General features: G+C 40.2%; 1 protein-coding gene and 1 pseudogene across 1 annotated transcript; one reads left to right on the top strand and one right to left on the bottom strand.

Moving 5' to 3' along the window:
• Positions 1–3,492: 3,492 nt before the first annotated feature.
• eny2 (ENY2 transcription and export complex 2 subunit) lies at positions 3,493–4,947 on the bottom strand. The gene is made up of 5 exons (XM_030782613.1): positions 4,845–4,947; positions 4,367–4,444; positions 4,173–4,243; positions 3,981–4,055; positions 3,493–3,774 (listed from the first exon to the last, which is right to left on the bottom strand). The coding sequence occupies exons 2-5, from the start codon at positions 4,432–4,434 to the stop codon at positions 3,701–3,703; spliced, it is 288 nt and encodes a 95-aa protein (XP_030638473.1). The 5' UTR covers positions 4,435–4,444; positions 4,845–4,947; the 3' UTR covers positions 3,493–3,700.
• A 6,605-nt stretch (positions 4,948–11,552) lies between these two features.
• Positions 11,553–33,711, top strand: LOC115819631 (uncharacterized; annotated as a pseudogene).
• Positions 33,712–62,595: the final 28,884 nt, after the last annotated feature.

Genomic DNA, 62,595 nt, shown 5'->3' with positions numbered 1-62,595 from the left:
CTTAAAACAATCTCCAAGACATTTAAGTGTGGTGTGTGTATGTGTGAGAGTGTGTGTTTTACTGTACTTGTGAGGGCCATATGTATGTGTTCAAGGGAGAGGAAAAGATAGAGAGAGATAACCCTCCAATAGCTGTAGCGGAGCTAAGGCGCAGCCATTTTGAGCTAAACGAGAAGAATGTGAAGTCATGCTCAATGAAATTTAATACACATTTGCTGATCATTACCTAAGATTGCTTTGTGTTAACTTTGGCAGACCTTGTCTTGGCTCTCAAATGAAAAGGGGATGATGTATTTCCTCTTATTTTCGTTATTTGCACTGGGCTACTGAGAGGGAAGAAAAAGTGCGGGGAGCCATGCCTGTGACCAGCGGGAGCATGCCAGGAATAACAGAGTGGACCTTGCTCCAGAGTCTCATTAGCCTGGGCAGAAAAGTTCCCAAGAGGCACAACAGGGTGTAAATACATTTAAACATCTCAGACCTGAGCAAGGCATGGTCTATGCCAAAAAAATCCCCTTTTCCTCTCTTAGCAGAGGAAAGAGAGACAGAGAGAGAGAGAGAGAGAGAGAGAGAGAGAGAGAGAGAGAGAGAGATGGCACATAGTAATAGTGTGGGTTCCAAAAGAGTTGTAACCCCATTTTGCATGTCTCATAAATTTAAACACAGGAATTCAAAGTGAATTTCATCAAGCATAGCATACAGATGGAGACAAGAAAAAGTGAGAAAAAAAACATATAATATTTCAGATCTTAGGGGTTTGTAACTGGCTAACTCTCAGGAGTGTGAAATGGCTCTTTCTCAGGTAGAAATATTGTGGTGTATACATACTTTTGGTGATAGCATTTCATGAATTTTGTGTTTGGGTCTACTCAGAGAAATTAATGCAACTTGCCCATTTTCACTTCATTTTCACTGTCATTTTCTTTCCATTTCACAGACACAATGTCCATTAAAAAAGGTTATACCTGTAGGGTAACATATTTTGCCTATTTTCATAATGCTCTATGCATTCAGTTAACTGTCCAACATACTAGAGGCAACTACAGAAATCGTCCACCTGTTTCCACTGCTCTTGTCTGTTTTACACAGGAAAACTCCGCTCGTAATCCACTCATTTCTCTCTCTCTCTCTCTCTCTCTCTCTCTCTCTCTCTCTCTCTCTGATGAAACCCACACATGTTTGACTCATCAAAATTTAAAATAGGTTATTTTTCATCTCTGCTCTGTATGAAGAGTGTTTTGACTTCTCAGTTTCGTTTTAAAGAGACATGTTAATTACACTTCCCCTGCAGCTGACCAAAGGACAGACAGCAGTAACCTGCATCCCTATAAGGCTCATTCACTTTGGCTCGTTCAACTATTGATGCAGCTGCTATTATGCTGAAGTGATATTTTTACTCAGTTTCTGAATATGCTGTATGCTGAAACACACATACAGTGTATGTAACATAAGAACACAGGACACAGAGGGAAGCCACTTGTGTTTTTTTGCCATAACTTATAAAATCAACACAACTCCAGAGACATGGTATAAATTATCTTCTCTGTACTTATTTTTCTATTTTCATTCAGTGTTTTCTTGGCCTCTTACTGAAAGCCCCTTACAGTACATTAAGTATCGGTGCCCTAAGAAAAAAAACTGCCTGGATGACAAGACACAATTTATCATGTTGGCTATTGTCAGCGTGGAATCACTTGGTGATTTTGTGGTATTATAGGATAAACACTAATAAAAAGCTTCACCTGTTCCTCCACTTTTTCTGACTCCTTCTCTGAGCCAAAGTGTTGAAAGAAAACAGCGGGCATAATATGAATGTAAACAAAAAAATGCATGGAATAATAAATTGCTTCATTGGTAATTCTATCCAGCAAAGAGGTCCGGAGTGCTGGAGTCCACAGAGATTGTTAAGCGGATAACTTGGGGATTGATGTTAGCCATTAAAAGGCAAATGAGACCTGGTCTTTGGGGGGGAACCCCCCCACCCCCTCCACCCTGCCAGTGCTGTATATCAGCATGTTGTCACCTGGTCTGACATCACTGCTGGTCTATCAGCTAAGCAAACATGATATCTGACTACAAGAGAATGTAGCACATGCTTACTTTGAGGTAATGCACCACTCACACAGGAGTTCATAATCCTCAAAATGATTTTTGTTTTTATTTGGACATTTGCAGTTAGACTTAAGAATTGTTTGACATATTTATCTGTCAAAAGTCATCCTTAAGCCATACTACACTACATGCAATAAGTGAAGGCTGTACTTTTAAAACCATGGGCGCTTAGTTTGTCCATTATGTATATTTGCTCTGGCATCTGCTCTGCAATCAAAAACTTGAGCCGAAACAAACCCGACTAGGTTTTGGCCCATTTCTTTGTCAGATTATAGTGTATGATGTAGAGTGCTGCTGTCACCACTCGTAGCGTGATGACATAGTGCCAAATATTGCACTGTCACTCACTGTGGTTTCATAGTGGTTCCAATGAGTGAGGCTCCATGTCATCCCTGATTTGCAGATCTGGTCAGTAGGTGGATATCATATGTAAAGGCCATGGCTCCACTTAATACAAGTCTCCTTAAACTGTCATGCTGAGAAGTGGCTTACTTACAGGGGCTTGTTAATGCATCAAATCCCATCTGAACTTAAGCACAACTCACTGAACTCACTTGGCAGGACCTCCAAACAATCTGTGAAGTCTTATTGTGAATGTGATTTTCCCCCCTTCGAAATACGCATTCTGAGTTATATCTTTCCCCAAAGCATAGGGTCACACATACTTATCTTTTCTTGATCTCCCCCTCTCAATCTCTCTCTCTTTCTCTTTCACTGCTCCATTTCAGGAGGCAGGCTGTTATTTTAGGAAGTAAAAAGCAGCAGTGGGCTTGTCGTTAAAGAAGCAGTGGTGTTTGGATTGTAACACAGGGGATGTGTTATTTATGGAAATGACAACCTCATTCTAAGGAACACTGCAGCATGAGAGGGGTCACCAAGGTAAATTGTCCATATAGTTTCACATATATAGTCTTCAGTTTCCCTGACATTTCTCCATAAAGGTTTTTTTTTTTTTTCTCGACAAACCTTTCACCAGAGATTCACTTTTCCTAACTCTGGTTCTTGCCATGATACTACAGGTTAACAAACTGTCAAGGTGGATTTAATTTTGCATAGTCAACTACAAATCACTGGTAAGCATTAAGCTCCCTTTTATATATACATACTGGATACATGATCACTCAAACTGAATATTTTAAATCCAGTCAAAATTAACGCTTTTCATATGTGTTTCACTAGAAAAGGCTGATTGGGGTTGTAGAGAAAGTTTATTGATTCAAAGTATATTATCATCCATGTTGAATTGTGTAGTATGTGGAGCTACTTGGTAAGTCAGTAAGTTCCTTGGCCATTGTTCCAAGCGACAACTGATTCCAACTCATGTGAACTTTGCAATATACAACACAGAAATGTTATGTACAAACTGACTCAATCTTTATTCTTTCACTGACAAAAAACAGCAACAAAAACCATACCTTTTAATATATCAAAAGATCCAACTGTCTCACTTATGCATAATGGTACACAATCAAAAATTACAAAAATCTCATTGTATCAGAATGTTATATCATGTATAGCTGGCAATGTTGCAAAGGAAAAAGAGTAATTGTCTTCAAGTGACTAAAAACATAATGGACTGCATCCAGCATCAAGTGGCATGTTGGGCCAAGAAAGCCCTTATTCTTTGCAGGAGTTCCTTTTTCACACTGTCTGGTACAAGAGCTGTAAAATACAACAACTTTATCATAAGGGCACCACACATACATTTATATACAGTATACACACACACACATATATATATATGTATATATATATGTATATAAAAATAACTATGCAGTATCTGTACATTTCAATACAAATATGTTTCAGGAATTAGAAATAGAAATACAATGCAGTAGTGCTGCACAGGGCAGAGGGCAATGGCTTACCTCTTCCTTTCGGTGTGATTCCTGCAACCAGGTCCTCCACTGTAACATTCTCAATACCCTTCTCACGAATGACATCTGTAAAACCACAGATCAGAGAAGTTGTCTACAAGCAAATAAACTAATGACTCGTATCACCGAACGAATTCCCATTGATAGTTTCAATAAGTTTTATTACAGAGCCAGTTTTCTCACCTTTACAGTGCGCTTTCAGCTGATCCCGCCAACCACACTCAATTAGTTTAGCCCGAAGCAACTCCTTCAGCCTTTTAAATGTAAAAAGTTGTTTACGGCTAAACATCTCACTCTTATGTTCATAACGGTGACAATACAGCCTTTTCACTCACAAAACAAAGTAAATGTGTAAATAACGTTCTTAGTTTTCTTACCGCTCTCTCTCCCCCATCTCAATTAGTTTCTGGTTAATTGCAGCCCTCATCTGTGACTCTTTACTCATATTACTTAAGCTGTAAGACGAAAACATCTTTGGTCAGGGAGCTAGACGTTAATGATGGTAAAGAGATACAACACAAGATAAATGCATCTAGACTGGCTAGACTGCTCGCACCATTCCTCCAACAAACAAAACAAAGCTTGGCTGGCTGTAGTCCTTCGACTCTACTGCGACATTTTCCGACCACGTCTGAGCTAGCTACCCTCATTGTGTTAAGTGGCACACTACTAAATATTCTGGTATACTATTAAATTACTAAATACTTGGCAACTTGGCAAAAGACGACGACCGAGCATAAAACTAACGTTAGCCAACTAGCCACTAGCTAGATATTGTAAAATCGGATTATTTTCAGTGTAGCAGCTAGCTACTTTATGCACACATGCATACACCTAAGACACTGTTACACTCACCACAACAGTTGAATAAATGAGCATAATTTTATGACTTGAAGACAATGATCCCGCAATATATGCGGGTAAATTTCTCATATACCCTGTTACCAGTATCAGCGGCTGTGCACTACGTCTGCTACACTGTTCCTACTTCGTATACTGTCCCACCAAGAAACATCAGACACTAGAAGGTTCCTAGCATATTCTGGAATCACCGTAGTACATGGTGCTTTTACCACTCGACCAAAAAAGGTCTCAAGCTGTCTCCTCACTTCTGTGGGTCACAACACACACCATGTTCAGCAATCTGACGTTAAATAGCGTAAATAACAATCAGCACTTTTATCTATGTACCATGACTTATATGGTTGCTTATTTGCAACACATTACTCAGGAAGGAACAACCTTCCTTGCTAAGCATGAAAAAAAAACCTCTGGCAAATCAAACTCTTCAAAAATTGCTAAAGTACAACGGACTAACAACGTTATAACTAACTAACTAACTAACTAACTAACTAAGTAGCAACAAATGAATGAATGAATGAGTGAATGAACAAGATGAAAATGGAGTTGGCGAAAATACATGTGCATTAAAAAATTGGGCTGATAAAATGTACACAAATAAAAGAAGTGTGTTTAACTGTCATTTCATTCAGTTTATAAATCGTCACCACTTAAGTGGAGAAATTTCTGTCATTCATCATTTTCATTCATATCACAAATCTACCGTAATCACTGAGGCAGTCTCACGTAAGGCCGGAGAAAAAAGTATCCTTTAAAGGATTAAAAAAAGGGCAGTGAAAATGCAAAAGAATTGAAAACTCTGATGCGAATTGAAGTGATGCAATCTGTTCAAATGGAATTTGATAAAGATAATTTATCATGTAATGTGGTAATCTGTGTTACTTCTGCCTCATTTATCGTTTAACTTTAGTCATTTTTGTTACTTCTACGTCATTTACCATCAAACGCGCATCATTTTCGTGGCCACGGAGAATAAGCTATTCATTGGTCAGTAGGCGAAACCTTTTGAAGGTTACTTCATCTTCAGAGGCAGAAGTGACAAAATGATTCGCGTTAAACAGAAAATGACGCAGAAGTAACACAAATTACTGATTTCAAATGATAAATGAGGCAGAAGTAACAAAAATCACTACATTAAATGATAAAATAATGTAGTAAATGATAAATGACAGATTCTGATCGCCATCTTCTCCTTCTCCTCCTTCTTCTTCTTCTTCTTCTTCTTCTTCTTCTTTTAATCAAAGAATATTTATTACCTGCACCCCTACATAAGACCACCTTAAATGATAACGGTAGTTTGCGGTATGAATGATAAATGATGAATAATCGAAAAAGATGATGATTTATACACTGTGGCTCACATTTCGTCGAGTCTACACATTTCTAAGTTACTACTTATCATGCAAACTTTTATGCATTCCATTTTAATCCCCATGTATTTAAACCAACACTACTTTCATACTTTTCATACTACGTTTTTTGTTTGTTTGTTTGTTTATTTCTTTGTTTGGTGTTTTGTTTTTTTGGTTTGTTTTTCTACTTCCACCCCTCATACTGGTGTGCCATTGTCAGCTGCATCTCAAGACTGGGTCCTCATATTTATTCATTCATTCATTTCCAAAGCTGCTTATCCTAAATAGGGTCCCAGCATTCATTGGGCGAAAGGCGGGGGAAACACCTTGGACAGGTCACCAGTCCATCACGGGGGTCTTCATATTGTCACATAGAAATTTTACCACTAGATGGCAGTGTTACTTTACACATAAAATGCTTAGTAAACTGTGAGTTACAAGTAGCGGTTAATCCTTTATAAATGGCTATTTTTTTTTTTAACTTAAAAACCCTCTCTGTGGGCCCACATGACCTTTAGGTACACACAGACAAGAGTACTTTTAACCTCTGCAATCATTACTGTTTCCTTCTATTATTATAATGTCCTACCAATCAAATATTATAACAAAAAGTCTATGCAAAATAATTATGCTCAGACATTTCTTGATATGTTTAAGGTACTTAACATAAGTTGTAATAATCTGTCTTTACAGAAACTGAGCTTTTAACACCAAACTTCCCAAGGGACAGTGCCTGGACAGATCTCCGTTCTGTAACGTTCAAACTGCGACATATGCAAACTTGTTTAACTATTTTGTCCACCTACATAATTAATCTGTGGACTTTAAGGATAACATCACAAAGCACAGCATAAACTGAAAATTAATTACTGTGTCAGAGTAGGACACAGGCAAGACATTGTTAGGTCTGATCTCAGGAACCCATGGCAGTGTTTGGGCTTAAGTACTAAAGTTTATCTAAACAGTCTGCTGGGCTCCTGGCTCTCTGTAGAACCATAATTGCCTCAGTTTTATCGACTTTTGAGGATTCAAAGCCCAGTAGAGAGGATATAATCAACACCCTGTCTTGACTGGAACCATAAGGTTAGAAAAATCTCTGGGGAATCTCTGAGCTATGAGGAGGACGTTTCCAGTGCTAACAATTTTGTATCCAGAGCTTATATAAACGAGAAGAAAAGAAGGAGTAATGTTTGAGCTAGTGTCATTTTTAAGCTTTGTCTGCCTAGCACTTGTGCTGTTAGAGCAAATGGAATGAGGACACAGTGCTTGAGGGAACACATTATGCTGACATGGCCCTGTGATAGAATGACTGATGGATCACATAGCCTGTACTTTCTGAAAAAGTCAGCAGGTAGAGCACCTGATCTTGTGCACCCATCTGGTAGAGGAATAAGGTATCTGCTTGAAAGATGACATTTTGATAGGTGTCCAGTTATCATTCGTGTCAAGCATAATGGAAGAAAGCATTGTGTATCCTGTCAGTAGTGAATTTGTCATTTATTTAAATATGGAAAGAAAAATAGAAGAGAGGTCAAGGTATACATAAGTGGTAAAAGTTACCGGCAGTAGCAAAGAAGAAGAAAAGCATCGATTGATATACTGCATCAAACTGTGAAATCACAATGGTCAATAAACCCTCGTCTTAACATGGAGCTTTGCGCTACGAAAGGGAGATGAACAGTAAGCTTTCAGCAGCCTTTCACTCCTTGTTCCTCTGGGTTCTTATCTCATCCACTATCTACTTTATCTCCTACTCCCATTATCCTGTGCTGTAATGGCATGGGTTTCTGCCCTGGGGACCCAGTGGAAACTCCAGAAGTGAACCTCCACCCACCCCCACCTCAGGAGCCCCCAGGTCGCTTCACCACCACAATTATGTAATAATAATTACCTCATTAAAAACGTGGCAAGCAAGATAAAAAAAATGTATAGCAAGATTTTATCTTCACACCATTTCAACCCCTATTTTGATGCCAGTGTAAACCGCATTACCTAATGGGAATGAGGACAGAGAGGTGCATTAAAACGTAACATATTCAAAAATGGCTTTTTTTTTTTTTTTAGAGGTCAGACAAGTTTGTGTAAAAGCCTTTGGTGGCTCCTCATGTTTCGTAAGCTCTGAAAGTTATTCCTCTGAAGGTTATACTCAGAAGTCTGTTGATAGTGTGGAAAGTCATCTGCTTTTCCCACACAGCTTGATGGCCCAGCTGCCACTTTCAGCTGTTGATGCATTAATGGGAGCTCTGTCATGTAGAATAACTTGAACTGGGGCCATGTGCATTTGTTTTGTAATCAAAGCACTCCATTAGAGCACGCCAAAAGAGAGGGTGAGCCGATAACCACCTCCGTCTGCGCGTCCTTTGCCATTGGACGAGGTGTGCCTTGCTTCTTTATTTGTGGACTAATGTCTGGCTGTGCTAATTAATACATTTCATTACTCAATTCAAACAAATCCACATCACATCACCAAAACAACCAGAGTGCCCGTGATCCATTGAATACTGAAAAGTCTCAAACTCAATATGGTTTTCCCAGTCAGATCTGAAGAGCTGGTCTTTGCTAGTTGAATGAAACTGACATTATTCTACTCCACAAGTACATCTTAAACAAATTCAGCCATTATATTTCCTTTTCTGGTCAAAAATGTAAAGATATAAGACCTTGGGTTTTTCTGTACATTGAATTTACCTGTATTTTTACTGTGGTTAGATCAAAAATTGAATTAAGCTTCCAGAGCTTATGCACATATCAGTTACCTGTCTTGTGTGTTTTCTTTTCTTGAGTTGTCTGGCTTAAAATGAAATCTGTATTTTTCTGTAATTTTTGATAAATCCTTGGAGAAGAAGGTCAGCTTGCTGTTTACATGGAAAAAATTCTTGAAGTGGGTTATGTGTTAACTCTCCTCATGAATTTATTGATGTTCAACTATTTGTCAATATTTCAATCCCTAGTATTTCTTTCAAACTCATGGTCAGGGGACAGTTTCTAAAATCACTTCCTAAAAAGTGTTATTTACCTGAATCCATCAGTAGCAGTTGTGCTGAAGTTTTCCTCTGTTTGGGAAAACCCCTACAGATGGCAGCTACCTGTATTTTCACTTTGATGTGTCCTGCATTGAGAGTAGAAAGGCTGTTTGGACTGCACCATTTGAAATACAGTGCCAAGTACACCTTGTTATAGATACATGCTGAAAAGACAAACGATCCCGCTTCTTTGAATACCAAGCAAGTTATGTAGTTTAAGTCCCTTTATTTTCAGACACCGCACTGGTTTTCTGCTGCAGTTATGGATTGTGCAACAACTTTTGGGTTACAACTCTGTCAACAGTACATAGAGGCTAAGACAATCAAGATTCATTTTCAGATTATTTCACCTGCAAATGAATTTTTGGAGTGTCAAATTAAAGCTTCGTGTTTCTAATTAACTGCAGTTGTTAAGCATTGCTTGAAGGATGCATAACCATCGTGTTGCTCTTTGTTTGCCAAATCTTTTAACAACAAGTTATACAACATACAAGGAATGAACAATGTGGTAAAGTATCCCATCTTGAAAAGAGCAAGGGCCCAAGTGACATTTTTACAAGTGCACTTTCATAATCTAAAATATGGCAGTGTTTTTAAGAGAGTGGTTAGGTCAAAACTACCACTTACCATTCTTCATCCATAAGAGAGTTGTCATTATTATTATTATTATTATTATTATTATTATTATTATTATTATTATTGACAAGAGTCCCTGAATTCATGGTTAGTTGCAGCTATGCAGACAAAGATAAAAACAATTAAGGGAGTGTTAGAAGGTGAACAAGTTATCACAAGGACATATATGTGCTTAAAATAAACAAGATAATCTGCTTTTTTGGTTGAAAAACGTTGTCAACACGCAATTTTGGATTGTAATAATATTTTTCATGGCGTCAGTTTTAAATTTCTTTTGTTCAGCTGCTACCTGTCAGTGGACCGCACTCTTAAAGAAGTCTCCATGAATGTGGCCAGCATCTATCAAGATTTAACATGCCTTAATTTCATAATTCTGAAATCTGTTTATCATTGTTTTTGCATTTATAGAGTGTGGTGCAATAATCGTTGCAAAGGTCAGAAAGAACTGAAAAATGTTCTTATTCTGCATCATTTCAATAAACTGTTCTAGAAGTTCAATGGTTCTCTCAAATAAAAGAGAGTTGTTACGCACACAAGTGAGCACCAGATCCACCGCAGTAGGACACACACACACACACATACACACACACCATGGTTACATTCTTTGCTACTCTGAGTTTCCGTCTTGTTGATTGCTTAGCCCACTGACATCTCTCCCGTAATAACTGACCCAAAGGAAGTACGGCTGACAAATCACCAATCACAGCAGTGCTTAACTCAAAGAATCCCTTGCCCCTCAAAGATAAGTAAGCTCCTCTGACAGAACAGGTGCCAGAGTTTGAACCATGGGCTTTTGAATCCCCTGCTGGCAAAGAGTTCTAGGGATAATGTGAAATGGTTAATGAGGAGAGCTGGCTGCTGAATCCAGAATGAGGAATCAAGGGTTATGGTCGATAGGAGAGGCTGAGACCGAATCTAGTCAGAGTTGGAAAACATCAGTCACAGATGAGGCACCTCTAATAGAAACTGCTTTTCCCTTGAGCTGCGTATAATGAGTTCTGTATTAAAAAATTATCTGTGGCAGAGAGGCAATGCAAACCTTCATGCATATCCACATTATTGTAACAGATTCACTCAGTTGGAAATGCTGATGAAAACACTCTTTATGGTCTGTAACACTCTATTATAGATGCCTATAATAGTATATATTATATAGACTGGTTTATCAGATTTTGTATTGAGGTGGTCTATCATAGTCTGGTCTATCAGATTTAACTGAGTTGTAAGATTATATAAATGCATTCTGTATATGCATATATATATATATATATATATATATATATATATATATATATATATATATATATATATGTGTGTGTGTGTGTGTGTGTGTGTGTGTGTGTGTGTATTATATATATACACACACATACACACACACATGCCCACACACAGTGCTCAAAGCCGCCGCTTCAACAATCGAAGCTTTGAACAAAGTCCATTCAGACTCCTTGTCCCCAACCTCCCTTGGGATCAGGGAGAAGCCCCTCCAGAGCTGTGAGTTGAAGACCTCCTGGACAGGGTCCTCAGCCAGATGTTCCCAGTTCATTCTCACTACCTGCTTAGGTTTACCAGGTCTGTCCGGCAGCCTCCCCCGCCATCTGATCCAACTCACCACCATGTGGTGATCAGTTGACAGCTCTGCTCCTCTCTTGACCCGAGTGTCCAGAATATACGGCCACAGGTCTGGTGAGATGACTACAGAGTCATTCATCGACCGTTGGCCCAAGGAGTTCTGGTACCAGGTACACTTGTGCCTTATGCTCGAACATGGTGTTCATTATGGACAATCCATGACTCTCACAGAAGTCCAACAACAAAGCATCACTCGGGTTCAGATCAGGTTATATGTTCCTCCCAATCATTCCCCTCCAAGTTTCTCCATCATTGCCAACGTGAGCGTCGAAGTCTCCCAGTAGAACTACAGAGTCCCCTGATGGTGTCTTCACTAGGACACTTTCGAGTACCTATAGGAAGGCTGGGTACTCTGAGCTGCTGTTCGGCGTAGAGACCTAAAACTTTCCCCATTCATTTTCAATGGGAAAATAAGCATTTAAAAACGGCAATTAAAAAAAAAAGAAAGCCTAGTCAGTATTGCTCGACCTCCCACACAAGTTCCGACTCCTTCCCCACCAAAGAGGTGACATTCCATGTACCAAAAGTCAGTTTTTGTATTGTAGGTCCAGTCTGCTGGGGCCTTGCACCAACCCACTACCTGTGTGGCATCACACTCGACCTATACTTCTCCCCTCACAGGTGGTGGGCCCACGAGAGGGTGACCCCGTGTGGCTCGTTCGGGCAGAGACCCCAGACCCCGTGGCATATATATGTGGGTGTGTGTGTGTGTGTACTGTATATATACATTTATTTACTTTTTTATTTAAAGAAAATAGCTACTTGAAACAACTGAATGACAGCAAATGTCTGGACTACACTTGAAGGAATTGTGAGTCATCAGCTGTAACTGATCAAACTAAAAGCCCGTTTGCAATGGTGTCTGTTCTCCAGAGTTCTCCAGATTCAGCAAGGACAGTGTGGCTAGTTACTGTTTTATGGCTGACCTTTTCCCAGTTTAGACTACTGCTGTTAAGTAGCGGGATTAATGATAATCTTGGTAAAAGAAAGCGCACGCCACACTTGTATCACCTGTACAACATAGCATAAATATTTAAATTCTTTTTAAATACGTTGTTTGTAACTTCTGATTGTGACTGACAATGTGTACTTTCAAGATATGATTAGAAAAGGACAATTTCTTTTCAAGGTTGTATTATTAGCCTAGACAGGGGACCACCCTCGATCTCTGCTTAAGTCTCTTTCCAAAATGGACATTCATGTAATCCTGAATTTACACTAGCATCAACATTAGTCACACAACCAGTGCCTTCAAAGAATTCTGTCCAGTTGTGTGATGGCTTCATCAAAAAAAAGCAAAGTTATAATGTTAGCGACACCTGGAGGTGGCAGTAATACCAGAAAACCAAAATAAAAATAGGTTGTCAGTTCCCAGAATGTTGTAGAATACTGCTTTGCTTGTTTCTGAATATCTTGTACTCCACACTTGAGTTTTTTGTCAGGCTGCAGTGTTCATAGTCTCTCCTCTGAATGTGCTTCTCAGTTTTTGACTGGTGCTTTGTGACTGGCATGTGTTTTGCTGGCATACGTTTTTTTGGGGACAGGCAGGAGGAAGAGACAGAGACAGAGGAGAGCAATTGCTCATGCCGTGCTGTTTACTCACGGTGGGCTGCAGATCACTGCTGCTAGAGGAATTCATTAGCTCCAGTGGAGCTTCCACAGAGAAATGAAACTTGTGGCAGGCCACATTCATCACTCTTCTCCTTGTATTGGCCACATCAATACTAAACAACATAACACAGCAGATGTGCGTGCGCACACACACACACACACACACACACACATGCACAAACATGCACACACACACACACACACACACACACACACACACACACACACACACACGCATGCACATACTCATTCTCTAGCTATTCATATCAGCTCTTCACACCACACACATACTCACACACACATACTCACACACACACAGAGGAAAGTGCATCACAGTCTGCTTTGGGAAGACTTGTGGATGGTGATTACAGAGAGGAAATCCATAGCTGGCTCCTGTGCTGCCCACTGGAGGGGCTGTCAGCACAAGACATCCATAAGACTGAAGATGAATCTTGACTTTCCATAAATCACTTCTCCAAAGGCTCTAAAACACCTCCCATTTGTCTAACAAGATGGAGTATACCCACTCATTTTATAATAAACAACATTTAAACACTAACTGACTTTTCTGAGCATATAGTTATTTTATCAATGATTTTGTTTTGACATTTTATCTTTTAGAATTGCATCATATTCAATTCAATTTCAAGAGGAGTAATTCTGCACTGAGCGGTTAGCTTCCGTGAGACATCTATAATAGCAAACTGCACTGAACTCAAGTCACATTTTTCTCCTTCTAGTGGAATTCATTGGGTTGAGAGATAGTGCCAGTCTTTGCCTTGAAGCTGACTCTGATATGCTATTGAAATTCAGTATGTAGCTACTCCTCGCACTGCACTCAGACATTGATTAATAACCATTCAACCATTCAACTAGCTGAAGTTGAAGAAACTGACAAGTTTGAATGCTTTATATTTCACATCACATTGGTTCTAATGAGAGTTACTCTTCAATAGTATTTTTTTTTTTTAACTTATATGAACATTACAAGGTTCTTGTGATGTTTAGAGGGAAAATATATAAAAATAAATAGCTTACCATCATGTGACCTGTCTATGGATATTAAGGTTTTGTACATTTGGGTTATATTTCTCATATCATTTTTCACAAGACTTGTAACTGACATCATACACACAGACAAACACAAAAAGAATACACACTTATGGGTACCCTATGATCTGTAAACATTTAATTCATATTAGGTGTGAGGCAAGCTGCGATAAAGAGATGTTTAAGGTACAAAAGAATATTTAATTACATCGCTACTGGCTACTGCCATTGCTGAAAAGTGCTATGTAAGGTTGTACCTGTCACGTCAATGGTAAAAAAAGAAAAAAAAAATACAGACCTTTCATTTGCACTCTGTGCACTGAAATGTAAACATAGCTTTAATATTTGTAATATCCATTCACATTATGGAAAGGTAATTAAATGAACAGCTTCTCCTAGGACTATTTTCATGGTTGTCCTCTCCCCAGTGGGAAACATACAGCGTGTCTTTTCATCAGTGATCCAAGTCCATGTATATGACGTCAAGAGACAATAAGCAAGGGCTGGAAAGAGTACAAAGCAACCTGTGTTTAATATCCTCTTGCATCCTCTCTCATCAGTGCCTTTTCATGATGAAGCTATTTATTCCCTGCCTTTCCCTTTCTATCTCTTTCTCCTCACACACATACATACACACACACACACACACACACACATGCATACAAACATGCACACTCTTCAACACACACACACACACACACACACACACACACACACACACACACACACACACACAAACAAATACAATTAGGCTTCCTGTTTTACTACAGATAAAATGTCTTCTTTTCTTTTTCTTTTGGCGTTCCAAACATTTGCACTGGTAGTTCAGAACTATGAAACTTTTGCTGTTGCTATAGTGACCAGGGGATTGTAAATTTTGCATTGCAAAAATCTTTCATGACACGATAAACTGATCCCCCGCCCTGTATTTCATTCCTCTGATACCATCACGATTTTTAAACCGTTATCCATCATTCATGAGTATAGATGCATTTCAGTGTAGTGGTTTCCTCTTCAGTAATATCAAATTTTATTTGAAAAATGATTGTGCTCTACATCCAAAAGCTCAGTGTGAATAATCTGAAGTTTCATATTTTATTGTCATATTCACATTTCAGGAATCACTATATTGTAAGAGAAAGACGTTTGTATACACTAACTGTCCTCTGTGCACAACTGCACATTCCTCTCCATTTTTGGAAATGTCGTTTTAGTCAGAAAAATTATAGAGCACGTTTGTATGTCTGGAAACCCAGCTGACACCTGTATGAATACAATGACAGCTCTGAGCTGATGCTCATTCATATGATAGATTGGGGTAAGAAAAGTTTGTGTCTAGGCAGTTAGCTGCTGGAAACTAACTGAAAGCCTTCTATGATGTGTAAGGTTTGCTGTAGGTTGGAAGTAAGGACAGCAAGCTGAAATAAGGAGATAAGGGCTAAGGGAAGGAGGTTCAGAGCGCTGAAGCTCACCTTTTCTTTCACTGCTTATTCAACCTGCTGGAAGCAATAGATGGATACCTTTCCCATTGCCTTAAGAGCCAAAGTCGTTCTCAATAGCCACATTTAGAGCTCAGCATGCACTCCAGGGCAGATATGAAGGTTATGGAGGTTAAGCTATGCTTTATGGTGTTGAACACTGCTGTATTTACTTTAGCTGCTATTTTTACAGAGACCACAAAACCTGTCCAATTGTGTATTATGATGGGGATCAGAAGCAAAAACTGTTTCTCACCAGCCTTTGAAGCAAGGATACACCAGTGGACTACCCAGGCATTGACAATGGAAGCAATGTTTAAAAACAAAAATAAAAAAGCCAGAAAGTTGATATCATGAAATATATATATACACACACACACACACACACACACACATATATATACATATATATATATATATATATATATATATACACACACACACACACACACACACACACATATATATATATATATATATATATATATTTATCTACAGCCTGAATGTGTCACAGTCTTTCATCCTTTTTTCCCCCTCCAGACCTTAGCTATGACCTAGTACTAAATTTGCTTTTCTGTGGTTCATCTGTCAGTTTATTTCTGCAGCATCTTAAAATCAATGTGTTTCAGTAAGCTTACTTGCTCCGTACGTAACGAAAATAGAAGCAACATTACAGTCACCCACAACCATAGAAAAAACATATTTACATTTTTTAAAAAAAATTTTTTTCATAAAATAAAATATTTTTATTTTTGTATATATTTATGTCAACATAATACCTAAACTATCTATGTCATTATGAGCTATTTTTGTATTTTCAAAATGCATATTACAGATCATGGTTCTTTCTGTTAAACTCTGTCAGCTCAGGGGGCCAACACTTCATTTTACCTCATGGTGTGTTTTGTTACTGTAGTCATGTGGATGCCTGTTCCACCCATTTATGTTTCTTTATAGATGCGTCTAACCACTGTTACAAACAGAACTTTACTGCAATAAATAGACACACATGAAAAAGTTTAAATTTACATCAATCCATAATTCATGAAATTAACTCTCATCTCTGTTTCACCAAACAATGGATTTATGGGGCTTTGTAGCTCTATAAAGCTATGCAGTTAAGCAGGTAGCTGAAACCATAAGTCCCTGGAATATAGAGAATAAATCATCATAGAAAAGAACTGTAAACCACAGAGCTGCAAGCAGCAAACTGGAATAGCTGAACATAGAAACCATACACTTATAAAACAAATATTATAAGCATCTGTGCTTATAAACGTTGCTATTTTATAGCTAACACTAGCTCAACTGCTGTGGCCATGTAAACATAAAATATAAATAAGTAATCACATCAGCTACAGCTATTAAATTATGGTCCGTAGTAGAAATTATGACAAGTAGCAGAAAGCGAAGGGAGAGGCAATACTACAGGCCATTTAGATAGCCAGGTAGATAAGTGTTTCATTTCAGTTTCATTTAGAGATATTTCACATTGCACATAACAAAACTAATTTAATTATCCATTTTACTGCAATCTCGTCTCATTATGAGATATTCTGTATTGTTCTGAGATAAGAACATCAATGTTTTCTCTCCTGTCCCACATTAAACATGCTTTGTCAGTGTGTTACTGTTTGTGTCACCTATGAAAGCTGATTGAAAAGCCATGATGTTGATGTTACAGTCTGGTTAGTAAGTGAGGATTTGGTATTATTCTCAATGCAGAAACACGGCTTGCCTTTCCTAGGCATAAGTTTGAGGGAAAGAGCAAAGATGTCAATTCAAGCATGGAAAATTTCTTTATTAGATTCTGTGATGAAAATAAGAGAGGAAACTGAAAGCTGCTGTGGAAGGAAACAGAGTAAACAATTTTTTTTTTATTGAGGGTACATGTGATAAAAAATAAATGATTTTAAATCTCCATTTAGCATTGCAGGTGTAATAGCAAATACTCAAATAGAAAGTTATTACTAGAAGAGCAGAAGCAAAAGATACGCACGTCCCAAAAAATATAGAAAAATTATTGAGGGAGAACACCAACTGCAGAAGGAAGAGAATCTTACTAAGGGAAGGAAGCCAAATGACTTACCACAGCATGCATGCTAGTGTCTTGAATTCCACACTTTGCAAAAAATGAACAAGAGGTAAATTTGTGCAAACTAAACCATACAGCATGCTAGTGATGTAGGGAAAGGTCACACCCTATGCTGCCAATCCCCCCTTCCATCAGCACAGTCAGACTCCACCTAAAATATAAGTGGAAGACACCAAATGAATCATCACAAACAGTTTGTTAAAATAAAAGAAAACAAAAAAAATTAAGAATTACACACAATACACTAAAACCCATAAAGATATAAACAGGTTGCCAAAGAGTGGAGGCCACAAAGGGCTAGAGTAGCAATAACTCAATACAACAACCAGACAATTAGTAATGACACAACAAGCAAATTGATCTGCCTGCTATGGCAGTTGAAAGAAATAAGTCATAAATGTAACTGAGGCAATACAGCAGGGGAGATAACCCTACAAAGAAAATACAAATAATTGTTACCATAACCTTGACCGCACACATTAACAGAGTATACCAACTCTAACAGAAACCACAGAAACCACCTCCAGGCACAACAAACACCACCCTATACCAAAAGTCCCACTGTGCAGGGAATCCTAAGGGCTTCCTGATTAGAACAGGGACATTTACAAAGGGCATGTTTTGGGAGTGCATCACAGTGAAATCACCCAAACATGAATAAAATGACATGTTACCTTTGGGAGATTAACACACTGACTCTTCATAAAAACCACTGCTTCACTAGACAACCAATCCAATTCAAGTACATTTAAGTATGTATGTATGTATGTATGCATATGTTTATTTATTTGCATATATTTTTGAAGTGCCATGACAAACTGGGTGCACATTGAGTTACAAGGTTAAAGCAATGAAAAGCAGAACTATTCTAGAGATAAAATGCATTTCTTACATTTCTTCCTGTTTGTTATTACAAACTGACACGAGGCAAAAAGAGGCTGAATGCACAAAAACTAGAACGATATGGATCATTCATTAAAATGGATTTGCAAATTTAATTTCATTATTACTTGCTCTCAGATTCACACTGCCAAAATCCAGCTTACTCTGCATTGTGATCTCAGGGCTTTTATTCACAAAAACCAAGCAGGAACCTGCATATGCCCAAGCCATCATAATATTATATTACACTATGTGCATTTAGTTTAATTGTCTTAAAAGAAAAGCTTTGTTCTATGATTAAAAACACCTCACATGACCTCTCTTCTTTCCTCGTGACCTCTGTGTTCACTGTATACCTGCAGTATGAATAAATAGCCACTGAAAAAAAGTTGTTCTTCTGAGGAAAAGAATTAGCTGACTTCACAGTCCCTGGCAGTAGGAGTCATTAATGAATGAAAAATGAAAATACAGCTGATCTCATAAGAAGGATTGATTAAGCCTGTCTAAAGACACAAACAACTAGAAGGTAACCAAACATTTGCTCAGGTTTTGTTGCCTGATAACCTCTAGCTTATGAAGTGCTTCCCCATACCTCATCAATCTCCAGATCCCTAACTGAGCATGCTGTCAATTTCTCTACTACATAACAGGTTGTATATGTACAAATATAGTACATAAATAAATAAATAAATGGACAGAAAGAAAGAAAGAAAGAAAGAAAGAAAGAAAGAAAGAAATGCACACACACACACACACACACACACACACGCACACACGCATATATATACATACATAAATGAACAATGTTAATGAGATCCACTTTTTGCAAAAGTCAAAACTGTCCAACAGAAATGTTTCTCTGCTGTCCCTCTGTTGGATTGTTCTGACATTTAACAAATAATCTGGTTAATTAAGAAATCCTGTTTCAAGGAACATCCAAAAGCCTAAACAATTCCAGCCATTTTAAGGTGGAAAACCAAGCATAATACTGCATGTCTTTACCAGTCGTCTCTAAGGTGCTATGGTAAATGTCACATGGCTTTCAACTAACAGAATACAAAATATTAAAAAAAGTATGTGATGCATAAACTGAACAGAATAAGTAATGCTTGTTGATTCTTTGATCATATTCCATTCATCAAAGTAGCTACAAAGTGTTGTTTCAAGCAGTCAATGTCTGTTTTTAATCTGATATTATTGTTTGATTTTGACTCTGGTGTACCACAGCTATCTTTCATACAGTTTGACAGCAATATTAGCTATCTAATGACTGTGAGGTACGTAAGATATATAATAATTCATTCAACTAGTGTTAAAAGGTGAACATTTTCTATTTTGATATATTGTTTATCTGACACCCATGACGCATTTTTCATATAGCCCACCCTTCTGAGTTTGGTATTCTCTCCTCAGTTCGTGACTGCGAACCATTAGCCTAATGTGATCATAAAAATGTTGTATATCAGAAGTGAAAATAGTTAAAGATTCCAGAGATAACCCAGATAAATTTTGTATATCTTTGGGTAGACAGCTAGTTAGAAGACTGTGAAACTTTGGTGTGTGTGTGTGCATGCGTGCGTACATTCATGTGTAGGTGCCTGTGCACGTGTGTGTATGTTTGTTTCTTCCTACATTTTAAGGTCTTGTAGAATATTGGAGCAACTCATTACTCTGTGAATGTTTAGGTTCCAGGAAATCCAGGAAATGCTATGTGTTATACCATCTGTCTCTCACAGCCATGCTGAACAAAAACTACCCTACAGGGAGAGTGTTTCATTCCAGAGATATGGCTGACAAGTCAGTTGCAGTGGAAGTGTTAAACAGAAACCATCTGCCAGGTCATGCCAGGACCCATTATTCAGCACCTTGAATTATGCTACCTATTCCATAATAAAGACAGTGGGGAAAAACACACACACATTCATATTGAGGACTTGTACACAGTCATATTGTTTTATAATGGTTTTTGTGTTACACACTTACACTGGTGCAGCACGTGCACACACAGACTCACACTCACACGCACACACACACACACACACACATGCACACGCACACACACAGACTCACACACACACACACACACACACACACACACACACACACGCACACGCACACGCACGCACACGCACACACACACACGCACATGCACACACACACACACCTAAAAAACTGCCAGACAATGTGTTTGAAAGGAAGCCATGTATACTGAAGCATTAGGTGATGAAAGGCACTCTATTTTCCATTAGTAAGAATCTCCACAAACATAGCACAGTAATGGATGAGAGGAGCAGCTTTCCAAATGCAGTCCAAGAGATGTTGCTGGACGGATAGAGGAAAGGCTTACAGCTTCCTGATGGGCCACACACACTTCACCAGATGTGTGTGTGTGTGTGTGTGTGTGTGTGTGTGAGTGTATTAGCAGACATGCTTGATTCAAAAATTGCTAAAGCGTATCCTTCCTTATGAGAAATTATGCATCCACTGCTTAATGCTGTGCACTCCACCATGGAATACACAGAACATGCTTCCTTACACACACCACTTTTGCACTCCTCATCTCAGTCCCATGACTCCATCTCTGGTCCATTCATTAAAAGAGTGTCAAACCAATTGTTACGCTCTCATTTACTATGCAGATTTGACTTGAAGGGTTGGTTACCTGCGTATGATTGAAGACATAATTCCACAGTTTAAATTTTTGGCTACAGTTACTGAAGTGAATGACAGCCTGCTCCCCTTAATCAGATCACACACTCCTCATTCCCAAAAGGTTTATCTGTGAGAGGTTACGGTCAGTCAATACACAATTTCAGACTAACACACTCATGCCATTAATAACTCAGTACAATCTCTGCAGTCGTAAATGAAAACTGTAACTCTATCACTGGCGATATGACTTTTCTTTTTTTTTTAAGCTTCTCAGGGTTTGTTTGTTTGTTTTTAACCAGATACTGAGACCCATGTGACAAAGAAATGGACATTAGAGTCTTTCTCCGTTTACTGGAGCATACATCACTGATTGTTAAAATCTTTAAATATCATATTGCAACTAATTTTTCTTTCACCTCTATGAGACAAATCCCTGTCTAAATGTATATGATAGATTTCATTCACAGTTTCCATTGTTACATTCAACCATGAAGGACCAGGTAAATGGTAACAGTCAATAGACGTGTGAAACAGGTGAGACGGGGAAACTTGATGGGTTGCTTAATTAATCCTTTCACATAAGTGGTCTCGGACCCATGGGGATATTATCACGTTGTTAAACCCAAAATAAGAATATGGCTGGAGTCCATTTTCAGAGAGAGAAGTTTGTTTTCAGATGTGACCTGGCAGATATTTTATTCATTAAGTAAACATTTATGACCTTTTCTTCACACTGGTCTAGAGTCAGCTGTTGTGGCTTGAGCCAGACATGTGAAAGCAGAGGGTGCCACACAACAGTCATAGTGGTAGAGGTTGGCTGTCATGGATTCTTTTCCCTGTGTCATTTCTTATTTGTCAGGCAGTGGCGTATGTGCATCCCATCTGAAGTAGACATTAAGGCAGATCCAATAGGGAATTGAAGAATAATCACTGTGGATGTGGCGGATGGCTTCTTAAAGAAGGATCACATCATTCTTACAGAAGTTAAGGGGTCATGTGGAAGTCCTGTACCACAGTTATGGAGTCATTATTTGAGCTGGATGGTGGTGGGTCAAGATTAGAATCAAGATCCCTTGTGTGCTGAAGTAGGTGCTGAAACACAAGGGCCCATTTCCAGCGGATGAAATGCCCAGGACTCCACTGCATATACTTGATAATGAGTGTTTGAAGTCTGCAGTCTGGTGATGAAGAATAGGAATATGAGGGCACTGGCTACCATTAAACTGGGGAAAAAAGTGGATAAAAGGCAAAAAAGTAATATCTGATGTTGCATACATGGAAAGTCCTCGAACCCCTGAATTAGTACAGTGTTCATGCACAGGGCAGCCGTGGCCTAAAGGTTAGAGAACCAGGCTTGTGACCGGAGGGTTTCTGGTTTCGATTCCCAGAACCAAGGCACTTAACCCCAATGCTCCCTGGGTGAAAGGAATGCTGCCCACTGCTCCTGCATCTGGTGTGTGTTCACTACTGGTGTGTTGGATGAGTTAAATGCAGAGGATAAATTCACTGCTAACTGTTCACAGTGTGTGTATGTGCCATCACAGAGATTTACATTTACATTTTAGTGGGAATTTACAAGAGTGTGGGAAAACTGGGCATACCAAAAAGAGATAAATCAGAGTTACCACCCCCACTCCCCCCACCCCCCAAATAAATAAATAAATAAGATCAGTTCAACAATTGTGAACTTCACCTTAAGTGATTGCCATTGTCCAGTGTTCTAGCAATTCTGGGATTCTAGAAATCTGCTCAAATTGCTAACAGTAAAAGGAATAGGAGCACACATGTCTGATCCCTCTCCTCAATTAAAAGAACTCTAGAGTATGTCCACTCACCTTCACTCTAGTCTTTGGCTGAATGTAAAGCTCTTTGATCCAGGGTTTTATCTCCTTAGCAACTGGCAGTGCATTCATGGTTCATTTGATGCTGTTGTTTCCTTGTGTACTTATTATGGATCCGAACTAATCTGATTTAATTAACTGACTTCCCAATAGTCCTGGCATTGTTTTGCTATATCCGTTTTAAGCATTTTAACATCAGTGCACAAAAGGATTTCCAGTATGATCTACATTTAGTTGAGCGTTCCCCTTGTTTGAGTATAATAGAAATGATTTCTTCTGCAATGAAATCACAGAGATGATTATTACTGTGTCTTCTTTAAATAGATTGTGCGAGTTTGGGGTACCAAAAAGCCGATCTTTTGATCTGATCTAACTCCTTTTAAAAAGCAGGAAATGCCTCTAATGTATCTTCAGGGTGGGACAGAATATTTAAAAACCATCTCTATTCCCCATCTTGCAATATTTTCATTTAGAGAACCGAATTGGTTTCCAAACTCAATAGTGTTTACACTTTCTTTTAAAGTGCAGCCCTCAAAACCGCACTTTGTTTTGCAATGTATTCCATTTATATAGCAATTACATGACTAATTTCAAATAATCATAATCATAAAGTCATGTAATCATATAATTGCAATAATCATAACTGTATAAGTATCTTCTTAATCCTACCGTAGCTCCTTGTGTGTTAAAGTAGATGATTTTCCTCACACTCAGAATATTCTTTTAGGTTTTGTTATATGCTTTTTTTTTTTTTTTTTTTTACTATGCTGACATCTCCCAGAATTGAAACATTAAGCATCCAATATCTGAAATATCTATCAATCCCCATGGTAATAGTCTCAACTGCTGAACCATGGTACAGGACTGAAATTGGATCTATATGGGAGTACACAAAAGAAATCATTTCAGCATTAACTAGCATGCACTCTTAGGGGAAAAAAAGTAATAATCAGAAAATCATGAGCAACTTGTCAACTGCAGCCAAATTACTTACAGTGTTCTTTCACTGAATTAATACTGTCATTGTTAACTCCATACCCCCCCCCCCTTTTTTTTTGTAATAATTGTTATTGGGTTGGGTCATGATTAAATCAGTTTGTGGTTTTGATCATTATTTGTATCTTGATAATATGAATTAAGTTATGAGATAAAGCATGTTAAATTATTCATTGCTCTACACTTTGGCCTTTTAATCTAAATGCTTTATTCTGTTGTGATTCTTTGCAGAGTAGGTCATGGAGATTCTTAGTGTGTGAGTGGGGGCTGTGTCCAGGACAATACTGCAGGCAATGAATGGATCATATCTAGTTGATATTGCTACGTCCACCTTTTTGTCTAGGGGGTAAGGGAACGTAAAAAAAAAAAGAGAAAGCTGTGGAAAATCCCTTCTCCTGTCCCCAGCACTCCACAATATGACAAATGTAAGTTTTGAAAATAACAATTGGATTTATTTATTCATATTAAGTGAAACACAGGAGGCATAAACCATAAAGACTTCAGGAGGGGGGAAAAACAAAACAATAAACAAACCAAATCTGGCTGTTATGAGTGGAATCTGATCTCCCTGAAAGCAAAAAGAGGACAAAATCATCAACAGCAACTAACCTCACTCCCTAACTAACCAAAAACATGAGAAAACTGTTTAAAGTTAACAAAATGGCACCCAACCTCACCACAAAGCTTCCAAGGCTATTTACAAGGCTATGTACAATACAAAAAAACAAAAAAAAGAGAAAAAAAGAAATGAAAAAAAAAAAAAAAACGGCTCATACCACACAAAACGCGAATGAACAGGTTATTTATAGCAACACTAAACTAGAAACCATCACAAGAACAGCAGCAGCTGTCTGAGGAAGGAGAGAGGAATCTCTCTGTGAAGAGGACATGCAGGCTTATATCCCCTGGCCCTATTTTCTCTCAGCCAATGGGAGCAAGGTTTGACAAACAGGCCCTCCCCCGTTTCCATGAAGCCTAATGACCTGCTGACAGGAAAGAGGAAGTAGCAGAGAGAAACAGAGAGAAAGACAGCAACAAAAATACAACTCCCAGACAATAATAAATGTACAATACATCCATAGATGTAATGTGTAACATGAGCAACTAAACAAAACAAACACCAAATAAATAAATAAATAAATACATCCTAGGGCGTAACAATATTGTACATATTGTAATATCACCATAGTAGTGCAATTTGTTATACAGTGTATGCACATGCTACTCCACTGTACTGTTAACTTGGTATAGATACAACCATTTGAAAACTGACAGAGGACAACAGCCTTCATTTTCATTGACTAAACTGAATCTGGATTCCAGTTCAGTTCCTGATATGTACTTAAACTGAAATTGCTGAATTATTCACGGATGTACCACAACTCTGTGTCAACCAGATCCCCCGTCCAATCTCTTCCAGATATCTGGTCGTTATCAAGAAGAAAAGGGAGAACTGGATTATTAGCTTTTCAGTGAATTCACATAGTGTGACTGCAGATAATACATTTAGACTTTTGCCAATTGATAGTTCTAATTGGATACACATCAACTCTGGAGAGGACCAAAGATAAAATAAGTGAATGGAAGGATTTAAACTAGCCCTTTTTAGCTGTCTGTAACATTCTGAAATGTTCTTGGGGAATTACACATAACATATTGCATATATTAACATCTGGTTCCTCTAGCTTTGACTCAGCCTGTAAGAGAGAAGTAAAAAAATACCACACAGGGATGGATATTAAAATGAAGTATTTGACAAATCTGTAGTCTAATTATCTAACAAAACAGAGGGTTGTGAGCTGTTAGAAAATAAACAAATATTGAGTTGTTTATGGCAACTCTGTCTTTTTCTTTTGTTTGTGTGCTAGTAACAATCTCTATGGAAAGCAGAGTACATTATTGCTCTTATAGCAATTCTTTTTTGCCAGCACAATAGGAAAGTCAATAAAGATTCATATGACTCAATCACTGACAATGTTAAGAAAACATTTGCCTATTATCAAATGTTTTGTATCATAGCAACATCCTCATCTATTTTGTGGCCTTGGTAGCTAGCAAAGAGTTCAATGCCTTTCAAGAGAAAACAGAATTCACCGTATAGGTTAAAAGTGATTGAACAATGAGAATTTGGAACCACTTTACAATAAGACCACCCTTATAAAGGGTTTATGAATGATTTATAAGTAGTTTATTAATTAGGTAGTGAGTACTTTACAAATCATTAATAAACGGCTGTAACACATTAAATAACACATTAAATACACATTAAATAACACTGTAACACTGCTGCTTGCCAAATAGCAGCCCACATTTATCGGTACTGTTTCAGATCTCATTGGTTACTTAGCTTACTTTGTCTTCTCCATCAGCCAGCATTTATACCTGTCAGCTTCAATAGATATTTGTTAATAAGTTACTAGCATTTAACCATTGTAAGCATATCTTAATAGTCAAAAAGTTTCATTTGGCGTATCAAATTATGAAACATCAAATTAATACATCAAATTACCAGATTCATACACTAAGGCTTTGACAATATTGTCTACCTTCACAATTTCAGCATGCTATCAGCAGCCGTCCTCATTATTATCACAGGTGTTGATATGACATGCTATGAGGTTGTTATTCACACTGGGTACTAAAGTGGTATATTGCGATGCGTGTTGGGGGGGGGGGGGGTAGATGGGCGGAGCTTCCCAGGATGCCTTGGGGCGATGGACTGTGGTTTAGCCCTAGTTCTTTATTGTTCAATTTATGTTTCCCATTTTGTCTAGTAGACATGTATGTGTATTGTTCATCATGTAGTCTTTGTGTTGTGTTGTTAATTCTTGCGATAGTTTAATGTTATCTGTGTATAGTAAATGTAATCGTCTACATGAATGATGTACTTCCCTCCTACCATGTAAGCAAATTAAGTGTGTTACTTTCTGGTTTGCACTGCTGCTGCAAAAAAAGGCATGTTGCCAAAAGAGCAAAGGTAAAGGCAATGTCATTACTCTAGAGGAAACCCATCAACTCATTAATAAATGGTCATGTGTTTTACATTTTACAGAAAGGCTCCCTTTTGCCAGTTACAAATATTAGTTACTCATTTTATTGTAAAGTGGTATCGAGAATTCCAACTAGTATAATGGAATGCTCTTACAACTGTGATTTTTTTTCCCCAGAGGATTGTAGCTCTGCTAATTTACTTGATAAGTGATATCTCCTGTCCCTTAGATCAAGCTGAATTTTTGACTAATAGCATTAGCCTTCGTAAAGCTGACCTTACAGCAACTCTAAAATTTAGCAACATATTTACATTTCATGACCCACACTAAGGGATCTGTTTCGATTCCTTTCAGTAAATGTATGGTGGGAAATGGGTAAGGCTTAAATGTAGTGTGATGTTAGGTCTGAGGTAACCCTGATAATGACAATCAGGTGATTTGCCTGCATTGCCCCAAACTGTCCTAATATGTTCTTAAAGTGTTGACTGTGCTGTATGGTCAGTCAAAGAGGGCTGGCCCACTGACTGATATGCACATATTTGTAAAGGTTTCTATATGGTGCAGATCCTCAAACCTCTGGATGTCAGGGCCGGAGTGGGTCTAATTTTCAGCCTGGGAGTTCCATGCCTCAGACCAGCCCACTTCAGTTCACAACCTATTATACTGGAGATATATAATCATAGCTTTACTGTGTAAGTCCATTATAGTGCACTCTTCTCTACAACCTTGATATTCACAGTGTATTTTTCTAGAACGTCATCATTTCCAATTCAGTGCAAATAAGTGTACCATCACAACTTAGAGACTACAATAGACGACAAAGTGTCTTACACTCAGGTGGTGTCGCGACATACCATTTTGCATTTAACAAAGCACTTATTCGTATCATATACATCATATGCCATAACACCAAACAGTTCCTTAAAACTAAACTTGAAATGTGGTTTGTAGGCAGTGTTCTGTTTTGTTTTGCATGCTTGACATCTTGGCACTGTAGCCTAAGCTGGCATACCTTTCTCATCGTCACCATCAACGTCTAGAGCTTGTTTTATACCCTCTCAAGCTGTGAGCTTGTTTTAATCATAAACAAGTTGCTGGGTTTAGCACATTTGGCTGGGTCATCTTTTAAAGTGTCATTATTATTATTATTATTATTATTATTATTATTATTATTATGGCTTTTTCAGCTCCCCCTTTTCCCCTTCTACTCTCTATATTTTCTTTTTTGTCTTACTCGAATCTTCTACTGATCTGTAATTATGTCAATGAGGTGACCAATCGTAATCTCCTGAGCTGGGATCGACCAATTTGGGATTTGGTAGGGGCCACTCTCACCCCCTCACCCGCCATCAGCATGTGTTTCTGTAGAGCTGACCTGTGGTGTAGCTAATTTTCGGATAAACAAGTGTACCAGTAGTGGTGTGTGAGAGCATGCGACTGAGGCGTTACTAGGATGTCATCTTTTGGTGGGCATTTGGATTATTTGGGTGGCCAACAACAAAAATGTTGCTTTTCCTAAATAGGGTATGTAAATAAGGGAGTAGTTTGGGGGGGGGGGGGTATAATTACAACATTCAATTTCTGTAGGGGGGGTCCAGGACCATGATCCCTTGAAAAAGAAAAATTAAATAATTAAATAAACTCGGCGTAAAATTTAGATTTTATGACGAGAATCTGTATGATGAACTAAGGAGGAAAACTTGTGAGGAAATTTTGGTTTTGATCTTCAGTAGCCTACGGTAGAATACAATGCAAAGGGTCAGGCAGCAGTGCCTGTATGATGAACATCTGTATGCTGGATGGTTCTGCCTAGGATAGAACGATGTCTAGGCCCAGTATGATTAGCATATGCAATGTGACTTTTTTTTTTCATTTTATACACAGTCATGCACCATATGACGTCTGTTCGAGCAACATTTGACCGCATATACTTCTGTGGTCCCATAAGGTTATAACAGAGTTCAGAAATCCCGGTCAGAGAACGGATGTAGCGGATGTAACCAGACACAGCGAACTCAATAACTTCCCGCACACAACACATGTATCTCATGTCTCTTGTATACAAAGCGATTGCGCTGCCAGGCATATAATGGTACACTACAGCTTATGTATGTACTATACTGTACATTCTATCATTATTTTAATGTTTAACTGTCCCTACTTAAAAAACAAAAAGTTTACCGTATAACAGTGTATGCTTCAACTCGTAGGCAGCAGCATCCAATCTCATGTATCGCGCATTTCTTGAATGTTGTAGCATTATCTCTCTGTTTAATTTTCTTTCGATATTACCGTGAAGTGCATCATAGTGATAGCAGCAGAAAGAGGCAAAGGAGAAGTATCAATTTGGAAGTGAAACGAAAGGTTATTAAACAACACAAAGGTGGAAAATCAGTGAATGTTATTGCTTGCGATTTTGCTAAGTATATACTGCAATATGGTGTTCGCACAATGGCCAAATCACATAAGGTCCTACTTCACAGAAGGTATTGTGGACGTTAAGTGACTATGAACCCTCAAAATATAGCTATAATGGTATTTTTTTCAGAGTTTTCAATGGATGGGCAGATGATTCCTCTGGGTGGGCAAGACTTATCTCTGGGTTGTTTACTTACTTCACTCTCACTGTCAGTGTTTCTTGTGGCTGTGGTCTCTTTCTTGTCAAAGAGACATATCTACAGTAAGCAGCAAAACTCCTGTTTCATGCTTTATACAATTGTAGGTGCATCCACTCTTTGGTCGTAATCCAAATCGTGGTCAATAAACAGGCAGGGTGTGGTACACAAAACACTAGCTACTGCAGGATAGGTAGATCTGAGGTCAAGAACAAGGTCAATAAAGTCAATACACAGGAAGGCTAACACTGAGATTAGGGCTAACAAAAGAAACAGAGCTAACAAGACTAAACAGAGGAACAGGAAAACTAGGAAAACCTTGTGTGTGCATTGTTTTTCAATCAGATTGCTTCTCCTTCAGAGCAGGATCCAAGTAAGCTTTGCTTTAAATTGCTTCAGTAGCCGCGATTTCTGGTTTCTCTCTTGTCTCTGTTGCTTGTTATTTGCCTGAGTAGCCATGATTTCTGTTTGCTCTGTTTACTCTGTTGTCGTTCACCGTATATGACTTACTTCGTGCTAGATTCTTTCAGGGTTTGCTTTAACTTAGGTTCTTTGTCAATTTATAACTGTGTGCTCTGTCTGGTAGCGTCGCTAGCTTATTTTACTAGGGAGTTTGTATTGAATTCCTTTCACATCAGCTGTTTAGTTGCTGATTTGCGTTTGTTTGTTACTCTCGGCCACAGCCGATTTCCGGCTTGTTCTGGTTCCTGAGGGGGCGGGGCTGTAGCCAGCCCTTAAGCCACGAATGCTGTAGTCACAAGACTCATTAGTAACAGTGCTTCCGCCAAGCGGCAGATGTAGCAGTCTCGTCTCTCTTGTCTCGTCGGACGAAGACTCGGTCGGACTAAGACAAGGGAGTCTACCTGTGAGAGTCCACCGAGGAAGGACAACGAGGAAGCCGAGACAACTACTACCTGTCTGGCGTACCCTCAGTGATTTATTTTCCATTTGCTTATCTGTGTAATTGTGCTTCTACCCTACTTCTCTAAATACCTTTGTCCCCCTCCTTCTGTTTATCTATGTAATTGGGCAACTACACTTATTACTGCAGATTCCTTGTCCTTATACTGCCACACTTTCCCAATTATCTTTGTCCCTCTCACACTCACACTAATCATGTGTCATCTCCCTATTCCTGTTTGAGTTTCCTCTTGCAATCTTTGCAGGTGCTGGCCGCTGCATCCTCGTGGACGCAACCTGTCTAACTTCATGCATCCACTGCGCTCTGCCGACACTACTGTTGTCATTTCAGGTGGCCTCTGGAACTGCCAATCGGCAGTACAGAAAGCTGACTTCATCTCTGCTCAAGCCTCCATGCTGTCCCTGCACTTCCTGGCCCTCACTGAGACGTGGATCATGCCAGAGAACACGGCCATTCCCGTGCCCTCTCCACTGCTTTTTCCTTCTCTCACACACCCAGATCCTCGGGGAGGGGCGGGGGAACTGCACTCCTGATCTCCCCCTCATGGAGCTTCTGAGCAACCTCTCTCCCTTCTATCTCCCCCACATCTTTTGAATTTCACGCTGTTTCTGTTTCTTCCCCTTATAAACTACACATGACTGTTCTCTACCACCCTCCAGGCCCTCTGCAGTCATTCCTGGACGAACTGGACACCGTCCTCAGCTCCTTCCCTGAGGACGGCACTCCCATCTTGCTGCTAGGAGACTTCAACCTTCCGCTGAATTCTACTCAGTCTGATGGCCTACTCTCCCTCCTTCAGTGCTTTGACTTCACCCTCGCGGAGTCCCCTGCAACACACAAGGGTGGCAATCAGCTGGACCTTGTCTTCACAAGAGGCTGCCATTTTCCTGATCTCATGGTCACACCGCTCCATGCCTCAGATCACTTCTTCATGTCTTTCTCGTTCTCTCTCTCGATCTCACCCTCCCTGAAATCCTCTGCTCCCATGCTGCCAGTCTCAGCTAGGCGTAACCTTCTCACCCTCTCCTCTAGTGCCTTCTCTTCTATGGTCTCCTCCTCTCTCCCATCTGCGGAAGCCTTCTCACTTCTTCCTGTGGAGGAGAAATCCTCTACAGTCCTCTCTGCACTGACCTCCTCCCTGGACACCCTCTGCCCCCCCATCACCAAACCGGCTTGCCTCTCCACTCCCAGTCCCTGGCTGACTGATAGTATTCGTGCTGACAGAGCCAAACTTCGCACGGCTGAACAGAGATGGTGGAAATCGAGATCCCCCAACAACCTATCCCACTACCACTCTTTTCTTTCTTCTTTCTCTTCTACCCTGTCCTCTGCCAAATCTGCCTTCTTCCACTTCAGGATCAACTCTGCCTCTTCTAACACCCACAAACTCCTCTCCACCTTCTCCTCCCTCCTCTCTCCTCCTCCTCCTCCTCCTCCCTCATCCTTATCTGCTGATGACTTTGTCTCCTTCTTCGAGAAGAATATCAAAGACATTTGCGACCCACTTCCCCCCATCCCCTCCCACCTCAGATCCTGCACCCTCCACCCTCCCCACTATCTTTTCCTCCTTCTCCCCTCTATCTGACTCTGAAGCTCTCCTACTTATAAAATCCCACTGTCCTACTACCTGTCCTCTAGATCCCACCCCCTCCCCTCTCTTTCAGGCCATCTCAGACGACATTCTGCCCTTCATCTCGTCCTTGATCAACAGCTCACTGTCTACTGGCACAGTTCAAGCCACTGCTTAAGAAGCCCACTCTAGACCCTGCTGATGTCAGTAGCTACCATCCAGTCTCTCTCCTACCGTTTCTCTCCAAAACCCTGGAATGTGCAGTATATAACCATTTCTCTCCATATCTTCTCCAGAACAATGTCCTGGATCAGAATCAATCTGGATTCAAAGCCGGCCAGTCCACCGAGACGGCCCTCTTTGCTGTCTCGGAGGAGCTCCACTTGGCCAGAGCGAAGTCTCTCAGCTCTGTCCTCACACTCCTAGACTTCTCCACAGCATTTGACACAGTCAACCACCAGATTCTCCTCTCATCCCTTGCTGGGCTGGGCTTCGCGGGATCTGCACTTGCATGGTTCAAGTCCTATCTGTCTGACCGTTCCTCCCAGGTCTCTTGGAGGGAATCGGTCTCCTCCCCCCGCCCTTTACACACTGGAGTCCCACGAGGTTCTGTACTTGGTCCACTCCTCTTCTCTCTCTACACCAGATCACTTGGTCAACATATTTCTGCCCATGGTCTTTCTTACCACTGCTACACTGATGACACACAGCTGTTCTTCTCCTTCCCCCCCTCTGACTCTCAGGTTCAGCCTCGTATCGCAGCCTGCTTAGCTGACATTGCCTCCTGGATGTCTGCTAACTACCTCAAACTCAACCTGGAGAAAACAGAGCTTCTGTTTTTTCCTGCTAAGAACTCCCCAAACGATCGACACTGCAATCACCATCAAGGGATCTGTGGTGTTCCCCACCATAGCAGCCAAAAACTTTGGCGTGACCCTTGACAACCAGCTGACCTACTCCGATCACATCACGGCAGTCACTCGATCCTGCAGATTCTCCCTATACAACATCAGGAGAATCCGCCCCTTCCTCACACAACAGGCGACCCAGCTCCTGGTCCAAGCGCTTGTCATCTCCCGCCTGGACTACTGCAACGTTCTAAGGGCTGGTTTGCCGACCTGCGCCCTCAGGCCGCTCCAGCGCATGCAGAACGCCGCTGCATGCCTGGTATTCAACGTCCCTAAGCACTCTCATGTCACTCCACTGCTTACTGCGCTCCGCTGGCTTCCGGTAGCTGCCCACATCCAGTTCAAGACACTACCAGGCCACAAGAGGCTCTGCCCCATCATACTTTCAGTCTCGAATAACTCCGTATACCCCTACTAGAACCCTCCGCTCTACGACCTCTAGTCAACTGACGGTCCCCTCTCTTCGGGAACCCGACAGCCGCTCCTCCCGACCACGCCTCTTCTCCGTCATTGCCCCGTGGTGGTGGAACGACCTCCCTCATGCAGTTAGGACTGCGGAATCTCTTACCATCTTTCGCAGGAAACTGAAAACCCACCTCTTCAGAACCCACCTGTCCCCCACTGCCTAATCTCCCTTTCCTTACATTAAAAAAAAAAGAAAAAAAAAAAAAAAACCTCGTCTTGTATCTATGTTTGTCAAAGTATTCCAGGGGCGCAATACGAAGGGGGAAATTAACGCTCAGTCTTATTGTGATCTGTGCTTATGAGGTATTAGGAATCTGACTGATGCACTTATTGTAAGTCGCTTTGGCTAAAAGCGTCAGCCAAATACCAAATTGTAAATTGTAAATTGTTCTGACAAGTGTGAGACTTCACAAAGGCACACAGGAAAACACACTGGTGTATGTACACAGACACAATGAGGGAACAAACTGAGGACAGTTGCACACAATAATTGGGGAACAAGGTGGTTAGACAATCAGATCCAACTTGGCTCTGAATGGCCAGGAGACAGGGAGGTAGTGACAGAGACCTGACAGTGTGATTGAACCCCTCTGCTGGATTGCCCCAGAGGTATCCCTGTGTGGTTTTGAGCCAAGACAGCTCATTTTCTGATCTGAAGCCTTGGATTTGGTTACCCTGATAGGTAGCCAAACAGAATAGCTGGTTCCAAATAGTGAGACCTCTGTACGATTTTACTTCCATTTTACACCAGCTCACTACATCTGATTAGTGTAGATAACACCTCTGATCCTTCTGGTGACAATTTAAAACCACTACATAGACAGTGTCCCATCTCTTTGTGGTGTGACTGCATTTCCACATTGCAGCAGACAACAGTTTCTTTGGGCTGTTTCTCAGCACATTTAGTGACATATTTGTTGTGGCAGACGAAAAAGATACCTGTATCTCTGCTGATTGCTTTGGATCTATGTTGGATGTAAAATTGGAAGTCAGCGAGTTCATTAACATTTCTGTTGCTCACAGCAATCAGTTGAGCACTATTCATATGCCAGTGAGTTGTTGACTGTGTAAATGATGAGGTGAATGCTGGTTGCAATTTTTCTCAGCAGGAGACAGAGCTCTTGAGCTGTACATGACTGCTTTGTTGTCCATTTTGACATTCATATAGCACAGCCAATCCACTGAAGGATACTGTATCTCCAGTAACTACAGAGACCTTGAGATCTTGATTGCGCATGAGCTGCCTGAGAGGATGTACCTGTTTGTGAGGAAAGTACTTCTTTTTCCAAGCACTTCCCGCATGGGCTCACGTGTCTAGGACAACACCTACTGCATGGAGAAACATGTAGCATCTGCTCAGCCATTCTTTTCCACCTGGCTGGACAGCAGATACAGATTTTCAAGCAGATTGTCTCTTCCCAGAAGGTGGGGAAAAACAATAGAGCTGCGGTTCACTGATTGGACTTTGTTTACATTACCCAAGTGAGTATGGTATCCCTCTGCTCCACAAGTGAAACAATGATTGCAGTTGGTTAGGTTCTGCAGTGCATGTCTGAGACAGCCATATGGCCTCCCTCTTCTTTGTGGTTTTGACTGATAGGAGACATTGACTTGTATGTTCACATGAATGATCAGATGTCATCATTTTTGATGCAGGCAGCAGCTGAGGCATTGACTTGTTGGCTGTAGGAAAGGTGGGGGTGAAAACCTCCAGTTTTATTGTTTCCTCTCTCAAATGGTAAGATAGGAGAATCTAGTGTGCTCTCAATCTTGTCATTAGTTGCATGTGTCCCCACATCTATTTTGTTCAGTATACTTAAGTTGTATGGAGCATATATTAGTGTGTGTGAATCTATGCTTTTTTCTGTGTGTCACAAGTAGTGCCATGGGCTTTGATAGGCTGCGTCAGTAAGCCCATGATGTGAATGAGTATATCAACATTTATACTCAGTTGTTGTATTCTCTCATCCCTGAATTTGCTCTCACCATTCCCCCGACTCAGGTTCCACTGTGTCACTTTGACCCCCACATAATACTTTCTCTCACTCTTCATTAATTTGTTTAATTACTCACCTCAACAGTGCATCATCAGTCACACAGGGGTGCGTGGAAAGAACTGAGACTTTAGCTCTCTTCTTATGCTATCCTGTATCTCGCCCATGCCACAATACATTGTCTTTGTGTATAGTTAGTCATTTTGTGCAGTGTGCGAGTCACACTTAATGTCTAAGTTCACCTGTCTAGATGTGAATATCACCTTTGGTTTGAGGCTAATCATTCCGTACAAGAACTGCTGAGGGGTTTCACATTCAAGTTGCTTCACGCACAACAGTTCTCTGCACTGCTCTTTTCGCAGAGGTGAGACAGCCACTGTCATTTTGTCTTTACTGATTAACATATCTTTAAAGTTCACTGATTATGGAATAGACCCCTATCATGGTATCACGATAAGAATCCTTCTCTTGCAGCCCTTCATTGATTTGTGTTTGCATATAATTGTAACTGTTGCAGCATGTACCATCCTATCCGTTCACCATGTAATTGGAATCAATTTGATAATCTTACCTCCAAAAAGGTTTTACAACTCATGTAAGAGCAGAAATATTCATAGTAACCATCATCATGCTCGTTCAGCTTAGCTGGATCTTGGTCAGGTGTCAGTAGCAATTACAATATTTGTGGCAAATGCAGGGATTCATCAGCTGAAGAGAGAAGCAGCTGAAACCAGCCCCTTTCTCTCACTGTCCAACATGATTAACAGTCTTCATTTGCTCTATTCTCTTGCAGTCCCTAATTCTGGCATTACAGTGGAACACGGATCGTAGGATCACTGGACTGACAACTTCCGATCACCAGGTGCCATTCATCCCAAAATTTTGTTAAAGGTTCTGGCAGTGGGGTAAGTGTAAACGGATTTTAATTCTTGTAAAACAGGATATATAAGAAAGCAGAAATAAGTTGGGCTTTTCAGGTTCCTCAAAAATGACTGAGGAAATCCCAAAACCAACCTTGGGAGGAAGCCTTCTCTCACCTTGCCCCTCACTGCTAATATCAGGAATTAGTGTTGTGCAATGAAAAGAATGCTGGAGAAGTTAAATATCATGTCACTAGTGATGGACTGAATCCCAAGTGTACCTTAAATAAAAGAAAGCAATAAACTAATGCAAATGTACTTCACTCTGACATTGTTATTCAATTTGTGAACTCTAGCAATAATTTACTTTGTAAAATCAGACTTGGAGATTTGTCAGTCACCCATAAGAACTTCCATATTTCTTGGCAACATGGGGGTATATGTACCTCATTAAGAAACTGCAACTGCGATTAAAAGTGGAACTTTTTAAGAAAGTATGCATCATAATGTTTGCCTGTGTATTTCTGCAGAAAACATGAACTGCCTTGAAACTGAGCTGCCCAGAATTTGGAATCTGAACAAGAGTATTTCACAAAGCTGCGTTAAAAACTTCATATATGCTCTTGTGAACAGCATACAATACTACGAGCTTTTTGTGGAAAAGGTGGCACTCCTTTTCGCTGCTTTCATGGACAGAGTTCTGAGATTCTTTGAGGGATCAGAGTGTAACATATACCTCGTGTTCTTTGTGTGACATTCCATGCGCACCCTTCACATTTTACTGTTTCATTTTCTCTGACCTTTACTTCTCCCTCACCCACACCAACACTCTCACTCCATCTGTAATTATTTTTTTTTTCTGTTCCTAGCTTCAGTGTGAAGCTGTAGCTATCTGCTAAGGAATGGGATGAAAGCAAAAAGAAAGAAGCACATAGCCGGTCAGGTAGCTCTGCTTTGAGATTGAAATAAAGTGTGCTGGCTTAATGTTAGATAATCCAAATGTCAGCCTGCATTTTATGGTGAACAGCAGTGTGTGGAGTTGAAGATATAGTGCCACCGGCATTAGACGTAATAGAATTATCTCTGGGGCTTAGAGGTGCTAATCAGTTCTCCACACGAATTGCCTTGCTGAATGCAGTTTCCACCACCTCAGGGTCACTAGCAGTGTCATGTTTCTGCCTTATTTATCTTCATACTGGTCATGTTTACATGTATTGCGCATGCTGCAAGTTTTCAAGGTTCTTCGCAGTGACTTCAGCAGGCAGTGCTTTGTTGGCTTGTTGTCAACAGTCAGTGCATGTCAGTCCTCTGTGTTTAATGTACCAATCTTGCCTCATGGCTTTTCAAAGTGATCTTGAATGTATAACATCTTATGTGTTCTCTAAAGTTCGAGTGTGGTCTTTGTAACAGATTAACATCTGATCATGACCATACATTACATTACGGAAATGATATGAAGTATTAAATGATAACCTTCTCAGCATTTGCCAAGGACAAATCACAGTTTATCAGAAAGCTGATAAGGCATTCAGACTGGACAAGACCGTTAGGGCTAGTACACTTTGAAACCTGCCAGTGCATAATTCGAAGTGTCAAAGTAAATGGATAACATCACAGTTTAGTTTAAACTTTGGCATCGATTAAAAATTGAAATATCACAAAGGCGCTTTCATTTAAAACATGGCAAACATATTTGCTTAAATGTTTTGAATAACAGCAGTTCTACTTGTTCAAATGTGGTTTAGAATGGTAAGGCTCACAAGAGTCTGGGGAATAAGGAGCAATAACCGCATGTCAGACGTGTCTCTGAGAGTCCGTTGTATTTGTTGTGTTCTTCTGTCAGGTCAATGTTCTTTTCATGTCAACCACAGTTTCCAGAAAATAGACTTTATCTGCTGCTGCTTTAGAGGACATCTGTTATTGGCATTGGCATAGAAGCATATATGAAACCATGCATACACACACACACACACAGTGTTAGTGCAGAGTTAGTACTATTCCTTTGGTGAGAAGACCTAATGGTTAGAGATTTTCTTGCACTTGTTTACCACACTATCACCTACTGATTTAAATTTCCACATGATGGAACAACTGACGTCACATAACACGTCCTCAAATTTTACAGCTGGTGTGATCGGATACAGTTTTGTTTTGCCCCGGCAACTTAATGAACAGTGTTCCATTGGACACATTTCACCCCTTAGAATACACAGTGGTCATGCTGATGAACTGTCTCCCCATGTCATGTTAACCTCCACACCACCTGGATTTTTTCATTTTAAAACGGTGTAAATTCTGGGAATATCATTTAAAAACAACACATGAAAATGTGCTGAATACCAAAAAGGAAAAGGCTTTGAGTGAGTCTGTATAATTTTAGAGTGTATTTTGGAGGCCTGTAGCTGTAAATGAACTAAGACACAATTGTTATAAAACCACACTGTATTTTTGAAATATGAAGAAGGAAAAACTGGACTGCACCATGTGTTTCAGAGAGCCTGTTTGCTAATTGTCTCTTGTGTCCTAGTTGCTTGCCTCAACCATCTGGGATCCTCAAATTGCCTGGATCAATTTGTTCTCATCAATCTCGCATTTGTCAAATTGATCTTCTTGTACCTTGGTTCTCTTGGTGTAGTGCTCCTGGAAAAATGTGTGAAGTACAAAGTACGTTGGGAGTTCATGCCGAGTGAGCTGAAATGAATATGTGTAGGGCAAATAAAAAAATAAAAAAAACTGTGTGTAAGTGGCTAGATAAAAGCACAAAGCACTTTATCTGAGCGCATTAAGCTAGCAAAATATTCCTGCTATATACTGTAAAACAAATCAAAACAAAAAAGTGTTTGTTTTTTTTCCTCAGATGTATGTTATTATCAAAGTTTTATATTAATAGTTATTTTTAGAGCCATGTTATTTCTTTCAATAGAATGCCGCTCTCTGCGTAACACATGCTTGATGGCAGTTCATTGAGAGGCTGTTTATGACGTTGGTTTCCAGCCCCCGCCTGCTCTTCAGTCCATTAACATTTAAAGTTGACACCCACACCTCCTCTGATAAGCATACAGCCTCCCCACACAGAGGTGAAAGAGGCCACAAACTCCTTCGAGGAATACTCTGACCCCCTGTGATATGAATGAATTATTCAAATGAATTTGAATTAAGATGGATCAGAGGTGTATTAAATGAGCAAATGAGTTTTTCCTGGGTGGCATCTTTGTCACGATACAATATGCAAAATGCAAATATTAACTGAGGATGTTGTCATTATGCTTTGTTTTAAGCGTTACGGGGAGGAGAAATTCTTATCTTGGCTTTGCATGCAGAAAGAAAAAAAGAAAATGGTGAGAAAAATTGGTACCCTCACACGATATGCTTTCTAATGGAAGGCTTTCAGATTTCATTTTGGAGAGACTGCTTTTTATATGAAAGCTTTGTACATCATATTATGTTGCCCCTGTAGCACCCAGGGAGGAAACGCAGTAAACTGACAGAGGTTCATATTGGCCTGACATTTAGGTTTGCACAGCGGCAGAGTGGCTGAACTTCCAGCCGGCTCACCTCTTCAACCTTAACGCCCACCATCCTCCCTACTGGACAGCATTATGGACCAACCTGCCTTTGTGTCTCTGTATGTCTTTACAGGAGAGTGGACAAAGGCTGTATCCTCCAATTGACTGTGGGTGCATTACTTGCCACGCACGACTCTGAGCGTGCATTGGGTTTAGCCTCAGGCTTTGCAATTTGTCATTTTGATACTTCCTCCTCCTTCTTTCACACACAACAGTGTGTGTAACACAGAGTGATTATATATGTGTTTGTCTATGCATGTCTCTGGTAAATTTGACGCTGCTTCTGCAATGGAGAGTTGGAGTTTATTGTATATGTCTGGATCTTAACTTATACAAGTTTAAGTTACAAAACTTGTATTTTGTAAAGACATGAAAGCATGATTAAGAGCAAAAAGAAAATTATCGATGCAATCATTTTTCTCCTTTGTGTCCATTTCTAAATGGCCGTGTCATCTGCATTTTGTGAGTGGAGGCCTATTTTAACATTTTGGTTTTACTTCTCTTTCTTTTTTTGTAAAGATACAGTTTGCCTTTAATGTTTTACATGTACACTGCATGAACATCCCTCTCTCACCAGGGACCTCAGACATGTGGGAGGAGGAAAAAATGAGTTGGCATTGTGCTTTTGTCATTTTATCAATGAGGACTGATGAGACTTTGGTACCACACGGTATGTTAGAGAGGCTGTTTAAAGACCATGAGTGCACTAGTCTCATCAGAATACTTGAGCATCCATTAACCATTCATAAACACAATGTGGAATTTCCAAATATGGAGAGCATTAGGGGCAAGATGAAAGGGCTATGGCACACCGTTTATGTTTACACTCTTTAAAGGTGCCTGCACTCCTAGTATGTCCTATGACAGACAAGAATAACACAAAAATAAACCTCCAGGAATCCCAAAGTTTGCACCAAAGTATATATAGATTCATTAAAGAATCCAGAGTCCATTTTAGAATCCTTTTTAAGTAAACCACAGACACTTTTGTTTACCATGTCAGTACTTTTGTTTTTTTAATATATATGTTATTGTAATCTATTATTACAATGCTTTTCAGTGAAGCAATTGAGTTGCTTTAAGTGAAGCAATTGAATTAGTGTCAGATACATAGACAAAAAAAAAAATAGCAATGTAATAAACAGCAAAATGTGTAAGAGGGAGTAAAACAAAATTTAGAATCTATCTATCTATCTAAATATCTATCTATCTATCTATCTCTCTGCCTCTCTGTCTGAACACAGACATGCATGTACACATTCACACCCGCCTGCTTACACATGTGCGTGCACGCTCGCATACACACACACACACCCACGCACACCCAAATACGCATGCATGCAGTAGCAGTTTGAATTCCCCTTTAAAATAAACTATTTTCATATGCTGGATGGATTATATAGAGGGATCTCATTCTCTGAGTCATTGTGCAAAACTGCATTTTCAGAGCCATGACTACTTTTTAGTCTTTGATAGATATTTGGCAGTGAAAAGAAAATACATTGCAAAAAATTGCACCCAGTGGCAATGCATGTTTTATGTTATTTACAGGGATTTCTCTGGGTTGGAAGGAGTTGGGTTGAGCCCTGTGATCACTGAATCAAGTGAAAATTATGCTGAACAGGTGTCCAGTGGATTATGACTCATCTTGTTCGCATGTGATTAGCGATTTTTCATATTACCACTCGTAGTGCACATATACTGTTGGCTTACAATCATATATTTTTTCTCTAAACACATCATTGGGCTTTGTAAAAATGACCTGAGAGAACACTGTTTCAAGTGCTGATAAATGGGAAAAGTCTTTTTATTCCTTTTATTACTGAAGTAATGCAAAATAAGGTTCATTTATCACATATGGTGAAAAGACCAGAAAATACCAACTAGCTAATTAGCTGGACAACAATTTATAGATTACGTGAACTTTCCTTGAAGAATATGTAGCAGAGAAGCTTTAGTCATTTTTACACCCTGTGTGATAGAAGGCAAAAAGGACCATATTTATATTTTGTCAATGCATTAAATCATTTGACTCCAACCTATATTAATGTATCCATATCATTTGTGTGACATACCACAAAAAAAGGTGTTTCTCCTTTGTGTCCTAGCCCCATCTGAGGTTCTTTGGCTTCCTCATACTTGAGCAGTTTTTGTTTGTTTTTTTGTTTGTTTGTTTCTGCACGCAGCTATTGCTGTATTCAAGGCTTTATATTCTGTTTTTATTCAAATCCAAGTCAATCCAAGTGATCTGAACTTCCATGAAAAACTAGAAATAAACTGAAACGTTCCAAATCTCTTAATTTAGGAAGAGATGTAATTCACTAGAAATGGTTCCCTTCATACATGATATCTCATTAACGTTTCCTGGGTAAAGTGACTTTTCAGGATTTGGACTTTCTATCCTCTGTTCCTCCACATTGTCAGTGATTTCTCATTAAAGTAAAAGAAAGACAGTCTAGACAGTATGGATGGTGTAACTGGGGGACAAATACTCACTCTTTTTTGGATAGATGACATTACTATAGTACAATCAGTTATAGCTTTTGTGCTTGTTGGCACACAGTCCAAATATCTGATGATTTGTTCAAACATGTCATTGATTGGTTGACAGTGAAAAAATAGATTTGTGTTAACTCACCACTTTACAGATGGAGCCTGCTCAAGGCACAATGCCAGTTCCCAAACCCCTGAAGAATTGTTTTTTGCTTAGTGGATGCTATTTCCTACATCTTTATATATTTAGCATGACTCATGGCACCACTGCCTGACTACTGAAGATCTTTTTAGGTGCAAGCCTAAAAACTTCATTGCTATTCTCAAGCAAGCATTAGCAATTCCAAGTAAGTTTTGGTCTAGCTACAGATTGCACTGTGCTTACTGGTGTGTGCTTATTCATCCTTTTTTAATAATACATTTCTGCAGAATGTGTTGCTCTCTGTGCTCTTGGGTATGTGTTGTGTTTGTAATTAAACATTTCGCTGGTCCGTTACAAAAAGACACGGTCTAAAGTTGCTTCCTTTACTAAAATGCAGTGTAAGACTGAACTTATGTGGTTAACTAACTCAGTTCTGAGAGCTCTACCTGATTCCCCCGTGAGAAGGAAGAGCAGGTGACAGCATTAATGCAGTCTATCTGGAGGGAATTGCTTTTCAGATGAACACAGTCTAACATAGTGTCTAAACACTGCCCCAAAAAACAGACATAAATAAGCACATTGTGCTAACTGTGACCATGTCTTCATCAGTGCTACATGATCCAGACAGTGCAAGTTTTAATTGATAACTGATACAAAATCAGATTAAAACATGTTAATAGCTTACTGTAACAGGTAATACCTAAATACTTAGTCAATGGATATTAATTACTGTCGGCATTGTGTATTAAGTAATCAGTACATATGACTTGACTAAGCTGTCACAGCCACAACTGTGATTGGGTGATATGCAGCAGGTAGAGTCACTCATGTACTAAAATGAATATTGTTTAGCAGGGTGTTATGGTGAGTGTCATTGTCAGTAAAGAGGTTCTCTGCTTATTGTCTTGATTATCCCCATATTTACTTTTAGAGACAAACATGACCAAAATGTTTTGAATAAGTGTTATATCCACATTGAAAATCTAGATAGCAGACGTTCAATGAACCCTTTAACTATGATTCTTTTGAGCGTGGGACTCTCCTTGCACACTCATTGAAGTTGGACCAAAGGCCAGTACATTGACTTGGACTCTGTTTATAGACCAACTCCAAGGTAGTAGTGTCCTCAGTCCTCTAAGGGGACAGAAAGACTTTGTCTGGAGCATCTCCATATACCTTTTCACTGTCCACAGGGAACACAAAAGTGTCCACCCACTGTCACCTCAGCTGTCAGTGGAATGTTCTTTTGGTGTTTTGAAGTGTCCTTTGAGAAATAAATGAATGGCTTCGTCTGTGTGTGTGTGTGTGTGTGTGTGTGTGTGTGTGTGTGTGTGGGTGGGTGGGTGGGTGGTTGTGCTTGTGTGCGTGGGTGTACCTCCTTGTTTATGTCTTGTGTGTCTTCTGTGTGTTCATACAGATACTTTATACAAATGATACATTACAGAAATATGTATCAATTCAAAATATGATAATCTTCGCACACATACATACATGCATGTGTTGCTGTAAATTGAATACCTAAGCAATGTTTTGCTACAATAAGGGTTTCAGAGAGAGAGCTATTCTATTCCCTGTCTCATTATTCTGTCCTTTAAGGTCAAGTGAATTTTGTTACTGTGCACAGAGCAGTCAGGCAGCATGGCCATGGGCTTCTGACAGAGACTATTAGTATCTCATAGCCCTTCACACACACACACAAACACACACATACACACATACATGCACGCACACACACACACGCACACAATAAGGTGTCGTAGTTGTGTTCTGTAACAAGAATATGCTGAGAATAATAGAACAGTAATCTGACAAATCCCAGCCATTCTACAGGAACAGTCTGGTTTGAAATATGTTTGTGCCTTCTACCTTACTTATTCATTTTGGAAAAATAACTACTAAATGTCTGTTACAAAGGATGAAATACCCATTAATCATGTGAATACTTATGCCAGCCGCATACAGTGCTCCTGTTTTTTCGTCGAACTGGTCAGTAGGAAAGCTAACTACATTATTATAAGGCTATCAACATAGCAAGCCAATAGCTGGATGATCCATGCAAAGGGTTAATAGCATGTGATACTAGAATCAATATCGTTCTTCAATAAATTAGATTTCATGTCCGCCCCTTGACGCCACACATTGGAAATTTCAGGTTTTATGTTCTCACTCCTGTGATAGGCTCTTTTACTCAATATCTTTCATATTCTGTGAGCGTGTTTTTTGTCTGTCTGCGCATTCTCCTGGTGAAGAACCTGTCTAAATTATGGTGTCTGCTTTATGCCTTAGTACTGTCTGGCTGTAGACTGTCCATCCTGTATCTTATAAATCTGGCACTCATCAGGATGGAATGGAACAATGATCACAGATGACTGAGTCCATGGAAATGGATGTGTTTGTAGGAAGGAATGGAGGGGCCGTGGCATGGGCTGAATTGCTAAACAGAACAATTGTTCTTCTGTCTCCTGTCTTCAGCTTTTCTAAAGTGATGTATTGGTAAGCAATAAGAGACACGTTTTTGAGAAAGAAACAGTTTTACCAAAAGCTGAGCTTTTCAGATACCCATAGACTGCAGGGATTCACAGTCTTGATCTATAGTGGTTCAGACTGTGTGACACAGTGGAAAAAAAAAACCCGAAGACATGACCCGATGGTCAACAACTCAATAATCCAAACCAAACCAAACCTCATATACCTGCTCCGTTGAGCCAGACTGTTATCCGGGTGTAATTAAATGTGTGTCAAAGGAGTTTGAAAAGCACAGGCATAGCAGGTGCATCATCACCACAGGTTAATGAGATCACTGTATATTGCGAGTAAAAGGTGCTGTGATCCATGTGGATATAATCATCATATTATTTATTCACACTTTTATGTCTGTTACGCAGTCAAGGCAATTTCCATTAACAAATGAGCAGCTTAAAGAGATGGGATGTTGGCCAAAATGTTCCTAATTAACAAAGTGTGGTCCCCACATCCTCCTACATTGGAGACCTGTCTCTTAATCTTTGTCTCCTGGATTTAGGATAGTGCACCACAGCTCAGGGGGACTTTAGCTGCTGCATCATTTAAGCATTCAGCACAAGTAAAAGTAAAAAGTGACCTTGTGCATAAAAACTATGTCCTTTACTGAATAGAGATGGAACAGTGAATATACTGGAAATGAACATTTTAATATTAATATAATGACTTAATTACATCTTCATTTAAATATTTTTTTTTTTAGAATTTAACCAAAGAGGCAAAGAAAAGGACAGGTCTGAACATAATCTTCATACATCTCCTGATGACCTTTCATGAAACCAGTAACAATAACAATAGTTATTTGCAATTACAATGATATGAAGCAGTTGTTGATGCTAACATTTGATGCTCAGATGGAAACATATATGAAGGCCTTCTTTATCCATCTACTTCAAAGCAGGCAGCTAGAACAACTCCAAGGTCTAATAGGATATGTGTGCATTGAGCTAATGTACAGATTGTCATAGATTTCACTGCAGTCCAGAAAAGAGATGAAAGAATACATAATGTGCCTAGAAACATATCTACTGAGTTTTTCATGCCTTGTTTCAGTGGGATATAGGAGAGTGTCCGGGTGACTACAAACTGAGCATAAGATGAAATCTCACAATTTAATTTAAGGATAGAGAACTGCTAGAACTGCACATATTGACAGAACAGAGACTTTGATATAAACATTTTGTTAAGTGCAGAAACTATGAATCAGTCCGCTACAATGATTATCACATTGAAAATTTATCATATCCCATTATATCCGTTACTTCCTGAGTGTGATTTAAAGCCCCTGTTCAATTTACTGCAGTGTAGTCCAGTTTTAAATGGGAGTGAATTATACATGTAGAAATATTTTGACATGAGTTGGATAATTACTTGCTGATAAATCTCCTAAGGTAGTGCACTGGAAAAATCCAAGAGGACTTTTAAGTTAAGCAGACGAGGGTAAATAAGTGTAAAATACTACTGGAAACAGTGTCCTTCACAGACTGCTGGAGTTTATGTGTGGTCCTTTTAAGGCATGATGCTTGCGTGCTTCGTGAAGTGAAATGAGGTGCTTTGAAGCCAGAGAATTCACACTCTGGCAGTGCTCTGGGGGCAGGAGAAGGATGTTGTTGGGTCCTTGGACATGCTGGTTGTTGATAAGGTGCTTGGAGACACAGATCTGCTCGGTAGAGCAAAGTGAAGAGAATGGCCCATGCTGAGGCAATCAGAGACTACTGTTAAAGCAGGACTCAGTCAGCCCTGAGGGAAAGCAGCCCTGTCTGTCTTATGTCCAAAAATGTGAAACCAAGGGACTTATCCTGCAGGCAAGACCTCGTATCAGAGTATTAGGCCTGCTCCGACTTGCCGTACGGTTCAGTGCCTTGTAAAGGGTGCTGTCAGTGGTCTTCTTAAAATCATTAAAACCTTTTCAGTGGCAGTCAATGCTTCCCCTCTGTGACATTTTGATTCTCGACGTGGGATTTTGATGGGTTGCTGCTAAGGTGAGAGGGGGTAATTTCAGAGTCTGGCTTCCCTCAGTGCACCACCCAACAGTAAATCTCAGATCAGAATTTCATTATAAACTGAACACTCTTTTCAGGTTTGTGCTCACTGCATGTATTGTAATCTGTGTCCTAGATGTCTTATTTTGCTTTTTGCCATTCTGGGGAATTATGCTCCAAATATTGCTCCACGGTGACATTCAAAATGGTAATTACAATTGTTCTAACTCTATATGAGATGCACTAACTGTTATCCAGTAGAATAGTAGGCACAAGATATTTCACAATTTGGTAGATGATGAAAAGAAATTGAGTTTGCATGACATTAATTGGTGCTGTCGTTGTAAGTCTCAACTCAGTCTGTGAAACTGTCAAACCTCTTAACTATTGTTGTGTGTAATCATCTCCTTGTCATGAGTAGTTTCAGGTCACCTGAAATGGAATACAGAATTGACCTCTTATAGTCTCAAGGCATGAAACAACCCATACAAACTAGGTTCCCTGGGCGCTCCTATGAATACTTCTTTTTGTGTTCTCAATGCTGTTCTTTCTCTCTCTCTTTCTCCTCTCTCTCTCTCTCTCCCTCTCTCTCTCTCTCTAAGACCAGTGGGAGGAATGTGTTTAACAGATGGGCGTGACTTGACATGGGTCTTCTCTCTGACCTTTGGATTGGTCACTAGATAAGTGTGTAAGTGACTGACCTCCTGTCGAACCATGCCTGGGGCAGGAGAGGGTAGGGTCGCAGAAAGGACACACCTCTCTTCCACTCCACTCCACGTGGAGAAGTGATTTCTTTGGGATTACTGACATTCTCCAACCTTTTCAGGCAACCCAGTGCAAACAAAGAACAGTGACAAAATAATCAATCAATGCATGATACACCAGAGATCATAGAAAAATAGAGAGGGAGAGAGTGATTTCAAATTTAATTAGCCAAATGCATGGCGTTAACACAAAGCTGGATCCACAGGAGATGCAGTTATGAGCAATTATAATGTGGAACATTAAATTTCTAATGGGTTGCTCTGCTGAGTTGTGAGAGAGTATTCTTGTATTCTGAAGGGATCAGAGAGGTAAAACTCAGAGGAGACTGCATGGATATGAAAAGTATACCAAAAGTTGGTAAATTGCGAACAATGCTTTCATTCAACAGATTTATATTTCCTCTCAACAGGTCTGACTTCCCCATATCACAGATCATTTGAATAGCAGTATAGTGAAGGGACTTGGCAGATATGCTAATAGTTACACGGCAAAAGCGCAGTCTCTTCTGTCAGAGTCCCACAGTTACACATCATTTTTTTGCTGTAGAACAAATATGTCTTTATTCATCAACCACTTAGGGTTGTCTGGTGATTATACCTGTTTTCATAAACAGATAATGCTATTTTGTCAAAGGTGAAGAGACCTGATTATTGAATATATCAAGAAATATGCAATTTCTACAGATAGGATGCTGAAAATAATCTACAGATTTTTTTCTTTTTTTTTTTTTAAATGATAGTGCTTCGTTACATTCCCCACAGACTAAACAGTCACAAAGGTTAGACCAGACCTGGAGTGTGGAATCACTGATGAGCCTCATGGTCGCTGGTCATCCTCTCATCCCCAAACCAGTCATGTCTTGTGGAAGACAACCAGACTCTCGACACTAGGAATGTAGAAGACAACCACACTCTGTACGTGGCCCTCATAGTCAGTACGGGGGAACCTGGGGGTCGATACGAAGCTATGTAAACGTTGCACAGGAGGTACATTCATTGCTGACAGTTTCAGTTGATGTGCTGTGTTGTCACTGAAGGAGAAAGGAGAGAGAGCTGTTCCAGTTTACACTGTCAGTTTTTTTTTTTTACTGGTTTTTATGTTAGCTTTGAGTCTTGAAAAGACATGTCTTATTTTGTTGTTGTTGTTGTTGTTGTTGTTGTTGTTTTTAACAAGCCAAAATTTGAATTTGTTTAGAAAAATAGGCTCCTAAAGTACCTAAAGGCATAAGAAGTCAGAACATCTGGCAAAATCAGGTTTTAAAGTGTTATACAATCAACATAATTCCATTTCAAATCCTTTGCAATTCACCAGGAGGTGTCATCTAATACTTTACAGCCTTCATGATGACACACTTGTGGTATTGTTGGAGTACCTATTCATTTATGTAGTACCACTTGAGAAACAAGCGTTCTTTCTTTGTATTAGTGCATTTGATGCATTCCTAACAGCTGATATTCTTTTAAGGTTAAACATAGTTGCCTTAAAGGCATCTGTATTCTGATAGTGGACAAAGGTCTGTGATGTTACTGACTGTTTATTCCTGTCAAAATTCAGAATCTTTATTCATAAACCACAATCTCTCTTAAATAAATCTTAGTGACACATGGAAGATGTGATAAGCCCAACAACAGAGACTTTGCACCCCGACTATAGACAAACCCCTACACAAGGGGTGTAATTTGACACATAAGAGTACCATCACCCTGGACATTTGCATTCTCATCACTCACAGGTTTCAGCATTCATTTTGGTAATATAAGCAGCACTGTATGAATGGGCTGTTTTCACCATGGCTGGTCATAGGCTGTTGTGCACAGTCTAGCTAACTTGTACTCTTTTCTTGACAACTGCTCCTTTCAAGGTTGTAATCTTTTTTTTTTCCTTTTCTCTCCTTTTCTTTCTGCCTTCAAATTTTCAAGCGGAACAGATTCATCTGCTGTCACCTTCTCTGCTGTCTACTCATCAAGCAGACAACAAATGCCTTAAGGCTGCTTATTTTTCAGACATGCTTCTCAGTTCTCAGTCATCTTCATAATCAATCATGAAAAACATGTTCGTCCTGTTGCTTTCATCCTTTTCTTACCAACTCACTCATTTCAGACCGTGATGCATAGATTACTTTCTCTAAGCTTAGAGTGCAGAAAATGGCTAGTCCTTGCAAGACTTGGTCACAGATCATAAACTGATAAAGAATTATGTGGAACAGTGTGAGGTAAGGCCATGCTGGAGCAGGAGACCACTTTCTGGCCATTGTTCAGATAAAGCTAACAGGTGTTTATATGATAAACAATTAACTCCACAGAGTATAGATAGTTGTAATATAGATATCGGTGGCATTTTGAGGAATAGAACATGCTGAAGAAATTAATTTTCAGTTTAGTTTGTGCGGTGAAATACTTCTTTCAATAACAAAGCAAACTGACTACGATAACTGAGTTACATACGTCTAGGTTTCATTTCCAGAGAAATTGAGAGGAAGAGTCAGTAAAGATGCTTAATTAATACAGAAAAGGTCAAATCTCTATGAATAAATAAATAAATAAATAAATAAATAAATAAATATGTATAGCTCAGGTGGTTCGCTTCCACCTGAGTGATAGACAGAGAGAAAGGGGGAAAAAAAGGTTTGGTTGTCTCTACCTTCCCAGGTTTGTCTCACCTGAGCCCAGACCCTCAGGGTGTTCTTCTTGCATTTATTCCTTTTCTCCCACTGTCCTCAATGTTTCCCTTTTCTTTCTTTCTCTTGCAACACGCAGCCTTCCCGCCGTGCAGTCTGGATATCTAGATCAGCATAATCAGGACTGAACACAAAGACCCTTTGCAATCACTAATTTGATGATAGTGGGTGTTTGTATCATCTGGGTATTTGGGCAATCGATCATTCCCTTAACAAACTCGAATAGTAAATTATGCCTGACTCAGATCGATTGGTTGTGGAGTCCTGGAGTCACTGCTGGAAATTAAGACTGGGAATTTGAACATTATAAATATGCTTTGTTTTCACATTTCGCATAGCTATGTTCTCTGTATTGATTGGTTTCACACACGGAACAATTCAGATTCAAAATTCAAAAGACTAATCATCACAGTATTGTAATTTTATGTACTCCATCTGAATGCTATGTTTAAATTTGACACACATAGAGATGGAAACTACTGAACAACATGTCATTTACATCAAATTACTTGATCAACATTGCAAAGCAAGATTAAAAAGAAGAAGAAAAAACTCAGCAATGGATCCGTGAAAGAGATCGACAAGATTTTGAATGTAAACATTGTGTGAATAATTTGTGTTAATGGTGAGCTAGAGTGAAAAAAAACAAGCAAACAAACAAACAAACAAACAAAAAAACTGAAAGATTCTCCAGGACTAGAGTCAAGGAGCTTTGGTTTAAATGGCTTACTATTCAGTGTCAAAAGTTTTTTTCTGCAAGTACATTCACTTGACATCACTGACAAGGTCTCTTCTAACTTATCATCTTTCTGCCCCAGAGGATTCTCCTGCATGGATCTGCAGCTGTCTCCAAAGAATCCATCAACAGGAAACTTGATGGACAGAGAGGAGCAGTTGCTTAGCAACACAGCTTGCTGTCTTTCGAGTTATCAACAAGGCTCCCGTGCTTGCACTAGCGGAACTTAGGGAATGAAGCAGGTTAACCATTAAACTCTAACCCCGTTCAGTCCGTTTGGAGTACGACACACCTGCTGGATTTCCCATCCTGCTGTACAGTAAGGGTTTTTGCATTTGAGTCATATGACACGCCCTGTGTCAACTATCAAGATAACGCATGCAGAATGCCTTCTAAAGAGTCCTTATCAGTCATCGGGTCATTTTCCACAGTCACCATAATATTTATAGCCCCATTAAAAAAAAAGCTTGATACTAATTAATGTGATGTGAGGCTCTGACGCAAACTGAAGATGATCTCTCCATAATGTTATTTGCCTCTGGGATGTTCTTCATTCATTTACATGAGAAAACCCATCTGGGCTTTCCCATTCTCTGCCATAAAGTGAAATGGCCGTACACTCATTACAATTACTCAGATGGGGTTTAAATATGTTAGATGCATCTATTTATATCTAAATGCCTTACTAAATATGGATCTTGACTCCGTTCGAACATGGGGACAGGTATGTCTTTCTCCATTGTTTAGATCACCTTTTTGCCATTTGCCATTTCAGTGGGATTGTGATGGCTGTGTGTGACGGACACACACATAGGCCACTACACCAGTCTGGTTTCACCCCACTTATCACATTATATATCCACATACAATTTAAAATAAGTCAGTCCACCATTTGCTTATCACAACTGTTTATTTACTGTCATTTGCTAAGTTTTGTACATGAACTTAGTTTATGACATTTTACTGTAATTTATTTTTCATTACTTTCTTACGTTACTTTCCTGAGTCATCTTTCCAGATTGGTCTGCTGGGAAAAGGGATATGGGTGGAAACAAACTATTTAAAGGGTTCCTAGGGGAAGATGGAAGACATCACCGTTCCTAATTGCCTAAGGGGACTGAACTTTAACTCTTTGTTTCTAATTTTTCTTTAAATGTGTTTTGTTTTATTTTTTTGATAAGACTAATTGTTGAATAAAAAGTTACGAATTTCAGTTTTTATATTTATCTTACTATGCCCCCACATATTTATGTATTAGTTACATTCTATTGTTTGTCACCCCCTTTGTCTATTTTTTGGTGCTGTCCACCAAATTATTAGTATGTGTGTGGGAGCTCTCTGTGTTTGTTGCCGTGTCTCTGTGTCTCTGTTAAATGCCCATGTGCCAGTGTATCAGAGCACTGGTATGTTTACTTTGTCTTGAGAAGTAAAATTGAGAAGTAAACTCTCTTGAGTTTTGAGGCCTCCATACTGAAAGAGGCAAGCACAGATTATCTTCACTTGAACCTTTCAGAATTATTTTGTTTTCTTTTGTTTTCCTTTACTTTTGTTTTCCCTTGGTTTATTGGAATTTTTTCAATTAACTTGTACTTTCTTCAATGAACACTTAAATTCTGCACTGCTGCTTCTGTCTCTGTGCCCCTCTCTTGGTCCATCCTTTACCAGGATATTGGACAGAACAGATTTTTTTGTGAAATGTAGATTTTGCATGGGCGCTTGGGTGGCACTGCAGAAAAGATGGCTGCTACCTTGGTGACCTTTCTTTGTATCCAGGTAGTGGTGCTTCCAAATTGGCCAGGCATCCACACCAACACAATTGGCAATGTTCACGAGTGGAAAGCTGGCAGGGGATAGTCTGTCTGTCGCTGCAATAACTATTCCCACTGATTGGTCAAGGCTCCAGCTTAGTGATGGATAGATCTGGGGATTAGAACCTGAGCCTCAGTGCAGGTTAGAGCTTCCCTGAAAAGCCCTCTGTGGTCTGGTGAAAAGAAGTGGTCAGTAGCTCCATGTCTCGCAGAGGCAGTATGTGGCAGTCTGTGCTTACTCCAGCCAGGGTTGGATTTGCGAAGCAACAGGGAACAGAAATTGTCGAGAACTGGGGAGGAAAATTGGATAAAATGAATCATTTAAAAGTGTTTTTGCTTTTATGTTTATCAGAATAAATGTTGGACTTATTTCATTCATCCACTCAACATTATACTGACACATTCACATCAGAGAGTTTACTGATTCGTTAAGAGTGCTAGTGTTACCTGAATTTGTCTCAGTGCCATTGCCTGGAGCATGTTACCTAAGAGGTCAGGGCTAAAATGACCTTAAAGGTCGTCACACATCCATATGGCACTTTTCACATTAGACAGACAGAATCCCAGGCACTTTTACTTGTCATAGAAAAGCCCTGAGCAGGTGGAAAAAGCAGAAAACTATGTCCATTTTTTAATCTTGAGTGTGTGTAGTGTTACAAAAGCTCAGTCAGGGTGATCTGGGATATTTGTAATCACATGATCTGGACTTTTGTTTGTTGTTGTTGTTTTTATTACTATTACTATTATTATTATTATTATTATTGTTATTATTTTTTTTTATCATTATTATTATTATTTTGTATGAATTCTAAATCCACTCTTATTTGAATGTGTGATTTGTCAAGACAATTTTTGACTGAAGTAACTTTTTAGAGTGTCTATACAGTTCATTCCTCTAAGTTCAAAAGGTCAAACACTTGTGAAATGGAAGACATTTAAAGGAGGTTACAGTGCTGTGTTAGCTTTTTTAGAGTAATTACAGTAGCAAAGTTCGTAAGCTTGTTGATCTAGAGATTCACTAATCAATTTTATTTATATGAGATCGTAATTTCCAAATTTGCTCTTATACAATTTTTTCATGATCCACAGTAATTCTTTGTTCAGTATGATAAGAAACCGTGACCAGAGCCTAAACTGAGTTTGTAAACGCCCTATCATTAACTTTGGGTTATTCGTTTTTGTGTTTTTACAGTAGACTTGATAGCTTGGTGCTCTCAAGCTCTGAGATGAGAATGAGCAATAATCCTCATAGCTAACCAACATTTAATACTGTTCCTAGGAATGAGCATTTGCGCAGACATTAAAACATTTAAAAGTCATTTACTGGTCAGTTGAACACAGTTCAAACACTAAACACTTAGACTTACCTTACCTTTAAATAACAGCTGGAAAGAGCCACCCTGGTCAGATATCAGGGTGGTGAGGTACCCTCTTTGGACATGTTCACATTTCTCTTTCTAGTAAAGCATAGATCACCAAAAGAACTTAAAATGAACAGCATTACAACTTTAGTCTTAATTTGCTAAAGATTGAAGTGTGTGAGGCTTAGAGATCCTGGTTTTGTTTGTTTCTGCTAATTATCTTGTTTACTTGTTGGCATTGTGAATATTGGCAAACATTAGCAAATGTGTAAGTAATTCTGGCCCTTTTTGTTGATGAGCACATTCAGGAAAATTAAAAGGCTCTATATGTGTATATACTAATTTTTAGAACAAGCTTCTCCCAATCACTGATCAAGCCAGTCTTGGAGAACACAATGCTATCTTAAGCTCACACTTAAAATGGATATTTGTTTTATTTACCACTCTGACAAAAGTGAGGATTCGGTTAATAATGAATGCCTAAAAACATCTTCAAATTTCATGTGCCTGAATATAGTTATATAAACCTTTGCTTGGATGCATATTCAGTTAAGCTTGGCACTGTTAGAGAGGGTGCATCTGTAAGATTTTTTTTTTTGCATTTTTTGGTCTTACTTCTCAACACAGAGATGGAAGGCTTTGTCTTGAGCATTTAAGATTAAACTACAGAAATGGAATTCAGCAGTGCTTTGCAGGTCTTAGTCCCTAGGGACCCAAAGAAAACTGAGAGAGAATGCATTTAAAAAAAAAGACTGAGAGAAGATGTGACGGTTTATGTCACAAAAAATCATAAAAATGAAGTGGAAGAATTGTCAGGGCCTGTGCAAGCAGGACTTTTAGCTTCATGAGGAAACACTGCCATTGCCATACAACGCAAAGCATGTATATAGTAAGTACTGCAATAAACAACTTAACTGTTGTTTTAGTACTTCAGTGTTCTGGACTTATCGAACTGTGCTCTAATAGTTGCTTTCTCTTTTTAGAAGAAACCATGCAAGGCAGGTGCTATGACTCATCTAATTGAGAGATTCTGCAAAACATTACTATTAGATACATCTAGATGCTAACACCTTCAGTCACTTTCTTATGACTGAAGCTCTCGGCCAGGAGAACATGTCATCAGGTTGCGTCCAACTTTCCTCGGACATTTCGACCCTGAACCACAACATCGTCCAGCTGGCGGGTCTGCAGTGATGGCCAGTCACTGCTCATCTTCTCCTGGCTTCCAGCTCAACTCCTCCCACCTATTCCAGAGCTAACAAGAGGCTCTCTCCGCTGCCTCCCCCAGCCTGCAAGCAGCTGCCTTCCTCTCCCTTCCTTCTATTCCCAGAGCTGTGAGCATCTTATACACAGATTGCACCGAGAAACCCCTGTAGCCAAACTCAACTGGAAATAGCCAGGCCTGCCACCCTTTCTCCCTGCATTGTTGGACCAGGTCCTGGTACTTGGTGGCTTTCCTCTCCGAGGCCTCTTTGCATCCGTCTTCCCACAGGACAGTCAGTTCAATCAGGATGACACTCTTCGTCTCCTCAGACCATATGACTATGTCAGGCCTCAGGGATGTTGAACGACCTGGGGAAAGTGTAGTTTTCTTCCCAAGTCCACCCTCATCTCCCACAATTGTGCCAGCTGGAGGAGGCTCTTCTTGGTCTTCTTGGAGGAGGGTGGCTTCTCCCCCTCCCTGATGAACTGGATGGATGGGGGCTGGTCTTACATGGGTCTTTCTGTTTCCCTTGCTCCAAGATGTCAGTCACTGCTCTGAGAACCTTGTCCCAACGCCATTTATATCTCTCCTGGCTGAGATTAGTCTTGCACCCCGCCAGTATGTGCACCAACGTGCCTCTCTCTCCACATAATTTGCACAGTGGCTACTCCCTCATACCCACCTGTGCAGGTTTGTTGGTGTTGGAAGAGTGTCGGACATTGTCCGGAGCAGGAAAGAGATGTAAAAGGGCTCCAGTCTCCAAAATTCAGGCCACGTGATCTTTCACTTTGGCAGGCCCCACTTTATTGAGGCTCCTTGTGATCCAAGCCCCACTGCCCTTGACCTTCACCCTTCCTAAAAAAAGTGTGGATAATGTCTCTCCTCTGCCTTGGGTCTGCTTTCCCCGATTGCTGGAAGTGGTAAGTGGGAGTCCTTGTCTCCTTGCACACGGGTTCCAGATGATATCCTTCAACTTCAGCATGCTTTGTGCACCTGCACATCTGCACCTGTGGTGACACCTGCACATCTGGCCTTTTATTCACTGAAGTCTCTGTACATCATTTGAGCCCCGCACTTTGCCACCTTGAACTCTTCAACCACTGATGATAGGGGTAGCTGTAACCATCCAGATCTGATGTATAGCCCTACTGATGTGAAGCTTGGTGGAATTCCGAGCCACCTGCAGAAGTTCACTTGCCTCTTGACTCCTTCCACTGATATCATAGGCACTTCATAAATTGCCAATAGCCACATGAGTCTTGGTAGCAGACCATGCTGGAAAAGCCATGCCTTGAGTTTTCCTCGTAACCCTGATCCCTCTACCTTTCTCAGCCATTCATTTGGCTGTTTCTCTGTCCTGAATAAGTTGCTTCTGTCAGTGAGTGAGGCATCATACCATTTCCTTAGAAATTTTATTGGGTATTCCTCAATTGATGGTGTAACCTCCCCCTGGACTTGGAGCTGGAAGTTGCTGGTCACTTTCCCATTTCTGATCACCATGCTTCTTGACTTCCTTGGTTTGAACTTCATTCTCGCCCATGTTACCAAGACATCAAGTGTCTTCAGGATCCACATTCCTTGCTCATGGGATGAAGTTAGGTCATCCATAAAGCCTCTCACTGGAGTTTGGTTGGTGGCGGATTCCATTATCAGCCCTCTTGATTCCTTCCCTGCCACTGTTATGAGCAGATTCATTCCCATGATAAACAAGATGTGTGAGATAGTGCAGCCCGTCATGATTCCCTTTTCCAGGTCCTGCCGCTGGGTTGTGAAATGGGCAGTCTTGAACTGTAACTTGAATCCTCCAAAGTAGCTGGTGACCATTCCCCTGATGTGTTGGGGGATATTGTAGTGTTCCATAGCTGTGTTGATGAGGTCACGAGGGATTGCAGCATACACGTCGGCCACGTCGAGCCAGATTAGTTAGATTGCTGTTAGATTAGTTAGATTGCCTTTGCTGTCCTTGGCCTCCCAGATCAGCTGGTTGAGGACACTCATGTGTTCCAAACGCCCAGAGAAGTCTGGGATGCCACCTTTCTGGATGTATCAACGTACTTGTTCTTCACCATGTAGGTAGTCATCCTTTTGGCCAGGATAGAGAAGAAGATCTTGCCTTCAACGTCAGGAGAGAAATGGTTTGAAACTGGCTAATCTCAGAGGAATCCATTTCCTTCAGGACAAAGCAGCTCTGCTCTTTTCCAGGACTATGGGATGATGCCTTTTGTCCATACCTTCTGCAAAAGTTTCCATTGCCTGCAGAGTAGCATCGGGCATCTCTTGTATACTTTATAAGGTATACCACTAAGTCCTGGGGCAGATACTGATCAGGCTTTCTGTACAATGTCTTGGAATCCTCTCCATCTTGGTTCACTGGTGTCTCTTCCTCAGGAGGTTCAGCTCTGCCAATCTTTGGGTGTGCACTTAAAGCCTGGCCCCTAAGAGTGTCACCATGGCTCTCTTTGAGGAACTCCTCTACAACTTCCTTAAGCCTGATCAGTCTCCCGGATCATGCTTCGCCCAACAGATTTTGGTGAACCTGCATGGGTCCTTTATGGCCTCCTTCTCCTTCCTCAGCACTCAAAGTCCACTGGTCAGATTTTTAATGCTCTCCTTTTCTTCCTCACTTGCTGTTTTGAACTGCTTATTAAGAGTTTTGATTTCCCTTCGCAGATGCAAAATCTCTCTCTCCCTCCTGTTGGGCCGTTTTCCAGGTGTTCTGCTTGTGCCCTTCCTCTCCTCTCTGCCAAAGCGTTCTCTGGCCACATATTGAAGGCGATTGCTGTCATGCTGTCAATTTTCCTCTAGGTTGTTCCTGCTAATGTGACCTCTAGAGCTTTGTCAAGGTCCTTGTCTAGTTGTCTCCATCCTGTGTTGTCATTCGCTAGGGGCCATCTCTCTCACTGGTTGGGTGCCTGGGGTGGCATTAGGAGAGTCCCTCCTGTGGTTTTGGGGTGGAACGGCTGCTAAGGGGTCTCCTGTGCTGTGGGGTGCTTCCTGTCTTAGTAAGTGTCTCCACTCTGCATTGCATCTGTTTCTCTCCTCTACCACGTTTCATCCTTGACTGATATATCTTAGTCCCTTTACGTTCTTGCAAACCGTCCAGCAATGGCACTTGACTTATTGACAGTTTACTAGAAGTAGTAATTACTAGAAATAGTCATTCTGAAATTTGCTGCCATTCAAATTCATGGTGTTTTGATTTATTCACATATAGTAATTGCAAAGGATGGAGACAGTTTATATGGATGGAAGTTACCTGAAATATAAGAATGTGAAGTTGGGTTCTTTTTACATTCAGTTTCCTTTCCTTCTTCCATTTTGTTGCCATTAACATTCACTCTGAAAGGGTTCAGCACAAATACAGTGTGTGTGTGTGTGTGTGTGTGTAGAAGAGAGAGAGAGAGAGAGAGAGAGAGAGAGAGAGTGTGAGAGTAAGTCTATTCGCCTGCCAAGATACCAGCTGATTCCAAACAAAATATGATATCAGCCAGTGGAGCTGGTCTCACAGCTCAACATGCTTTGTTTTTCCTGCACCATGAACTACATGTATCTGTCATATCTGACAGAGGTGTTTCAGTATTTCAGTCTATCCATGTTTTTTCCTGGCTGTGCCCCTCTCTGCATTTAAACAGGTGAGAAAAGGCTGTCACTGAACAGAACTCTTAAAAAAATCTGAGGAGAGGAATTAAGGGAGATTTCAAATCAAGATCAGTGAAGAAGGACTGCAGTAACTCACATGTGTTGATGTGTTGTGAAAATGGTCTCAAAGTATTGCTGCTCTTGGATGTTTGGGCTTATCTAGTGGGCGACACCAGTGGACCAATCTAAATCTGAACACTGCATAATCTTAACCCTCCATAACTCACATTACATTAGTGTGTATTGTGCCAGTACTATAAAGTTTGCCCGTTCGCATTCTTAATTTCAAATCCACCATGGGCTACAGAAATGGCTTAATATGACACAATTTGAGTTTTACAATTTTTTTATTAGAAAAGTCTGAAAAATTGTCCATCTCACTTTCCCTTATTGGGAATTCAGTGATGCTAACCCTCTCTGCAGTGCAAATGCATTATACTTGATGGATTGTGAGGAGAGTAGAGTACATGCAAAATGGTTCTCACTTTTCATTCAGCCCTGCACCAATTTCAGCCTATAGGAGGTTTAAAAAGAGAAAGAGAGAGAGAGAGAGAGAGAGAGAGAGAGAGAGAGAGAGAGTGTTACAGCTGGGGTGTTGGGGTGTGTTCTTTTTACGTCTCTCTCCAGGTACCGCCCTCCCCTGTGCTCATCGTTGCCATGAGTGGTTAACGGTGCCCGTGCTTAATTGTTCGCCAGAACCAGCTGTTTTAAAAGACCCAGGCAGACCTATAGACAGGGACAGTGGGCCAGACGGCAGTGTGAATGTTGTGTGTGTGCACACGCGCACATTGTAACTTTCTGTTATCTCTCTGTGTGTGAATTTTACTGTCTGATTACAGCAGTTATGCTGTGTGTTTGAGTTGTAGCTTCTGATAACAGCAATTACACTGTGTGCAGCATGGAGGAAGTAGTTTTGGTTATTACTTTTGGTTTTGTTGTAACCCTTTATTTTCTCTTTTCTTGATTTATAAATAAATGTACGACTCACTCACGTATATCTGTTTCCCATCTATCTGTTTTCCCCTCACTTTAGGTTCTTTTTTTTGTTACCTCCCACATTCCTTAGACCTAACTCGCAGGGACGTAAGGGCTTCAGCAGCTGATGTTAATCCTTTCAAGTTGCCTCGAGCCCGGCTGACATGCTCCAGAAGATAGGTAGGTATAGTTTGGGTTAGGCAGGATCTGGGGGGCAGTTTGTTTTGTTAAGGCGAGGCTTGGTATTTGTCTGGTATGTGTGTGGCATCTGACATCAATTTTATTGCGTGCACCACAGGTGGAAGTGATTTAAAGTCTCCATGTCAGTGAGGTGTTCTAGCTAGGCTACTTGTTTTTAGCTTAGCTTGGCATTAGTTTGTTAACTTTGGTCTACATATCCAGTAAATATATTTGTTTCTTGGTGAGTATGGCAGCATTTAATTTGGAAGAGTTTGTGCTTAATCCCACTTTGAGTCAGCTTGATGATTGTCGGAAAATTGACTTATGTATAATCGCCAAGCACTGTGGTATTCCTTTGTCGACTTCCCTTATTAAAAAGGAATTGAAAGCTGTTGTGTTAAATGGGTCGAAGGGAAAAGGTATCATCACTTCACAGGACGGTTCGGTGGCTGGGGCTATGGCAGCAGTGTCCACAGGTGAGGGCCGCATAAGTATGGTGGAGCCCTTGGGTGAAACCTCCTTTGAATTTCAGGGAGGACAAACGACAGAGTCGCAGCCGGTTACTCTTACTCCCAGTTCAGAGAAGAGTGAGGTGGAAGGAAAGCTGTTCACCTTGCCGCGGTTTGATCCTCTCTCTGTGGGCTCATCTTCTGACTCTAGGCTAGATGCCCGGTTAAAAGTGTGTCTAGCTTGTCTTCAATTGGAGGCGCAGGAAAAGTTGCTGGCTCATAGAGAAGAGCGAGAATTTCAACTCTGGAGGGAGTTAGAGATAAAGAAACTGGAGACAGACTCAGCTATTAGAATGCGTCAGTTAGAGTTGCAGAGGGGTGAAACAGACTTTAGGCTTACCTCAGCGATGATTTCTAACGTGGTTGTCATCAGATCCTGCTGTTACATTTGACGTAAGTGAAAATATTTCTTTGGTCCTGGTTTGTGGAGAGTCTGAGTCCTATTTTGCGCATTTGAGTGCATTGCTGGTGCTCTGCATTGGCCTAAAGATGTTTGGGCAATACTTTTGGAATGTAAGCTGGTTGGTAAGGCTCAGGAGGCTTGTTCTTCTCTCTCTATTGAAGACAGTCTTGTCTATGAGAGAGTAAAAAGTGTTATTTTGCGAGTGTATGGGCTGGTGCCAGAGGCATATAGACAACGTTTCCAAGGTCTTAGGAAATGTTCAAGCCAGACTTATGTTGACTTTGCCAGAGCGAAAGGGATCCTCTTCGACAGGTGGTGTGCAGCATGTAAGTCTGAAGAACTGGCTTCAGTGCATGAGCTGATCTTGTTTAAAAACTGTTTAAAAACTGTGTGCCTGAGCATACTGTGGAACAGAAAGTAACTACACTGCAGCAGGCTGCCACTCTGGCAGATGAGTTTGCTCTCACGCACAAAAATGTTTTTAATAAACCCAATTCCTCTTCCCACCGTGGTTCTACCCATAAATCTGGTGACACACAGGCCCATGCATCTTCATCAGGTGCTTAGGCTGAGAAACAGTGTTTTTTCTGTCACAAGCCTGGTCATGTAGTCACTGACTTCATGGCATTAAAACGAAAACAGCAGGCGTCAGGGCAGCCAAAGGGTGTGGGGCTAATTAAAACACTGTCTCCTAGTGATCAGTCCACCACTCAAAAAGTGCCTGATGAATGTTTTAAGCCTTTCACATTCGCTGGATTTGTGTCTCTCACAGGAAGGTCTGAGAACCTGCGTCCAGTCACTGTGTTGCGAGACACCGGTGGCTCACAGTCTTTCATCCTCTCCAATGTTCTACCTTTGAGTGCTATATCTGCCTGTGGCATGAGTACAATAGTGAGAGGTATTGGGATGGATTTCGTGCCTGCATCCCTCTACCATATTCGTGAGAAATCTAATTTGATCACTGGCCTCTTCCCAGTAGGGGTCCTCACTTGTTTTCCTATTGACGGCATTTATTTTAATACGGGAAATGACATAGCTGGGGGTAAAGTCTTTCCTGCTCCTCTGGTTGTTGATGCTCCCATTTCTGTGGGTGAACATGATGACCTGGCTCTACATCATCCACATGTTTTCACAGTCAGTGTGCTGACCAGAGCTCAAGTCAGTAAGCAGGCCCCAGATGTTGATTTGTCTGATTCCCTGTTTGGTTCTGTCT

Source organism: Chanos chanos, chromosome 8 (assembly GCF_902362185.1).
Source record: "Chanos chanos chromosome 8, fChaCha1.1, whole genome shotgun sequence".
NCBI classification, from domain to species: domain Eukaryota; kingdom Metazoa; phylum Chordata; class Actinopteri; order Gonorynchiformes; family Chanidae; genus Chanos; species Chanos chanos.
The sequence above is the reverse complement of the archived record's forward strand: the minus strand, read 5'-3'. Positions and strand labels throughout refer to the sequence as shown.

Bases quoted from the DNA above. Each gene is read 5' to 3' on its own strand.
- eny2 (XM_030782613.1), bottom strand. From the start codon at position 4,434: ATGAGTAAAGAGTCACAGATGAGGGCTGCAATTAACCAGAAACTAATT. The intron at 4,056-4,172 runs GTGAGAAAACTG...GTGGTTTTACAG, and splicing joins GCTGAAAGCGCACTGTAAAG to ATGTCATTCGTGAGAAGGGT. The intron at 3,775-3,980 runs GTAAGCCATTGC...TGTATTTTACAG, and splicing joins AATCACACCGAAAGGAAGAG to CTCTTGTACCAGACAGTGTG.